We start from the raw sequence: 52,262 nt of genomic DNA on the forward strand, positions 1-52,262 counted from the left end.
TTCTATTAAATCTATTAAACTAGTATTTTTTTCGTAAATCTATTAAATTCTGATTTTTCATTGATTTGTGATTTGAGCTAAATTGGCCAGACCCAAACTCCAAAAGCCCACTATCTCCACATCTCTCTACAGTCCAAGCCCACCAACCATCCCCCTCTCTTTCTCCGGCCCAAGACCACCAACTAGCCCCCTCTCTCTCTCTCCATCCCAAGCCCACTAACCGGCCCCTCTCTCTGACTCAAGCCCACCAACCAGCCCCCTCTCTCTCCGGCCTAAGCCCACCAACCAGCTCTCTCTCTCTCCGAAAACCGAAAACCGAACACGCCTAGGGCCCTAGATAAAAGAATAAGCATAAATGAACGAAGGGTGACAAAAAAGCTCAGACATTATTTATTGAGCCAACGAAAAAAAAATCTTGTTTCTCTCCATATTCAAAATTTACACACATACTACAGAGAAATAAACACACACATCATAAATTACACACACTTATACTCAGGAGAATGTACATACAAATATGGCTTAATTTTACTTTGCACCATCAAAACACAATAAATCATTCACTTTGCACCCTCAATTGAATAATAAAGGCATTGTTTTTGGTCAATTGTTATTTTCTTCAACCTCCAACCTAATTTCGAGCGCAAAAGTGCGAAAACATAAACATCACACCGGATTATTAAAAATATATATATTTTCTTACAAAATAAAATAAAATAAACTTTTATCACTAAAATTGTAACACCCCACCTTTCCAAAACCCTAAAATCCGAAACTAATATTCCTAACTCGAGAATCCTTAGGTAATATTATTATGTGATATTAATTATGTGAAATTTCGTGAATCCAATTGTGCGACTTACGTGAATAATTGCATGTGTTATTTAATTATTTGTAATGTCGTGATTACATGATATTAATTTTGTGAAATCCGTGAGAAGATATATATGTGTGATTTATGTGATTTAGTATCATTTCCGTAAATTGAAATTCTAGGAATTTCGTGAATTACGTGACTTATGTGAATAATTGCATATCTTAATTATTTGGTAGATTATTTTCGAAATTTGGTAACTTATATATATAAATATATATATATATATATATATATATATATATATATATATATATATATATATATATATATATATATATATATATATATATATATATATGTCCGGATTGTGTGTAGTGTGCAAGTTGAGTTTATTTTAAATAAATAAATTAGTGATAATTTGCATGCCTTTCCACTTGGCACACACTAATCATTTCACTAATCCCACACTCAAAGAAAGCCAAAAGACCAAAAGACACCCTTCTTTCTCCTTCTTCTTCCACATACTCCTCTTACTTGTCTTCATTCCCTATGTAGCTAATTCATGGTTGAATCCGTACAAGGAGAGACTTGCATCGGTGTGGGACAGTAATATTAGTAATTTTACTGTCTCAAACTGTAATATTACTGTTTGGGACAGTAATATTAGTAATATTATTGTTTTTGACGCAGAACGGAAGCACGGTAAAGAATGAATTTCTACGAATTAATCCTATAGAACAAAATAAGATTCGGAATCCATCAAAAACTCTGGAATCCACCATAACAATAGAGAAAACTCTAAATATTTTATTTAAAATTCGAAATTCTTTTCAAAATAAAGTCCTAAGGCAGCTATTTATGCTAATAAAACTTAAAACCCTAATTAAACTAACAAAATACTAAAATTTACAAAAAACGGAAAAAACAAGTTAGAGTCTGATTCTACTAGATCTCGTAATTTTGGGAACAACCCAAATTACGGAATGCTAATCCGATTTTTCTATGATTTGGTATTAATTTTCTAATACTTCCCTAAAATAGCAAAAACGAACTTTAGGAGTCTAAACAACGTTGGATTGCTGAAATTTGACGTGAATCATGAGCAATGCTCATGAGTTTTGTTCCTTGCGCCGTTTCACTTGAGATAGAGTTCGTTTCGTACTAAAATACAATTTGTGTTCGTAGAAAATTCTTATTTTTCCATAATTTCTTTCGATATTTCCACCAATGCCCATTCATAACTCTTCTTCGAATTAAATAGTTGTTTTGCAATTCGAATCCAATTCGACGTTCCTTATCATTTTTGGTATTCAATTTACTATTTCAGACAATAATTTTGTTGTCAAAGCAGTAATTTAGAGAGACAAAAATAAGAAAAAAAAAGTCAACGTCGGAGATAGTTAAAAAAGTATTACTGTCTCAGACAGTTAAATTACTGTTGGAGAGTAGTTTAGCAGCCAAGACAGTAATATTAATTAAAATATTTTTTTAAGAAAAAAAAAAGTTAACGCCGGAGACCGCCGGGGGTCAACGGCGTTGATCGACCGGTAAAAAATTTCAGGAAAAAAATAGAGTTTTATAAAAAAAAAAAAAAAAAAAAAAAAAAAAAAAAAAAAAAAAATCTACGCCGGAATCTGGCTGGAAGAAAAAATTCATAAAAAGTTATTTTTTCAAAAAAATATTAAAACGGGGGTTAATGTGATATATTTGTTTAAATCCGGGGTCAATGTGTAATATTGAGAAAGTTATAGTATAATGGATGGAATTGATAAAAAAATATAGTATGGAGGGTATTTTAGACAAAATAGATGCAGATGGATTTATTTAGAAGACTGTTTTTGTCTGGACCAATGTGCATTTAACTCCATTTTCATGTCCCTCTTTGCCATTTACCCTTGAAATTAACCGAAAAATAAAAATTGAGGCAGCTTGTAGCATAATTGATATTTTTGGGGAAAAGTGCTTTTGGTTCACCTTTGTAATATTCCTTCCAAACGCCTATGCCAAGAAACATTAGGCAGCTACTTAAGTAGAGACTTATAAAGTTGAGGTTGGTTTTGTCAATGTGTGCATTATACCACTTACATGGATTATTATGAAGCTAAGGGGACATGCTTTTCACATCCAATCTTGATTCTTGATCATTCATTCAAATGTCACCCTCCACAAACAAATACCAACCTCCAAATTTATGGGTTTCTTCTTCTTCTTCTTATTTCTAGTCGGTACTTGTGGATTGTCACTAAAGAATGACTGAAATTGCAAGTGGGTCCAAAGATTTAACATTTGAAGGGAAATTTAACAAAAATAAAAATGACTCCACATAATATGATTTATTGATTTTATATCTACCACAATGAATGCCTAATTATTGCTTGGGGAGTTAGATTCTACACCTGTTAATTTATTTAAATCAGGTGATTGATAACCTTACAGTAGATGAAGTTAACATTCCACTAAACACACATGCACATGGGTGTGTGTGATTATGTAGAGATCTGCGGTTAGCAGTCACCCGGTGTAAATACCTAGGTGTACCATCTAATTTCCCTTATTGATCGAGGCACACGGTAAGAGTTGGACATTGATCACATTGGAAGGCGATTGTCTAAAGGTTATCTCGCCACTAAAACGAGGAGAGCTTTTGGAATTTTCGTTTGAAGCTGCTTTCATAGGAGAAAGCTTCCGTTTTTTGGAAACTTTTGTGCCATGCAAGTTTAGTTTTGTTTAGCGCTCGAGAAACCTTTTAGCCCATAATCTAGATTCTATGTCTAATCTATCTTGTTATGAGAGGGACTCTCTTCTGCCACAGTTGGTATTCATTGCCTAATGAAATCAATTTTATTCTAAGAAAGAAAAGAGATAGTTTCTTTGAACTTAGCCTAATGCATAAATTAGAATTACATAAAGTTAAATATACTTGTATTTTAATATTTTTCAAACAAGATAAAAATAGATCTTTCTTTTCTTTTAAAACGATATTTCGTTCTTCCCAATTCATGGAAATTTGAATAATAAAACAGTTTAAATAATAAAAATTAATTATATTCAATAGCTATCAATAAATAACAAAACATTATTAGTAATTGTAATTTTCGAAGGCATTAAAAAAATCAAAAAAACTATAAATATTGGTATATTTTCATTAAAGAATTTTACAATTTTGTATCGTATTATTTTTCAATCGTGTGAGTTGACACGTTGGTGTTAGTACGATAAATTCTATAATTTCAACTCTCTGAAAGTGTAAAAGTGCCAAGCAGGAGGTCTACGCCACTCAGAAATTTACTATTTTGGATATATGTAAACATAAATCAAATATACAACATTTGTATATAAAGCCTAATAAAACCGGACAAGTAAATAGGCTAATAGGCAAATGACAAGAGTATTTAATTAAAAAAAAAACACATTAAACTTTTTTGTGTTCAAGATAAATCTACCTTATTCAAACTTATTTGCAAATAAGAAAAACTTTTTTTATATATTAAAATTACCCTCAACTCCTTGTAATCTTAATTCAACTTCAATTTCATGATTTGCATCCAAATTTAGCCCAATTTCACCAATAACTAATTTTGACCACCACCACCAGAGACCGCCGGTCTCCGGTATTGACCTTTTTTTTTGTGAAAACTTGTTTTTTCTGTAAAAAAAATTTTTTAATTAATATTACTGTAGTGGTCTGCTATATTACTGTCTCCAACAATAATATTATTGTCTATTGTATTAATTAATTTTATCGTCTTGACCAGCAATTTTGTTGTCTTCCACCGTAATATTACTTTCTCTGACCGTAATATTACTATCTCATGCAATAATATGATCGGCCTGAAAAAAAAAAATTCAAAAAAAAAAATTTCAAAAAAAATAAAGTCAACACCGGAATCTGGCCGGTAAAAAAAATTATAAACAAATATTATTTTCTAAAAGAAAAATATATATTTTTTAAAAACATTTATGAAAATGGAGGTTAATGTGATATGTTTATTTAAATATGGGTCAGTGTGCAATATTGATGAAGTTAGAGTAAAATGGATGAAATTGATGAAAATTATACTATTGAGGGTATTTTATAAGAAAGGCATGGGAATAGTTTTATGAGGTTTTTATGCATAAGTCCCCAACCAAGCATCTTTATCATTATAGGTTTAGGGGTTATATCTCTTTCACCAATAAGCTCATCCCTTTAATATTTATTATAAATAAAGGAAACATTCATGTATATGCCAATATTACCATCAACCCCTTATACCCAATTATTAATTGTAACCCCAATTATAATCAATTTTGTCCACAAACATTCAATTTTGACTTTTTTTTTCAAAAACTTTATTTTTATCAAAAAAAAATTTTGCCGCCGGATTCCGGCGTTGACTTTTCAAAATTGGAGCATACATTAATATGCTCCAATTTCATTCTGACCGAAAACTTAATTTAACAAATTATTCAATTTTGACCGAAAACTTTTTTTTTCAAAAAAACACAATTTTCAAAAACAAAAAAAAATTCCCCGCCAGTCTCTAGCGTTGACTTTTTCGATTTTTTTTTCTTTTCTTTTCTTTTGGATTTTTTCGCCGGTTTCCGGCATTGACCGGCGGTCTCCGGCGTTAAACTTTTTTTAGTGTTTTTTGGAGTTTTTTTTTTTTTTTTTACGCCCGCTGCTAAATGTTGACCGTAATTGTGCTGTCACTAACAATAAATTAACGTTATTATACTGTAATGACATTTAATTAACGTAATTGTACTGCCGTTGACAATACGTTTATGTAATTGTGCTGCCGTTGACAGTAAATTAATGTAATATTATTATTTTTTATTTTTTGTTATTTATTTTTTATTTTTTTTTGATTTGTTGACAAGTCAACGTAATTATATTACTGTCCATGACAGTAAAATAACTGTAAACACAATAATATTACTGTCAACAACATCAATATTATTATTTTTTCGGGTTTTTTGTTTTGTTTGAGTTATTCACGGAGTAACGTAATAATATTACTATCTATTATTGTAATATTACAGTAAACACAATAATATTATTGTGGTTGGCAGTAATATTACTGTTGTTATAGTAATATTGTTGTCAACCACATCAATATTATTATTTTGTTTGGATTTTTTTTGTTTGTTTGAGTTATTCACGGAGTAACGTAATAATATTACTGCAATTATTGTAATATTACTGTGGTTGACGGTAATATTACTGTTGTTATAGTAATATTACTGTCACTCACAGTAATATTAATTCTTTTGGCTTTTTATTATGTTTACATTTGTTGAACGGTCAACATAGTAATATTACTCTATTACACAATAATAATGAGTTTAGTTGTGTTAATATTACTGTGTTAGAGATTAATATAGCAATATTACTGCGTTAAACTGTAGTTTAGTTAATTTTATTGTGTTTAACAGTAATATAGTTAATATTACTGTCAATCACAGCGATATTGTTATTTAAACGAAAAAAAAAGTTACATAAAGAAAGAAAAGAAAAGAAAAAAAAAAAAGAGAATCGAAAAAGTCAACGGCGGGAAAAAAAAATTGATTTTTTTTTTAAAAAAAATAAGTTTTGGGTCAAAATTGAATAATTTGTGAAATTTGGGGTCAAATTGAAGTTAAATTAAGTTAAGGGTGAAATTGGAGCATATTAAAGTATGAGGGGTTATTTTAGTTCTTTACAAAAATCTGGACCATGTGTGGACTTATTGATAAAGGAGTTTTTTGTCTGAATCTTTTTATGAATAAGTACCCATTGATGGGCTTATTTGTAATGACCCCTAGTTTTATTTACAAGAATGTTTTTTGTCTAGACTTACGTGCATTTAACTCCATTATCATGGGTCTATTTGTCATTTGCTCAATAATCTATACCATCAAGAATTTAGAGAAGAAAAAAACATTCAATAATAGCAATCAATATAATATAGTAATTAATTCATTACTCCGTAATTTTGAATCAATTAAATATAAAATATAGTACATAAAATAGAATAATGATTTAGAAAAATCAAATATTGAATTATATTTTAATAACAACTTAATTTTTTTTGACTAAAAGTGAAATCATTTTATTAGGCAAATGATGCCAAGTGAGTTGGAAGATGATCATCTTCGTAATAATCATCTACATTAAGATGGGCTATTGTATGCGCAATGCAATTCCCATTTCGTTTGACAAAAGAAAATATACAAGAATCAGAATAATTAACAAAGAGACGGCATTCTTCAATCAAAGCGCTAGAGGACGTCAAATTGCTCTCTGAACTTTTAAGTGCATTAATAACTTAAATTGAAAACTCACAAAAATTGCGAAAGATATTACACAACTAAGATACCATGAATTGATTCCAATTTTCAAAAGAGACAAAAATCATAAATGGAGAAACCAAATATAACATGAGAGGTAATAACTCATATTTTCATAATAAAATTAAAATTTGCATTAAGAAATCTTGGAGTTGCTGGAGTAAGTACCTACACGTAAGTGCACGTATCATACAAGTAATATAGTGGACATCGAATATCATCGATCATACAGAGAATATTTAACTATCTAATTATAAACGTTAGATTCTCCAAATTATATTCAAATCCACCCTATACAATCGAATTTGATTTTATTTATTCTTAATTGTATTTAAATTAAACTAAATTATCAAACGCAAATTAAATAGCAAGTAATGCAAATAAATATCATCAAATTAGACAAACTAAGGATTTTAGTTCCCCCTATGTGTTTATTGATTTCCCAATTCCCACTCTCACGTGTATTATGATTCTATTATTCAAGGCCGAACTACTATATTCGTATGCAATTCAATCAAGAATAAAGCATTAAGCATAAATCTCAATTATAGTTACTAAGATGTTAATTATATTCCTATAATAACACATGTCAATTTGACTTGAATGTTTTTCTACCACATTGCTAACTATTAAACCAATCTTCCGATGTAAATTTAATAATAATAATAAAGCACTTAAATGATTAATTTCGAGTACTTAAAAAAACAAGAAGAAGATTAATAATCATGAATTAAAATTTGCATAAAGTCATGAAAAAAGGTTCACAAATCCCACATAGGGTTCGAATAAGTTCCTAGAATAAAAACTTAGTTACTCATAATTCATACAAAAAGCAAAATGGAATTCATGATAAAAGAAAGAATAAAAATTATGCTTGAGTCTTCGTGGATCTTTGTTCTTCGGCCATTTCTAATTGCTCTAAAATTTCATGCTTTGATCCGCCCGTTGAGCTGAGAAGTTGTTCTTATAATGGTCAAGACTTGATCAATAAGGCAAGAGATTCCTTGTGCATGTAAAACTTAATTTATTTGCAGGATCAGAGTCTCAAACGGCCATCCGAATTTCAGTACAAATTCTCAGACGACCATCTCATATGGTGTGGGCCTGTCTTGCTTCATCAGCTCGAACGGCCGTCTGAGTTCCAAGTTACTTTGGGACGACTATCCCAAAATGCGAGGTTGGCTTCTCAACTTTCTTCTCAGACTGTCCCTTGGTGTACTTAAGCCGTTTTTTCCAATTCTTGCCTGTTTTTTATCTATTTTGTCCTCCTAACGTCCAATTTCTCGATTTGCACCTAAAACACATAAAACAAGTCAATAAGCACCATATAATCGATAAAGTCTAACAACAAGTTCTCGTAAAATAATGTAAATTGAGTATAGAATCTACACTCGACATTTTTGTCGCCACACCCCATCCCCTATAGACGGGCACGTCCGGCATTCATGCAATGACAACATTAGACTAACAATGTGTGACATTGTCTCTCATTAGACAATTTTGGCAAGGGATTGGAACTCGAATCATACGCCTTCTTGCTCCACCAACTCAACCATCCCTAGTGGGATAAAAAAAAAGGACTTGTTATACCTCAAAAGCTAAGTGTTTGTAATTTTGAAAGTTATGTCATTCTTATTATTAGTAATATTATTACTAATATATAAAGAGTATAAAAATAATTTTTATATAACTATACTCATAGTCGTTTCCGAGTATAGGCAAGAGAGGCGGTCACCTAGGGACTCTGATTTTTAGAAACTTTTAGGAGGCCCGAAAAATTATTTTTATACTCTTTATATATTAGTAATAATATTAAATGATATTTAAAAATTTAGTAATAGTTCAACAGTTTCAATAATTATAAATTATAACAGTATTATTGGATGCAATTTGAATATTTGTTGGATAATTTCTATACCTATTCTTGCATTTTGTCACAACTATATTATTTCACATTGCTTATATATTTGTTTAGTTTGTTATACATATTCTTACATCTCATGTAATAAAATGTCTTAGATCAATTACTATTAGTTAGATATTGAGTTTTTTATAAAACTTTATCTAACTCCTCTAGCTTCAAGGAATTTCAATAATTTGAAAATACTATATCTATTATATTTAAACAAATGTTACATATACTTATGGAGTTCAATACAACTTATATTAATACTTAAAAAAGAAAACGTCAAAGGCTCTGCCCTCGAACCCCCTGAGCGGATGAGCCGATATTTAATATAAATCGGATTCCACTATTTTTTTGATATGTGGCACTTTTAAGTCTAACTCTTAATAAATCACGCTATTATAATTAGGATTAGAGGGGTTACGGGTTCTGCTGGGTTTTTTTTTTCCTTTTTCTTTTTCTTTTTCCAATTATTAGAATACTAATTATATTTTAATTTAAATTATTCACGTGTCAATCATCCTATGGCATCCGATTTTCTTATAAAACAGACCATCCGATCTAAATTTGCACCCATATTCTAATCATATATCTCCAAAAATCTCAATTCCTAATCAAAAAAAAATTAATTAGTTCAGTCGTGCTCGTAAGAGTGGATTAATGCGTAAATTATATATAACAGAGCACATTTTTTTACTAATTTTTAAAATTCGCTTAGGGCCTCCTTTTTTCATAGAAACGACAGTTCTAATAAATAAATCACAATAAGAACCTAGGTTTATAAAAAGAAAGTAGATATATGAAAAAGTAATGTTATCCTATAATTGAATAATAATTGTAAGGAAGTAATATTATCCATATACTAGAAAACAGAGGCACCTAAGGCCACAGCTTTTGTCGCTATAGGACAACAATATGGGATGCACACGACCCATGTTCCCTTCATTTACATATATATTCATTCATTCATTCGCTACAAAAAATCACATTAATAATTGTTCTATATGGGTCATATAAATATCTCATCAAAATTCTCATTCTCACCACCCATATATATACACACACAGCTCATCATTTAACATCAATATGCATATTCAATCATCTTTCGTGTTTCTTTCATTGTTTTTTGATTGACATCTATACCTTTTTCGGATTCTTCTTCCTTCTTCCGGGTATAAAATGACGTGTTCTATACGTACGTAGCTAGTACCACCATACTGAAACCAAATATAAAGAGTTACGTACATTTAAAAAAAAAAACTAGTACGTAATTTTCAACCGAACATTGAATAACTTGTTATAGCAGGTCATATGATCAAAATTCTCAATTTTTGTAACTTACAGGACTAAAATTCTGATTTTGAAATATGGTGAACTAAAACTCCTAATTAGTAAACTTAAAAAAAAAAAAAAAAAAACCTATTTTGCCTTTCGATTATGTCAAAACTCTGTCCAGATGAATTCAAAAAAGTTAAGCCGTCTGATCTCATAAAAAAATATACTGATTTATTTTATTTATTTATGAGCAAATTAATTGACGGTTATCGAATATTTAATGTTAAGAGATTTCAAGTAATTACTACCAGTAGCCCTATACTATAATTTTAAGAATATGGATTACAGTGTCCGCATGGGTATAGCTCAACTGGTTCTGGGGTGGTAAGTTGGTACGAGTTCCTAGAATAAATCATGGCAGTCGTAGTATGGAAATTTCAACTTTAATGAGGAGTTTCTTGTGGGCACCAGATCTGCATCTGCTATCCTAACGACAGTTGAGTTAACATTACTTACATTCCTCCATTAAATATTTATCGAATCAAAAGATGAGGGGCCAGGGCCAGAGATTTCACATTTTAATTTATTAGCTTATTTAAAGTGGATAATCGAATTTAATAAATCATTGAAAGATAGACCCACATTTTCTTCTTTCAGTCCCAATCAGGGTCCAATGAATAAAATTGTGTGTTATTGATGAAAAAAGATTTTAAAAAAAATGTTTTTCTCTTGATTAATCTTTGAGTAGACGGATGAAAATTCACTAGATTATAATTCACCCTATAGGAGAATTATATTATTCACGTAAAATATCAAGAAGTGTACATGTGGAGGTTGAAATTCGGAAGCCAAAGAAATACAATACTACACAATTTGGTCAAAAAACTTTTTTAAGAGGATAGTTACTGGTTTTTTAATTCTTCTCCTGATATCTTGAATTTATGACCAATTAGTCAAGGTACAGTGTATTTATCAACGGGCTACCTTGTCTTAACAAATAATTTGATCACTTTGAAGTTGATTCGTACAATTCCTCGTTTTCCGAATATGGAGCCAGACATCTTTCAGATTAAGAGTTTAGAAAACAACGGTGATTCATATTTTGAATCCAAAAGTAAGATTTAATTAGTATTCAATTTCGTTTTGGAGGGAAATAAAATATACTATCAAATTACTTTTTATTTGATAAAGGAAATAAGATTTTGTTTATTTAGTATTTATTTTGTTAAATAATTAATCGTAGTTTTCAATTGATAAAAACGGCAATTAACTATATTTTATTACTCCTTATTGATATTTGTTACTCTTAGTTTGATAGTGTATTTTATGTTTGTATGCTCTAGAATGTTTTTTGGTACATTTAATTTAATAAAGTTTTGAATACATTTTATTATTATTTTGGTTAATTCATAAATGTGTGTTAGGTTTTTATACTAATTATGATTGTGCACGTCATTTAACTTTACAACAAGTTTCATAGAAAGTTTTTTTCGTATTGTGGTTGAATTTGAGTTTTTGTTTGCTTTCGTTGTGATCACTAAGCATAAATTTGTGAAAATGAAATATTCAGATAAATATGAATTCAATTACTATGTTTATGAATTAAAAGCTATGAAATATTAATTTAACATTAATTGCTAAGTAAATGCTTATTTCCTTCGTAAAAAAATATTATTGTGTATCTTATTCAACGGAAACATTAAGTTTCTTGGTATTCTTTATTGCAAAAATATAACAAAAATAAATATATAAATAAATTTGTTAAATTTTTCCCATTATTTTGGTGTCTTTACATTGAGGATCAAATTTTTCTCCAAAACTATGCATCCAATTCATTAGTCACATCATCAAATTTATTTTTAATATATTATTTTTATAAGATTAAATGTAAACTCATTAAACTCATTCAAAATTTTGTTAACTTACGTCTTACAAGACTAAAATTCTATTATTAAAATGTGGTAGATTAAAACTCAGTTAGAAAACTTATATGACTGAAAAAACTCATATAAACTCCAAATGCGTTATACATCTTCTGATTATAACACATTGTGTATTTATTTTTTTATTTTATTTTTTTTGGGCAAATTCTGTATAAGCTTATAAGGCCATCTCCAACAGTTGTTTAAAAATCGATTGTCTATATATATAATTTAAGAGACGAACAGTATTATGCAACACCACTTTTAACATCACACTCCAACAACATTGTCTATATTTTACACTTTTATCATATTTTATTATTTTACAAAAAAAATAGTTTTGAATTAATTTTAACAACTATAATTTCAATTTCACATATGTACATATATCTTGTTTTAGTTTTGTACTTAGGGTCTACCAAAAAAAAAAAACCGTTTTGTACTCGGGGAACTTATTTGGAATTAAAATATATTCAAATGATAATTTATGCTATATATATAGGTATATTACAAAAAAATAAGGGACTCTTTGAGAAAACCATCTCACTACTTTTTTTAATTGAGGGAGACCCAAAATATTTTAGTCCATTTGAGAAAAGTCCACACCCATTTTGACCTATTATATTTTCCAGCTTTACCTCCGCCCGCCACCTCATCACTAGGTCAGCGCTCCAGGATTTTTTTTTTTTTTCCGTTTTTTTAATCGACTATGAAGCATAGTCGATTAGTCTTAAATCGACTATGTCGATTAAGGAAAATCTTTAATTTTTTAATTTTTTTTTGTTTCTAATTTTGTTTTTAAATTTTTTTTGGTTTTTTTAATTTTTTTCTCTATCAGGTTTATTATTGCATAGTCGATTAAAATTTTAGCTATTAAAAATAACAAATCACAATTACAAAAAAAATACAAAATCAATTATATTTAAAAAAAATAAAAACATTGTAATTGATTTATACATTGGAATCAATAAACAAAAAATCAAAAAAAAAATAAAAAAAAATTAACAACTAGAGTCGGTTAACCTTAATCGACTACTGAACATAGTCGATTAAGCCTTAATCGACTATTGAACATAGTCGATTAAACCACGTAGTCGATTAAGGGCCCTGCCTGCGCGAATATTTTTTTTCTGCGTCGTCTTCCGCCACAATCCACCAAAAAACCCTAGATATGTTCTTCATCGTCACCACGTTGTCGCCACACCACAACATCACCACCCCACTTCCATATTCTAACTGTTTTTACACCAACTTTCCTTCGAAACCAATCCGAATAAGAATAAAATAAATAACCGGAGCTAAAGAATACACCAAGTTAACGCCGTCGCTGCCGCTGCCATTTTTGTTGGTTTCGCTGTGTGTGGGTAGCGACGACGCCGTTTTGTGATCCTCTTGCTTGGCGTTGCTGCTCTGATACAGCTTCTTCAAGCCGGGAAGCTCCTTCCAGCGGCTCGAGCATCTCGGCGCCTTCGAAGAGAACAAATATAGATCCATCGAGGAAACCTCATTGCGACGACGAAATTTAGGCGTGTTCAGATTGGAAATCTGACATCAGATGTTGGAGAGATGCAACGGCATGAGGTAATTGCCAAGAATAAGAGATATTTTCATGTTGCTCAAATTCTAGGGTTTAAATGATGAATTTTGAATTATTATTTTGAACATCCCCAAATTTCAAAATTTTAATTGCATTATTTTATTTTGGATGATGCAGGTAGCATACTGAGTGTTGGTGGGAGTGGGCCGTTCGAGAATGCAGAGTCTGCTGATTGGGCGGCCATGGTGGAATGAAATGGGTTATGGATAATAAGGGTGGTTTGGGAATTATTAAATAATATTTGGGTAGGATATTAGGTAAGGGGGTTTTCTCTAATTATTTTTGGGAAAGGGGTTTTCTTAACTCATTTACCTAGATGAGGGGTATTGCTAATTATCCCAAAAAAATAAACATTGTTTTATTAATAACAATTATAATTTATACATGGAAACATATAGTGTGCACTATAAATTTAATATTAAAAAAAATAGCAGTAATGGAGTTTTTATTATTGTTTATTTTTACACAATTTGTTAAATTGTAGTTTTGATTTCTCGATTTTGGATATGCAAAGTTAAAATCTGAAAATTTTTGCATTTTCCCATTTTATTGTTGGAGATGTGATTTTGAGTTGAAAATGTGCAAAAGATTTATATTAGGCTGCGGCTATATGCAATACTAATTCCACTTGTGCAAAACCAAATTAAAGAAAGATTCCAAAAGATTTCATTTTATTAAGATGAAATGACAAATATACTCATAAATTAAATTGCCTTTTGTTTGTTAATGCAAGACCAAATAACAAATAATGAAAAAAAAAACCAAAAAAAAAAAGAGAAGAAAACGTGAAATTAAAAAATCCCCCCCCCCCCCCCCCCCCCCCCCACTGAAGCTCCGCCGCCGACCGTCGCTCTTGATGCGACATTGTTGATGTTTTTTACATATTTTTGAAACGTTGGATGAATTTGGACAATAAACTGCGTCTTCGCATTCGCCTTTTGCTATAAAAAAATAAATGAATATTGAAACAAAAAGTAATTGGAAAATAGAAAGTTGAAAAAAATATGAACAACTAAATTTCGACATTAAGGTGTCGAATATATGTATTAAATTCGACACCTTAATGTCGAAATTTAGTATATTTGGACTAATTTGCTGCAGTTAAATTTCGACACTAAGGTGACGATTTTGTACTCCAAAATCGACATCTCAATGAGATGTCGATTTTTACCTATAAAATTCGACATGTACATGTCAACTGCGTCTGTGCGGAACGGATTTTGGAAAAACGATATTTTAGCTAAAAACACATAAAGGCATATCTTCTTGGATTCTTCCACCGTAGAATCTTCTATTTTGATGTCTTCTGACTCCATACTTGCCATCTTTGTAAGATTTGTTGAGTTTTGATGATTTTGAATGTTTAAGTTTTATGGGTTTATGGAGGAGGAAGGAGAACGGTTTTTTGGGTTTTGGAAGATGGAGAAGATGAAAGTTGGTCTTGTGGTTTTGTGATAGGATTTTTTGTGTTTTTGAGTTTTTTGTATTGCACATTTAGAATTTTCTATTTTTTAACAATTAAGGGTATTATAGTATTTATACATTGAAAATTTTAATTTGATCTTGCACAAATAGCTAGAATTAGTCTTGAATATAGCCGCAACTTTTATATTATAGGTATGCATTCATCCTCTTGGAGATGCTCTAAGGACCTACTTATTTGCAAAACCACACACACCAAAAACTATTTAATTAAAGGGGAAATTGGCTAGACACCCCTTATTCTAGACTTATATAGGTGGAGATCCAATTTGTTAGATGAATATAGGTGTAGGTCCATTGACTCAAAAAATTAATATAAATTAAATAATTTTACAAGTTATTAGACATAAATACCCTTAAATTATTAATTGTTTTATATGGAATTAGTTTTTTACGTAAAGAAGTGAGAAAACAAATCCCACGTATCACTATCTTCCTTCCATAAATTTCTCTCTCTCTCCTCCCTTCTCTCTTCTCTTCTCACGTATTTCTTTTTCTCTCTCTGTCCTTTCTCCTCTCTTATCTTATCACGTATTTTTTCTTCTCTCCCTCCTTTCTCTTTTCACGATTTTTTCTCCTCTCTACTCTTTCACGTTCTCTCTCCCTCCTTATCCTCTCTTTGATTTTTTCGATGGAATACATAGCGAAACAAAAGAAAGTTTCTTTACATTATGAGATTATATGTTGGTGAAAGAGTTAATAGGCGACAACAAACAACTCATTGCTTACAAAAAGTTAGCTCTTTACTTTTCCCTCTCTGTATTTATTTGTAGTAATTTTATAATTTTTGTTTGTGTTTTCTAATTGATTTTGCTCCAACAAACAACAAAAAAAAATTGCAATGGCAAAATAAATTTGAAGCATATAACAGAAAACTGCAAATTGCAATCCATAACAGTTGATTTTTTTGCAAACTGCAAATCGCAATTTTAGACATTGGAAGATTTTGTTGTTTTTTATTTTGATTAATGTTGTTATTGCGTTTGAATTTAGATGGTTTGGATCATATTTTCAGTTTGTTATTCGCAATTAGATGAAGTAGTTTGTTGTTTGCATTTGGTCGATTCATAGGTAGTCTACTGTTTGCACTTGAATAATGCAAATTATGTTTTTCAGTTTGCTGTTTGCAATTTGGTGAAATCATTGTGGAATTTTTTTTGAGAGTGCGTTTTTCAGCAAATATTTTCTTTTACGACGTGATATTGTTCTTTTATTTAAAATTGAGAGAAAGATTTTTTGGGGAATTTAATTTGATAGAGATATTTTGGGGTGGTTTGATTTGGATTGATTAAGGGTATTTTTGCCATAATAACTACAATTAATTTATTAAAAAATAGGATTTTTGACTAGGATTTATTCACATAAAATTTAACATAGAGGGACCTAGAGCAAATTGCCCCTTAATTAAAAGGACGTCAAATCTACAAAGATAAAAATATCCCTTCAAATTCTAATTTTTCATCCCAAAACTGTGATTTAACCTCAATTCACCAAGTAATCAATTTTGAACATTGACTTCAATTTCAATTGGCCTTTTCTTTTCTAGTAAAACTAGTATTCACCCGTGCGATGCACGGGGCGACATATTTTTAACTGAAAATACATGTCTCAAAAACAAATTTACGCAGATATCAATTATTACGGTCACTGAATTTAAGTACATAACGTAATCGACAAACGATAATAAAATATGTTATAAGTGTCATGTTCTTCATAGTTAAAATATAAGAATACTATTAAATATTAGTATATCGTCAAAAATAAATCTTAAAGATAATAAGAATTGCACCGAGCACCCTAGGGAAATGACTGAAAATAACATCGCCCCGGGGAAAATATATAGATAAGAAACACCTGCAAAAGAATAAGTTCTTTAAAAAAAAAAAAACATGTTACAGGAATAACTGATAAATATGAAAATATTTTCTACCTTCAAATTCGATGAAATACTTCCTTGTACACGACATTTCTAGTAACATTAGTGAGTTCACCCGAATCCGACTTGATGAATATCTTAATGTCACCTCTACTCTTAACTCTGGACAGTGCAACATATAGTTGACCATGGCTGAAGCCAGGCCTAGGAAGATAAAAAACAACATGCGAAAGAGTTTGGCCTTGGCTTTTATTTATCGTCATTGCAAAAGAAACAATCAACGGAAATTGTCTTCTCTGAAATTTAATTGGCAGTCCGGAGTTAGATGGTATTAAAGTCATCCGAGGAATGAACACCATGTCACCGATATTTTTTCCGGAAAGAATTTTGCAACTCAGAACGTGAATGCCAGTTCTAATAATTTGAAATCCGGTAGCGTTGCACAATCCTCTAGCTTGATCGATGTTTCTTATTAGCATAACGGGTGCACCAACCTTGATCTTCAACGTATGAGAAGGAACTCCGGAGGATCTTATTGTGTTGAGGAATTCAGTCGAATAAATTTCTGCGTTATCCTCCGTTGTTTGCTCGTCCCTACACATACTATTTGAGCTCAGGTACACCTTCTCCTCTCCTGAAAGGAGAGACATTAAGTGATCGTTCACAGACTCCACGCATTCATTAGTTGGTGCAAGAATTGCCCTCCCTTGAAAATAATCTCGATCATACATGTTACTCAACAAATCGGGGTAAACGAATTCGAGTAGGTCTCTAAATGGATCTTCTAAATCACCAATCAACATGTCATCTGGAATCTCTATCGAAGCTTCACCATCATTGTCTTCCCCAACATCCCCATTACCGACATTCAGTATCCAGTCTCCAAATTCTTTTATCTCATCCACATTAGATGTAGAAGAGCATGACTGCAATCTCATGTTCTTAGTCAACTTCATGACACGACAGAACTTCCACAACGGAGAAGAGTTTATCGTAGCATGTACTATGTCCTGCCTTGATGTTTTGATCACAACTGGTGAAATCTGCCTAAAATCCCCTCCAAGAACAACCACCTTACCCCCAAAGGGTTTGTCAACCTGTAATATTGACTTCATTGTCTTGTCAAGGGCTTCAAAACAGTATCTATGCATCATATTTTAATTGGCCTTTTCTTTTCTAGTAAAATTTTATAGTTCGATTTTAGTTTTTCTTATTTTATTCATTTTAAATTAGATTCTAATTGGATATTTTACATCAAAATAATATAAATTTTAAATCATAAAAAATCGGTTGAATCGTAAAAGTTGTGTAAGTCGCAGTAGGTTGTAAAAAATCGATGGAGTTATCTCGAAAGAGAATTTTCTTAAAATTCGAAAATTCGAAACGAACCGTTGAATTGAATCATAAATCGTAAGAGTCAGACCATCATAGATAATTAGATATGGATTTTTTTTTTTAATGTTAATTTTGTGTCTGAGATCGTACGAGCACATGACCTCATGATCTTACCAACTATTTGAACATTAGTAAGTCTTTAAGCTCTATATATAGTGGGATTGTTTGAAGTATTTTACGCATCATCTCTCTCTCTCTCTCTCTCTCTCTCTCTCTCTCTCTCTCTCTCTCTCTCTCTCTCTCTCTCTCTCTCTCTCACACACACACACAACTATGATAGCAGATATGCTGTTTCGGTCCTTTCGAAGTGAGAAACCAAGGTTATAATTAGATATGTTATGTTTGATTATTGATTTAAATAAGTATTTGGATGGAATTAGTTACATAATTAAATTAACATATATTGATATTAACATATATATATATATTTGAATAATTTGCAGAGGGAAGAAAACAAGGTGCAAAAGGAGTAGTGAAGAGGAAAAAGAGGAGGTGGAAGAAAGGAATGTGTACTCAGTGCCATTCTACACTGATGATCCACTCTCCAAAACCAACACTTTTTGTTTGAAATCACGCAACATTATTAATGATGATATTAATCATAGGTAATTCATTATTTATTTATATATCCTTAATTCTACCTAATATTCTTTACCTAATTATCTGATGAATTTTATATAATGAACATATATTTAATATTTTTCATTTTTGTTTGGTCCAGATTCATTAAATAATATATTTATCTATTACATTTGTTTAAAAGAAATTTCTAAATATCATTATTGAAGGTATATTTATATAGATTTTAAAATTCTTAATTACTTGAGATATTAATTAGTTTTACACATTATTTAAATAAAAAATAATATATAAAAAAAATAATAAAAATAATAAATAAGGCTCGCGAGCTGACTCGTAAGCTCACGAACAACTAAAAACTAGCTCGAGCTTGAAAAGCTCAAGTCCGAATTCGAGCTTTTCTCGAACCGGATCATTGAGCTCACGAATCGGTTCAGCTCATTTACCACCCATTACACTACATGTCATATTTTTTTTGGAACCATTTCTATTATGTTGTACGTGTTCGGTTTTTTTTTACCCAAGTTACAAAGTCGGAAAATAACTATTTCTATTAAATAAAAGTAGGGGTAAAAATGTAAGTGCATAGACTAATATAGTTAGAGATGTGAGAGTTGACTGGTAAGGTTAAACCAAAAAACAATGTATATTGCCCTTACCTTAAATAGAAATATTGTCCAAATATTAAACACATCAGTTAAGACGGATGGAGTAGGGGAAAAATAATATCATTTATTTATTTACAGTGATTTGTTTAGTTATTTACCAGTGTGCCACTGTTAATTACTGTTACCAAATAAGTTTATAATTGAAGAAATAAAATCTGAAATCTGTGCAGAAAAGGACGAAGCATCAAGAAAATGTCAAGCAAGGTCTCCAATTTCTCCGATCTGATCCAACGTGTCACCGCTTCTTGCCTTCTCCACCCCCTCGCCGGCGTCTCACGCGCCGACGACTTCTCCACCGCCGACGAAGATGAGGACTACGACAACCGCGCGGCGGCGGCGGAGGAGGAGGATGAGGAGGATTTCAAGATTCACACCAACTGGGGTGGCGGCGCTGGAGACGACGACGAGGAGCCGCCGAGGACAATGGAGCTCGAGATACTGATGGGTCAGGTGTTCGACGCCGTTTCGTCGATGAAGAGGGCGTACGTTAGCCTCCAGGAGGCGCACTCCCCCTGGGATCCTGATAAAATGCGCGTGTCCGACGTGGCGGTGGTGGCCGAGCTCCGCCGTTTGGGTCTCCTCAGGGAGAGGTTCAAGCGGAGTGTTGGCGGAAGGGGAGGGACTTGGGGGGTGGGGGCGGCGACGCTGAGGGAGGTGGTGGCGCCGTACGAGGCGGCGGTGGCGGAGCTGAAGAGGGAAGTGAAGGCGCAGCAAGCTGAGATGGACAACTTGAAGGAGAAGCTCAAAACGGCGTCGTTAGTCACTGGAAAGTCAAAGGGGAAGTCAAGGAGACGAGTCAGCTGCACCACTCAAGGTTAGTTCCTGCAATTACTATTTTAACCTTCTTCATGTTGCTTTTGTACCCTATTTCTTTAATAATACTCGCCCGGTCGCCCCTTATTATATCTCGTTTTGGGTGATTACACGTAAATTAAGATACTCAATAAATATGCATAAAATAATATAGTAAATACTAAAATACCCTTGTCATTCATTTTTTTTTTAATTAACTAATTAAGAGTGATAAAGAGCAAAATTGATAAAAATAGAATTAATGTCTTATTGAGACTCTAAAATGACAAATAATTTAGGAAAAAAAAAAACAGCCTAAAAAGATATATAATAAGAGACAGAGGGAGTACTCTCTTACTTGTGCGTATATTAAAAAAAAAATAATGATTCATGAATTAGAGAAAAAAATATGAAAAATCACTAAAATATATTTTTATTGATTGTTTCTCAACTAATTGTCTTTTAATTACTCCCTCCGTTCTTAACTACCTGTCGTTTTTAACTTTGCACAAGAATTAAAAATTTCAATAAATGTGTCTTGAATTTATGAAAAATACATTATAAAGATTAAAATAACCTTGATCGTTTAATGATGTGGTAAGAGAGAGTTAATACTTAGAGTTGAATTAATAAGGTTAAAACAGGAAAAAAAAAAGGAAAAAAATGGATATAATGAAGTATTAGAAATCTAAAGTGACAGATAATATGGAACAAAATATTTTTAAAAAGAGACAGATATTATGCCACATATGTTAATTAAGAGTGACAAAGTCAAAATTGAAAAAAAAACAAATATAATTAGTGCATGATTAGAACTCCAAAGTAACAATTAATTAGGACTAAAATATTAAACAGTAGAAAAAGGAAGTATAAGAAGAATCAATTTGATTTCCATTTGACAATTTAAATATGCATTAAACAGTAGCAGTAGCTCCAGCAGTGGAGCTATTCGAAGCGACGATGAGCCTAGTAAAAGAAGCATCGAAAGCATTCACATCGCTCCTCCTCTCCCTAATGCGCTCCGCCCACTGGGACATTGCCGCCGCGGTCCGATCAATCGAAGCCGCCTCCTCCACCGCCGCCTCCTTCACCGCCACATCATTCACCGGGGGAGACAGCTTGACCAACCACGCAAAGTACGCGCTGGAGTCCTACGTGAACCGCAAAATCTTCCAAGGGTTCGACCACGAGACGTTCTACATGGACGGGAGCCTCTCGTCGATCCTCCACCCCGACCAGCACCGCACCGACTGCTTCACGCAGTACCGCGACATGAAGGCGATGGACCCCGCCGAACTGCTGGGGATTCTGCCCTCGTGCGGGTTCGGTAACTTCTGCTTCAAGAAATATCTGGCGGTGGTCCACCCTAAGATGGAGGAGTCTTTGTTCGGCGATCTGGAGCAGAGGCGGCAGGTGCTGGATGGGCACCACCCCAGGAGTCAGTTCTACGGTGAGTTTCTAGGGTTGGCTAAGTCCGTTTGGCTGCTGCATTTGCTGGCGTTTTCTCTCGATCCGCCACCTGGACATTTCGAGGCGAGTAAAGGGGCCGACTTTCATTCTCAGTACATGGAGAGTGTGGTGAAGAACAATAAGGTGGGAATTTCTATGGTGGTCGGGTTTCCGGTTAGCCCGGGGTTTAAGCTTGGGAATGGTTCCATTGTTAAAGCTAGGGTTTATCTTGTTCCCAAGAACTAAATATGCAAGTGGGTTTATATGTATTTGATAGGATGAGTACTTTAATAAGTGTGTACCAGAGTGTGTAGTTTGTATTATGGGAGATTTGCAGTTGTGCTTGTTGTACAACTACTTATTTATATTCTAATTTGCTTTCTATGTTCTGATGATATGCTCTATGTTTAATATTTTGGGGCTGCTATTTACAATCCATAAATTACTCAATACAAGAATTTTCTTAAAATTACTCTGCACGCTGTCAAATGTTTTCTAAACTACCCTCTCGGTATTTTCGTGGGCATGAAAAATTCGTTTTAGAATTTTCAGCAAACGATCGATTTATTTCGAGATTTTCAGCAAGTAACGACCAACTTAAATAAGTTTACGTAATACGAATAGTACGATAGTACAGTGTAAATAGCATCGTCCCCTTTGAGTTTTGAGTCCACATCTAGCAATTACATGATGACAAGAGTAACACCAACTTAATACCCCTCTCCCTAAAACAATAAAGCAAATAAACGTGTAAAGTATCTCGAGTCTACAATTTGGATCCAACATATTATGGTTACAATATTACATTGATATCGTATATATATTAACACATATATTTCTAAGTTCGTATATATATATTCAGTCGAATTCACACCTCATCAAAAAATGGTCTTTTAAGTATATCACGTGGGGAGCAATCTCGTCTGCATCAAATAAAGTGTGTCACTTGCCATGTCGCTCCACAATAATAGAGCACTTCATGTGATTCGGTAGTGGAATCGTTTCCAACGTCACTTTTGAGGACATCCACAAACAAGCAGACGCTAGTTGTATTATTGTCGATTCAATAGAAAAGAGAAGAAGAAAAAAAAATATGGGCTGATATGATCAACTGAATAATCTTTTTACCTGCAAGGAAGACGGAAGAAATCATTTCTAATTGGAAAACAAATAGTGACCTATTCTCATTAACTCAGACTGTGATTCTCAAAGCACTAAAAAAAACACAAAACTGGGTAATCAATTAATTCTGCAGCAGAAATAGTTTTTTGTTTTTGAACTCTGTTTCAGTTTTATAGCAGCTGAGTTCTTATTATCCATATAGAGCAGAAAGAATTATAGCCTCGTTATGCATGGAAGAATTAGATTTCAGTTTCTTTACGTACGAAATACAAATAATCTTACTTGTTCGAGAATCAAAAACATGATAACATTCCACGATCCAAGTCGACCGAAATTCGGAAAGAACCCCTTGTAAAAAGCAAAGATTCCCTGCCAGAAATGGTGAATTCCCCATCATTATCAGCAAAAAGTTGTATGTAATTCAATCCAGACAAGGCAGCAACAAAAATAGGGAAAACAATGCGAAATTGCATATTATGATATTTTCTACTTTTGTGCAGTATGATTCGTAGATATAATACACGGTTCTGTGTATTATTTGCAATTGAACCATTAGATTCTAGTCACTAGATATGCTTAATTGAAGCCATTCTCCTCTTAAGCCACGCTTTCCCTGAAAGCCTCTATACAATGGCTAGAATGAAGAGTAGGTAGTAGCACAAATAAAAACATGTTGAATTTGAATGCCTATCAAAGTCCACTCATCTGTTGAGACAGACTACATGTTACGACATTAGGTGACGTAACAGAATTGTTGTGTTGTCACAGTAATAAATCTACGAAAAGCAGAATAAAGAACACAACAATTTAATGTGGTTCGGATACAAATGTACCCTACATCCACGAGGACTTGCAAAACTAGTTCAGATTTAAGTGTACATTAATAGGACTTAATAAAACACTAAAGACTCCCTCTTTATGTGATACGCCGTTCTTGCACACGACTCGAACTTGTTGATAATCAAAGCAATTCCTCCTCCGCACTCTTGGACTTCCTCCAATGTTGAACTTCCTTCAAACGGCGGATCGACCTCTCCCGAGATCTTTTAAGCACTTCTCCCGAAACGCCGATCTTCTTTATGGCCTGGTAGAAGAAACCTGTTCTGTTGCCACACCTGCCGTGCAGACAGGGCTGCAGCACGGGCTGCACCCTTCAAAGCCTTTATGCTGGGATTTTTCTTATTAAAGCTCCATCGGACTCATATGAGGTTGAGGGCCTTATATAGGCACGAAATCCACCACCCTAAACCTAACTTGAGCCCTAAGAAATCGATTAACTAGGTAATAGAATCCTAGTCGATTTCTACTTCTATTCTAGATAAGTACAAAAGATACCTAACTAGAATATAATACATGGAAATAAATCTAAGTCCTAATAAAAATATTACAAGAATAGGACTCTAATTAATTCCAAAATAAACATGGAAAACAAATCTTTGCCAATCTTTAATTTCCACGTATGGCGGATTTCTTCAATCTTCACAAATAGAAATCTCGTGCCAACAATCTCCCCCTTTGGCATAGATTGGTTAGAATCAATGTTTAACAAGAACTCCCCCTGCAGATGAGATTTACTCCCCCTGCAACAGAGATGCCACTTTTCTTCACCCGTCTTGGTCTTCTATCAGAGTGTCCCATCACGGGGCACGTTACAACGCAACGGAATTGGGTGAATGCCGTGACAGACTTCCGTCTCAACCTTCCTTGTGAACACACGTCATCCAATAAGCAAAGCAAACAAATCAAAACCCAAAATCAGACACTAAGTATATCTAGTGACCCGCTCTGATGCCAATTGTTGAATTTGAATGCCTATCAAAGTCCACTCATCTGTTGAGACAGACTACATGTTACGACATTAGGTGACGTAACAGAATTGTTGTGTTGTCACAGTAATAAATCTACGAAAAGCAGAATAAAGAACACAACAATTTAATGTGGTTCGGATACAAATGTACCCTACATCCACGAGGACTTGCAAAACTAGTTCAGATTTAAGTGTACATTAATAGGACTTAATAAAACACTAAAGACTCCCTCTTTATGTGATACGCCGTTCTTGCACACGACTCGAACTTGTTGATAATCAAAGCAATTCCTCCTCCGCACTCTTGGACTTCCTCCAATGTTGAACTTCCTTCAAACGGCGGATCGACCTCTCCCGAGATCTTTTAAGCACTTCTCCCGAAACGCCGATCTTCTTTATGGCCTGGTAGAAGAAACCTGTTCTGTTGCCACACCTGCCGTGCAGACAGGGCTGCAGCACGGGCTGCACCCTTCAAAGCCTTTATGCTGGGATTTTTCTTATTAAAGCTCCATCGGACTCATATGAGGTTGAGGGCCTTATATAGGCACGAAATCCACCACCCTAAACCTAACTTGAGCCCTAAGAAATCGATTAACTAGGTAATAGAATCCTAGTCGATTTCTACTTCTATTCTAGATAAGTACAAAAGATACCTAACTAGAATATAATACATGGAAATAAATCTAAGTCCTAATAAAAATATTACAAGAATAGGACTCTAATTAATTCCAAAATAAACATGGAAAACAAATCTTTGCCAATCTTTAATTTCCACGTATGGCGGATTTCTTCAATCTTCACAAATAGAAATCTCGTGCCAACAAAACAGATAACTCCAACTATCATTACTCAAATATAACTCTTTGCATCCCTACTTGAACATTCAGCATAGAGAATATAGCAAGGTGATGCAACCATGACAAGTCTAAATTTCTGAGCAAAGAAAGTCCAATTTTTGCTATTTTATGATCCTTAAAATACCAATGTCTTGTACGTTTAACGTTCCATTTTTAACATTCCTGAGCATGTTTTCATTCTTGCAAAGATTCTTGTGTCGAAATGAGAATTTTTCGATATGACGTAGAAACATTGAGTTTATCGAATTGAAAACAATAATTTAGTAATAACTAAATAATTAGTGGGCCTGATTACTGCTTAATGGCTTAATCAAATTATGCTGGGTTGATGTATTACTTATATTTATTATTTTTATTATTTTAGAACAAAATCATATTTTCATTTGTTAGAGGATTTTTTTAAACAATTAGTTGAAACATCATAGATGACATTAGTAGAGAGATCCTACTTTTGACTAAATAAACTTTTAGGTTTGTACGTCTCTAGATATGAAAATAAAAACAGATGATTTCAAATAAGATGAACGAAAAGGACAACATTATTGAAAAGGCAAAATCAGGAAGAAAAACAAACGACAAATCCACTACCATACTTTGCATATCAAGCTCTAGAGTACCAACAAGATCTTTACTCAAAACAGCCCTCTTAGGCCAAATTATCGAACTTCTTAGGCCGTACTCGACTTATTATTTTTTTTTATGAGAATTGAACTCAAAGACAAAAGATACATAAAAAGCCTTATACATCCTATTAAACTGTAGAGTTCAAGCACTAGAAGGTTGATACACAGCGAGTTTCGAATAAAGTGTTCCATATCAATATTTAAGCAAAAGAGAAACTGAAAGGGAATATTACCTCCGATTTTAATGTTCTGAAGAAGCAATCTATAGTGCTTTTGTAGACTGAATCTCCCATCATTCTGGATTTTACCTGGGATTTCACAAGCAGAAAGGTTCACATAAGTATTTGATTGAATCCTCTTCTCGTAGCCTATCATGAAAAGAATACATTTTGCTGGAACACATTTTAACAGCACGTACAAAAGGATATAGAACAAAGAAATCTATAAGGTAAACTATACGGCCACGGCATATATGATTTGTACGTTTGTGGCCAGACGTACAAATTATATGGCCAAAGCCAGCAACTATGTAGATATCATCAGCGTCATTATCATACAATTCTGAAGGGACTTCACGAATACACCATCACGAGAATAAATATAAGTTGTCCTTTATGACAGTTGGATACTGAAAATAAATTGTGATTAGAAATTTAAGTTACTTACTTTACGTGCCAACAATTAGGTAGATTCTATAAGAAAAAATTCTGAATATATCATCTCGAGAACTATATCAACTACTCGATAACTGCTGCATTGCAGTTTCAGAACTATCTGAAACTACCGCATAAAACCAATTCAGTTATGCTGTGGACTTTATTACAAATTCTCAATCCAATGGCATTTATAAGACCGTAGACATGCTTCTATATCCTAGAATAGAAAAAAAATCAAACGTTTACGACTTCTGGAAAACACTGATAATGTATCACTAACACAATAAGATGCTCAGTTACCAAAACTGGAAAACAATATCGTAAACCATCAGAGAATACCATCTAATTCAAGGGCGAAAATTACCACATCGATAGGGGAGCCGATGCAGACAGCAAAGAACCCCGCACCTAGACCAGCTAATATATGTGTTATAATATTGTCTGTGAATCCTGGAATTGCCAAAATTGTCTGCACATAGCATAAAGATTAGAATGCCGGGGAATCTCATATGACATTATAGAATTACGAAAAAAGAACAACAACAACAACAAAAAATTCACCTCTTTGATATGATCGTAACTAGCTAATTCTGCAGCATTTATAATTGCATTTCTTGCAATGTTTGGTCCGAGCCCTGTCCATAGAGCTGCCACTCCTTCCTGTTGATTTCAAGCATTTCAATTAATGGGTTTGAAGCCGATCGACTAATTAGTTTAACGAAAATTCACCTGCTTGACAATGGCACGATATGCATCCAAAGCACCACTGTAACGACTGAGTGCTCCAACTGCCAATTTACCCTCAGCTTGAAGCCGGATTTTAACAAGATCGGTAGGATTAGCAACGGCTATTGCTACAGCACCTTTGCATTAGAAGAAAATAGTTCTAGTTAATCGTTTAAGTTCTTACACAAAGTAATAGCAACAACAAAAAAAAATTGATATTTTATTCACCAGTAAGCAGAGCAGCTAGTATTTTAGTGAATAAGGATACATCTGCAGTATAGCTACTTCCAACGAGGAATGCCTTGACCTGTTCAACCACCCATGATCGAAAGATTTGATTACGTTTTATTATTAGCACATGAATAAGGAATAAAAAAGACATCGAATGTGATAGATACATACAGGCCCGTACAACCCAATTCTTAAGCCTCCATAAAGACATTGTCGATGCAGGCCAGGTACGATTCCTTTCCAAAGTGCAAATAAGCCTTCTTCTTTAGCTATGGTAGCAATTGTACCCAAAAGGCCCTTGTATTTTGGTGTACTCTCCGAGTCACCTAGCGGAACTCTCTTCTGTAGCTGAAGCCGTACTTTAGCAGTATCTAGGGGAATGGTACAGAACTGCACACGAGAACATTAGTCAAGTTATTATGGAAACATTAATTTTGAACCCGGTCATATTATATATATAAAAAAAAAAAAAAAAAAAAAAAAAGAATGGAAACATTAATTTTTTTCAAAATCGAACGAGTAAAAGACATTTAATCCGTAGGGGATCAAGACGTAACGATGGGTACAATACTAATTTAGCACAATTTTGATAAATATAACTCCAGAGGAATATAATTCAGATTGTTAAACCTAACTGCATCCAAACTCAAATTGTCCTGATTATTCTACCAAAATTGACAAAATTAAATATTATTAAACCGCAGAAAAATAACAACATTGGAAAAAAGCCTTGTAGACTGAACTGGATCAATAACAAAGATTCTGAGAAGAATTCAGTCCACTATGCTATGATAGAGTTAGGGATTTGATGATTGGAGATAAGCATACAGATGAAATTATATGATCAAACTGAAAATTAAAATTGAAGATACAATTGAATAAGGAATTGTGGTACCAAACAATGCAAGCGCAAAGGAATAACAGTGGAAATGATAATATTTGACGGCGCAATAACAGTAGAAGATTAAAGGAAGGAAAAAAATTGAATACCTCAGCAAAGCAAGCAGCAAAAGCGCTGCAGGCGAAGATTGCGGCGAACGAGATCTCCGGCGGATCCGCCATTGATGAAGATTTTACTGTAGTTCACTACTGTTTCCCACACTCAAGGGCAACTAAAGATTAATGATATTTCGAATTTATTGTGCAATACAAAAAGTGTACCGAATCCTACTTCTTTTATTTGTTTATTTTAAATTTTTATTAATAATTATTATTTTTCTGCTGCTCACTCAGTTGTCATTTGCTACACGTATACATACTGTTTGCCAAAACTTTTGAAAATTGATTAATGAATTTCTTCTTTCCTTTTTCCCCTTGTAATCACTTTTTAAAAGTACTTCTATGACTGATTAAAAGAAATGTATTTGACATTTGCACTCATATTATCATTATGGGTAAATTACAACACTAGGTACGGTCAAATTACAGAATAACTCATCATATTTGGTTATAATTAAACAAAGAGAAGCGTGTTTTTCGTAATTTGACATTACTTCAGGGGTGGCCGTAATTTACCCTTATCGTTATCCATATTCTAATTTATATGTATAATTTAGACAATTCAACAAAATAAGCTAAAATTAAAGTTTATTTGCTAACACATCAACTTCAAAAATAAATACCTTAAAATTTATTTTTTCTTGTTATTTACAAAATGCCCGCAACTTAAAAACAGAGTAACTATTTCGAATTTACTCATAATCACCGACTATTAGTTTACAAAAACTTTTGGCAAACATCATCTTACTCGCTGTAATAATTACGTGATTATTCATATTGTTAAATAATTACGTGATTATTCTAATAAACATTGATTAACATTGAAGGTATTTTGCAAATAAATAATTACTAATTTTTCATATAGAAACTTACTATTTTTCAAAATGCCCGGCCTTTTTGCCATTTGCCCTTGTTTAAAATACAACGATTTGCAAATTTGAAGAACTTCGGTTCTTTAATGAAGTTCTTTATCAATTCTCTTTATATTCTTGCAACGTATATTATTGCACGACCTTCCTTCTCATAATTTATGGCTTTACTTTGTTGATATCTAAGTGTGTAGTCTTATTGAACTTCAGTGTGTCGTATGTCACTCTTCTGAATTTCTATTTTTTCTCCTTTCTTTTGTCAATAATGGTTCGAAGGGTCTCTGAATAGGGCCAATAGTATTATTAGTTCATTGTTAATAAAAAAATTGTACAAATAACATAAATTCTAACAAATTTTTTAGTCTGATTTCGACAAAATTCAAAACACATAAATTAACTTATAGTATTTTACATTAGCATTTTAATCCAACTTGAATCAGCTAGATTGTATGTGCAGTGACAAAATTATGCATAAATTAGTTATATTTTAAATTTTAGATAACTCAAAACATGGTCAGTGTACATTGATTCATTGATATCTTTCTCATCCACAGAGCCGTTTCCTGAGATTTTGGGGGCCCTAGGCGAGATTTGAAGACGACTAAAAAATGGGGCTCTTCTACAATATATAATAAAACTTATTTTTTTCAAAAAAGGTGATAGACTCGATGTTAACTCGATTTTGTAAGGTACATAGCCGGTGGCAAGAGTAGAAATTTGTGATATAGTGGGGTTCAAGTTTTTGGGGTTCGGGGGCAGCGCCCCCGATTTTTTTTTTAAGGATAATTTGCATGAAATAGCACTAAAACAAGTGAATATATATAAAAATAAGTAACTAATACATTATATATTTAATAATTAGGGCCCCTGATTAGAGGAATTAAAGAAAAAAATAAGAACGGTGAATTTATATATATTTATGAATTAAGGTTCTCAATAATTATATATACATAATATATATTTTTTCAATAAATGTTCATATATAAAGGGTATAAACAAATTTGGGGCCCTAAATTTTTGAAAAAATCCGGGGACCCTAGGCGACCGCCTACTTCGCCTCCCCTCAGAACCGGGCCCTGCTCATCCTACGTTCAATATTGATAATTCAAGTTGAATTAAGAGTTAATTCAAAGCCTATCTTTTTCATATTTTAAATTTTGTGATGTTTAGATTGAAAAATGGTCAAACCCACTTTGGAGATGTCCCAAGATGCTTGACAAATAAATAAAAAATGGCAGGCAAGAGATTTTTGTTTTCTCTTTCTAAACATGTTGTATCACTCACCTTGATGGATTAAAGGGAACACAGGAATAGGTCTCTACGCGAGACCTATTCCTGTGTTCCCTTTAATCCATCAAGGTGAGTGATACAACATCATATTCATATCCCAAGTGAATTAATTTAAACAAAAGTCAACAAGACACTCCGCACAAAACTCGATCCATTATCATCTCTACACACCGATATCTAAACCAAAATAAAACGAACATTTATATCACAGTTATTTCTATGCTATATCCAGTGAAGACTACACGGGTGATTTTTTACCGTTGATTTACACATACACCAATGTGTGTATGTGTGTGTTTATATATATATAAATGGTAAAGATTTACCCAATGTATTTCACCCGGTATAACATAGAATATGCACATTTATCACTGCTCTTTTTCTTTTATTAATCAATCCATTTGATAAATTGAAAGTAACTATTGTTTCATGCATGGTCCAAATCATTAACTCAAGTAATAATCTTAGACCAAATGCTAAATGTATCATAAGATGGTAATGCCAAAAAGTGCGAGTGCATCATTTATTATAATTCAAACTTTTAAAACGAGTTCACCAGAAAAAAACTATTCAACTAACAGTACAAGTTCATTCCATCAAATAGCAAATGGAACTCAACATCCACTTCAGGAAGGAATTTTTCGTAGTGTACGTACATACAACCAAGAATTGCATCGACTACAACCAATATACAAAGTCAGTCTCCGGTTGTCTTGTCTGTCAACAATTCCGAAACCCTAAATAAATCGATATTATACACTTCAAGAAAACGACAAAATTCCAACAAAAAAAAGAAGAAAAAAAAAACAATTGATCATCATCGGGTACTAAGTACTACACGGGCACAACTTCAGGTAGTACAACAGCTTCTTCGGCGGCTTCATCTTGAAATCCTTTCTTGTATCTGTCATAATTAGTCATTTCAGATGACTGGAAAGGTCGTGGACCGAGTACCTGTACTAAGTCCTCTTGATGAAGAGTTTCCTTTTCAAGCAACAACTCGGCAATTTGAGCCACTTGCTCTTTGTGTTCCTCTATCAATTCCACTGTCCGTTTATACGCCTTTGCAGCCCATTCACGCACTTCAGTGTCGATTATAGCAGCTGTTTTGCTGCTGTATGGTTTCATCATCTCGTATCCATCTTCCCTCTGAGGGAAGGAGAGAAGTCCCACTTTTTCACTAAAACCGTACACCGCCACTTGAGCGTACGTCATTTTCGTCACTTTCTCCAAATCATTCTGCGCTCCAGTTGATATTTTTCCCAACAATACCTAATCAAAATAAATTACAACATCAAATAATTTATGTGAAGTTGACCTAATGTGCTTAACAATGTCGCATAACATTTCTGTTTCTTTGGTATCCTAAATCTTATTTGATTTGAAATACGTAAACCTCTATAAATTAATAGAGTTGGCAGTTGGGACTAGTAAAATTCTATTAATTTAGCGGAATATTAAATTATCGAATTAATAGTCAGCGAGTTGGGACCAGGAGAAATGAAATTTAAGCGAGGTTCTAGTGTACCTGTTCGGCGGCACGGCCACCGAGAGTCATGCAGGTCATATCAAAGAGCTGCTCTTTAGTCATGAGAAGGTTTTCGCTGGGAACGTATTGCGCAAAGCCAAGAGCAGCAGTACCACGAGGTACGATAGTTACCTTCAACAACGGATCTGCATGTTCTAATAACCACCCAACTACAGCATGGCCTGACTCATGGTATGCTACAGTTCTTCGTTCCAGTTTACTTATAACCTGTTTGTAAAACATCAACGAAATGAAATATTATAACATTGAAATAATTAAGGATGTTTCAATTCCTAAGAAATATCACGTGCACATGAACATCTAATTACATAAGAAAGATTCAGTGCAACAAATTAAGGATGCCTTTTGTTTTTAGCATGAAAAATTGTGTCTGCAGAGAAAAAAAAAAAGGAAAAAAAAATACAAGTAGCTGGTTAGTACGAGACATAGTCATGAGTTGAGTAGAAACTGCAGTGGCAATGGACACAACAGCCACTTCGACAACTGATGTGCATAGGTACTTAAGGGCATATTTCACATCTACCTATAAGGACTAGTCCCGTTACAAGACAAATGAAAATGACTAGCTATATACAATGTAATATATGTTCGAACTGCATGTCGTGACAAATAGCTGATATAGATAGTGAAAAGATAAACAAACAAAGGAAACTTACGTTTGCTGATAGTTAGTAGATTAAGAGACTATACAACATATATATGATTGTGATTAAAACTGATTTGTTTTATACATAACATAGTATTCCAGATAGGAGAAAAAGAAACGGGGGTGCTGTTGGAAAAATCTTGCATTTATCCATGCAATGATTGGACAGATCGATCATCCAAGAAAATCTTGTCGTTTTATTCTTCAAAGGTAGGAAATTATCGACTCACTATTAAACTAAAAGTATAAAAATAAGTACCATAAAAAACCTTAAAAGACTGCTTCCACGACAAAATGGAATTATATGACAATCAGAAACCTACTTAAGTTGGTAAGATGACTAACCCTAGACAGCCAAGGAATCTAAGCAGAGCACAAATAATTGCAGCAATATCTATTTGCGAGGAATGGTGCAAATCTTCAGTTTAGCAAAATAAACCAGCACTTAAATCCTTATATGAATATCAAATCTATAGTAACTCCGTAAAGTCTGTAAAGACCTATGTCAGCAGGTGTTGACCTTCTTTAATCTGAAGCAGTTAGAGAAATCTGGTCAACTGAAACCTCGCAAACTGGGGAGACACATACAATAAATCTTTTATATCTTCTATGAAGATGACATCCTCCTTTTCTCTAATAGAAGCAAATGAACAATAAAACAGCCAATGGGGCTATACAAGACAATATCAGAGGGCGACCGATAATTCAGGTGCTCACATTTTACTATTATCGGACAAGCACCAGCTAAGACTTCAAAACTGGAATTCTATTAATTATTCAATCACATGAATAAAAAGGCCAGGCTTTTTACTAATACAACTAATTGATCGAGAAGTTCTTGAAATTTCAGGAGAGCGAGAATCTAATTGTTCAAAGTTTAATTGAGCCAACATTATTGGGAGGTAAATTATGCCAAATCATTGTTGGCAGTATTAATTATTATGCAGATGACAATATAATTTTTTATTCATAAAATATTCAGGGCAACTACGAATAAATAGATACTTATATATATGTACGTGTTTATGTTTTTTCATATATTTTTTATCTTCGCATTAGAATTTTTAATACATTATCAATAGTTTTCAAGAACTCCCCATTTCTAAACATAATTACCTTCCTTTACTTCAATTATACACTGAGTTAATTCCACTAAAGCAAAGTAAATCTGAAATTTACATTTTGATTAACAATACATATAGGACTAGTGAGGCGTTACTTTCTATATAATACTTTAAGAAAGTTCAACATAGTTAAAGTTGTTTGTTCTATATAACTAGTACGACAATCCGCATATAACGAACACTCAATGCAACTATTGTGTTACATATAGTTCAGTTTCATTCATCAGATATGTTCAAGCACTGCAGAAGTTAGTAGCAATAACAACAAACCATACACACACGTCATTAAGTGAACGATTCAAGAAAGTCTTACCTTATTTTTCTTCTCAAGACCACCAATTATCCTGTCAATAGCCGAATCAAAGTGCTCCATTTTCACCATAATTTCGCCACCCCTTGCAGCAATTAAAGCAGCTTCATTGCAAACATTCGCAATATCCGCACCAGCAAATCCAGGAGTGAGGGCAGCAAGTCTCTGAGAGAAATACACAGGCTCGTGTTCAAGTGTGATCTTCTTCAGATAGACCTGAAATATTTGCTCACGGCCTTTAATATCAGGTACATCTATACTAATTTGCCGGTCAAATCGACCAGGCCTAAGCAAGGCTTTGTCTAAAATATCGGGTCTATTAGTTCCAGCAAGAACAACGACACCAGCAGTAGTTGCGAATCCATCCATTTCCACAAGCAACTGATTAAGAGTGCTCTCGCGCTCGTCATTCGAACCAGAAAGACCACCACGCCCTCTTGCTCGACCAATTGCATCGATTTCATCGATGAATACAATGCTAGGTGCACATTGCCTTGCCTCTTGGAACAAACTTCTAACCCTTGAAGCACCCACACCAACAAACATCTCCATGAAATCGGAACCAGATATGGTTAGAAAAGGCACACCAGATTCACCCGCAGTTGCTTTTGCTAGAAGTGTTTTACCAGTCCCGGGGGGGCCAACTAATAGAGCCCCTTTGGGGATTTTGGCCCCCAACAGCTCATACTTCTTAGGGTTCTTTAGGAAATGAACAAACTCCATTATCTCCTGCTTTGCTTCATCACAGCCGGCAACATCTTTGAAATAAACCTGGAAATGAAAAAGAAAAAAAAAAAAAGAAACGAATCAGCTATTTATGAACAAGCTAGCATTTCAACCTTATTTATATAACACTAAGTTGATAAGCTCTTACGTCAGATAAGTTGTTTTAAGACCTCGTAAGCTGTTAGGTCTTATTTTTAGAATTAATTTTTAAAGTGTTTGGACAATGAGCTTATAAGTTATTTTTACTCATTTATAAGATCTTAAATAAAAAAGTTAGGTATAGCTACTTTTTAAAAAAGATCTTCAAAGTTCTCAGCAGCCTATTTTTTTGAATTTTTATGATCTTTTTAAAAAAAAATTACCAAACAGTTTGAAAGAACTTATAAGCTCTTTTAACAGCTTATAAGTTTAGCAAAACACCCTCTAATAAGGACAAACCTTCTTCGCATTCTTATCCATCTTTGTAATGGGAGCTTTTCCAATGTTGAATATTCCGCGGGCCCCATTTCCACCAGGACCTCCAACACCAAGTCCGCCTTGCATTTTCCGACCGGCGAAGAAAAGTGTTCCCAACAACAAAAGTGTCGGAGCGAATCTCATTAACTCTTGAAACCAAGCCATTTCAGAAACGTAAGTAACCGGCACAAAATCATGTGTATCTATCCCCAATGCTTCTTGGGCTTCTTCCAGCTTATCTTCAAAAGATTCGACACTTCCAATATTAAAATAGTATTTATACTGACTGTCTTTTGCTCTTTCATGGGTGCCGCTAACTGGTGTTTCGAATTCAGATTCTGCGGTTTTGCCATGGCTTTGATTCTTCGGTGAGCTTCTCATGTATATTTTAGCGACGGATTTATTGGTAACAACTATATGGTCTACTAAACCTGGCTCGAGAAGCTTGTTTTTGAATTCTTGAAAACTAATCTGCAAAGCCATAGTCAAATATGAATGACAAAATCAATCAAGTGAAGACAAAGGCAAAATGACACTGCAACAAGCTAAAGGAGGAAGAAGTTTATATCATACTAACACAAACAGTAAGCAATATGAGAAGTGAAGAAGGAACATATAGAGTGAGTTCAATCAGTTCAATTAAATGCATACTGTACTACAGTGTATACTATAAACCAAAATGTTTCACTGCAAATCAAAATGTTTATCATTAATAATAACATGTGCATTAGTTAGTTCACTGTCTCTGAATTGATTCTCTTTTTTTTTTGTCTTTTTTTTTTAATCTGGAAGAACCGAAGAAGCTAAAATGCCTCACATGGATTTTTTAAAAATTGATGGCTACCACTGGAACTATTCTTCACTATCTGTGGGGATTTGTTTGCAACAAAATTTCCAAGAACAAGTTTGGAAGAAATAATGGCATTTTCGACGAAGATTGGTCTTTATAGCAAATAAGAAATAGTTCGTCTGTTTCTGAATAAAATGTTTGTCGGTGAAGAAAAAAAGAATAAAAAGGGGGTAAAATGATGGAGAAGAGCTCGAACAATGGCCGAAGAGTATATTTGGTTGGAAATAAAAACACACTAATAATGCCAAATATACTATTTTAACATCTGATGTTCCAAATATTACACAATCATATCCACACCTGAATAAATTAGTCAATATTTTCTATCTATCCCAAGTATAAAAGCAAAAGATTCGTAAGGATTTTCCTTATGTGGTTCGACAAAGTCTATCAGTATGCCTTGAGGTACACTGCCAATTTTATTCGAAAGTTTTCTTCTGAAAAAAGCTATTCATACTTGAGATCTCAATGTACATCAACAACATAACCAAATAGATTCATTCTGAACTTTTTAACTTCTATCTTTGAATAAAGCTAAGAGATATGAAAACCATTTTAAATGAGGTACAAAGTTACATGATTATGAGTCTTTCAATCTCCCAAAGCTCCCGATTTTGCATAATGAAAATTAAGGCAAAATAAAGCAATGCCCAATATAAATAAAACATTAACTTGATTTCGTCTCAAGTATCCACATATCAAACAAAGAAACAGAAACAACAACAGGACACATAACAGAAAATGCAGCCAAGAAGATTAGAAAACTGTAAGGTACTTTTATAAGGATTGAGAAAGCAATTATACGCTCACAGTTTAATTGAGTTAAGTGATTCTTTACTTGAAAGTTTAACAAAAACTCGAGTACTTAAAACATTTTCAGCTACCTGTTCCCCTTCTCGGGGCGTCGATGAAAGTGCTGAAATGAACAACCCAATCACCAGTAAAGAGGTGACTATATTTTGCAGATTCTTGGAAAAAAGGTCTCGGAAATAGCCCTGACCATCTGTATTTCCTTCCTCTGAGATACAGCAAATCAAATCAGAAAACATTATTAAAGGACCTTTCTCTATGACCTTATAACATACCCTATTGAAAAAAATTCTGATAACAAGGTTGTGCAAAGGTAATATAATTTAACCTCTAAAAAAAAGCAAAAAAAAAATGTAATCTTTAATAAGTAATAACACCTTGTAGCAATTCCGCGATATTATTCACATACTTGTGGACCTCAAATTAAAGCTATAAATGGTCAAATGGAACCCCATAAACATTTACAAACCAACTTATGATTTTCTGTTCATTACAAAGTACAATCCTCATGATATACTATTTGGACGGACCTCAAAGCGGCGCTGTACGGACACTGATTTTAAGAAAAATATAAATAAATAAATAAAATCAATACTACGAAATGTGTACAGTAGGTCGGTATGATGCTTATAAATTTAGTTTCTTTCGTTTCAAATTACTACCGGGTTACTAATGGAAGTTTACGACCATAACTATAAATTAGGGGGGTTTCAGCATTACAATAAATATAATAATATATACACAAGATTAAGCAAGTGATAGCAATTAGCAAACAAACCTTTGGACCCGGTTTTCTGCTCATTCTGCTCTGGAACTCCCTTGTTCTCTTTCGGTGAGAAATTTTCATAATCTGCCAACAAAGGGAACAACGAAAACATATTAAAAATCAAACTCCATCAAAAATTAAATTAAAAAAAAAAAAAAAAAAACTTACTCTTCTTCTTTGGCGCTTCACTGGAGAAAAATCTACTAATTCTGGGATACGCAGTAAAATCTGAAAAGGAATTCCGAGGAAGCGGCGATCCTTTACTAGCTCCAACTGTGGCTATATAACCCCTCAGAAACTGTATTTTTCCGTCGAATTGATTTATACTTTCATCCAATCGATTAATTGCGTTTAAACCTCCAAAATTAGGTTTGTTCCATAAGTAGGGTATCCTGCCGGCTTTACTAGCCCTATCAATAATATTCTGCAAAATTGATAATTTTTATTTTACAAAAACTAAATTAAATCTGCAGCAGTATTATACATACATACATACATACATACATACATACACATATATACATCCATGGAATTTTACAGAAGACGAGGCTTACCCTGGAACGCGTTAAGGAGGTGCCGATTCTGGAAAAACCCATTCTTTAATTTCAATTTATAAATTGTATCGCGCAGAGATGAACGCTCGATTGCTGAAGATTTATTGAAATGATGAAGGAATGAAGGGTACTTTAAATTTGGGGGTGGTGGCAATTTGTAGGCTTTTTGATTTTCGTTGAACGAAAATTTGTTTGTGTAAAGAGAAATCGGAGAATAGGGATGAAGTCGTTGTTGGTTTATAAAACGGTAAACAGCCCTTTACTTGGAAAGGAAGACATGAATGAACCGGGTCGGGTCACTCTTAAAAATTGGTTCCTATTCGCCAAGGGTTTTGCACTAGACACGCGGTTCGGGCCGGTTCGCAGTTCACTTTTTCCGGAACCGGAACCGGCCCGTACTACACACGGTTCGGCAGGCCAGGCCAGCCCGCCAGTTCACTCCGGTTCCGGGCCGGCCCGAAATTTATATTTTTAAATGTATTTTTTTTTTAAATACTTGATGGATACATAAATTAAAAGGATTACTTTTAAATAGGAATAAATTAAATGGGGTGTGAGGGTATTTATCGGAAAAAGTGTGTGTGTGTGTGGGGGGGGAGGGGGAGGGGGATTCAAAAAAGAACTTAATTTTCAGCTTTTTTTTTTTTAATTTTTTTCATTTTATTTTAAAGTTTGGGTGAACTGCCGGGTCGGGCAGGCGATTCACGGTTCACCTATTTCTAGACACGGGTGTCCGAGAGAACGGGCCGGTTCACGGTTCCGGGACGGTCAACGGGCCGGTTCCGGCCCGAAAACTGGCCCATGGCCGTGTCTACTTTACACTAGTTCCGAGTATGGGTGGGTTCGGTAGGGCAACACCGAACCTTTCAATTTCTACCATTTCTAAAAGGCTTGATTCCACTTTGCATCCTTAAAATGTTGCCTTTTGGTACTTTGCACCCTTGAAAAAATTATAGCACTTTGCACACTTAAAACATGCATAATGCATCACGAATGAATTTTTAAAGCTAATGAAGGTAATTAAATATTTTTTATGGTATTTTTTGTGGTGTTTTTTAAAATGTCAAATGTCAAATGTCAAATCAATTTTTTTTATTCAACAATCATTTCTAAATTGCAAGGTGCAAAAAGAAAAATACATTTCATCAACATATTAAGTTATTATTTTTTTCACAAAAAAATTATCTTACAAAAACTAGAAAAATAAAAAAAAAAAGTCTGCGGCTGTATGCAATACTAAAACCACTTGTGCAAGAGCAAATTGAAAAAAAAATTCCAAAAGATTCTATTTTATTAAGATGAAATGACCAATATACCCATAAATTAAATTGGTTTTTTTTTTCTCATGCAAGACCAAATACAAATAATGAGGGAAAAAAAAACAAAAAAAAGATACATATAGTATTTATAGTATTTATACATTGAAAAATTTAATTTGGTATTGCACAAATAATTTTAGTCTTACATATAGCCGCAGCCTAAAAAATATCATTTAGCTGTTTAAGTACCAAATTATTTGAAAATTATATTTTCTTTCAAAATATTTCTACCAAAATATTTTCACTAATTACAATATAAAAATTCATTAATCGAATAATTTAGTGGCTCTTTTTTAAGAATTTTTTGTTGAAAGCCCAAAACCTCACGGCGTTCTCCCTCATCGACGGCCGGAGCTTCGCCGCCTAACCAATTCGTTGAACGACTTCTCTCCTCACAATCTCCATCTTCCGTACCCACAATCATTTATTTTTATTTACAAAAAAAAAAAAAAAAAATGAAGGCTCGTCATGAATCCCTCGGTCGAAGAACGGTTCTGATCTCTCCCTATAATTTCAATTGGGGCTAAATTAGTTGTATTACACTAATAATCCGACTAACTTATGCTGGTTTTGATCTGTAATTTATGCAAACAGTTGGAAGATATTCGACAGAAGCGAGCGGCGGAAAGATTGAGCAAAACCGTATCTGGACCAGATCTCGGCAAAGATCCCATTGGTATTAAAATATTTTTTCTCTTCTTCGTTATGTTCCTAATTAAATTCCTTTTTTTTTTTGTTTAATTTTTTTCCTTTTCGTTTTTGTGGAGATGTTGTTGCCCTAGATGGTTTGGGGATTAAGAAATCCGAGAGCACAAATCGACTGTCGGAGGTACCGAATTATGCGTTTTTTACATGTGCAAATTGGTGGCAAATTAGGTGTTTGCTTTATTTGTTTCTGTGAGAAGAGGTGGATTGTATTTGATTGCTATTTTTATAGCATTATGCAGAATGATATCAGTGGGTTAGTATTACAGCTGAAAGACATACACCAACGAAATGTAGAGCTCGAGGATGCAAACGCGGAATTGACCTCACTGGTACCGTTTTAACGAGAGCTATGTTAGATCATTTTTAGTACAATACTCTAATGTAGTGAAGTATATTTTTTCGATTTCCGTTGATCAGCTTAAGAAGAAAGAAGTTGAAGATGATATGCTGCAGAAGCGACTCAGTGATCTGGTAACTACCGTGCCTTGAATTAACGTATATCTTTGGCTTTATTTTAATATGTTTTAAGCATTTGTGAATGTTTTGCACACAAAAAAGATGCGATCAGTGTGCATGCGTCAATGAACTATGGTAATTGTGATTAGGGCATAAATCCCGTTCAGCATCATTTGTAGACACAACGGGCCAAGATGAAAATATGTCTATGTTTCAGTTAATTTTATGGAAATGTTTTCACCCCCCACAAAATGAAACCATCATCTGAAAGCCCTTTCAGGAGCTCTTGCTCAAAATATTTTTGAAAAGCCATAATCATGACCACACACACACACACACACACACACATACTTGTATCTTTGCATAATAACATTTGTTATTTATCTTATTATATGTTTAATCACTATATCACATATTCAATCAATCAATATATATATAATTGAATTCATTACCTTATCATAAATATTTTCTATTTGTTATGTTAATATCATAACATTATATGGTAATAAATGTGTAACCACGAACTAGACAATGTTATATGATATTTTGACACAAAAATATATCCTCCCAGGTACTTAATCATGAGGACTTATCCATAGTTTCCGTATGAATCATTAAGACATTAACAGAACAAAGTCAAACACATGTTCTTGTCCGGTTATTCTCTTTTAGAAGGGTCAAAGACGTATTTGTCCGAAACATTATCCCACACTCTAAATGATGTGTGCCCAAGCTAGGATTTTCATACGTATTGATTTTTTCGTTTAATAAGGATATAATTGGATATTTGAGTACTTGGTCTCACATGTAGCCGAATTTGAAGGAATTTGGTGTAGAAAGTCAAGTTTAAATATCTTAAATAGTTTTATATGTGGTTTCATTTTTCTGCTTCTTGAAGTCTTTCAACCTTAAACTTGTTTGATTAAGGTGAAAGCAAGTTTCTGCTACCAATTTTCCCTTCAACCTTCACTTAGTTTGTTTCAATTTTCACTGCTAATTTCATCACCCACACCGAGTTAATTTTCTATAGATTGTACCATTGTGTTAGTGTGAATCAAGAATTGAACAATTTGACTCAGACCGAAACATTGCCATGCACAACCTCTAAAATATTTGAGAAAGATAAGAAAAGATAGGATCATCAAGAATGTTTTAAATATTTAAACTATTAATATCTTAAAATTTGTTGTTTGTTTGTGCCTTCATCATTTATGGACTTGAGGGCTGAAGCTTTCTTGTTAGTTTGACCTGGCAGAATATAAACGTTGATTGCATGTGAAGTTTGGTTTAAACTAGAAGGGTAGATTACAAAAATACTTCAGGTTTGGCCTTATACCAGAAAATGAAGCTAAGCTTGTAAATAATAAATATCCTGACATTTATCTATATTTTACAAATTGGATTACTGAGGGATGTTTATAAAACAAAAAATAAACTTTATGAGAGTATTTTAATTTCTCAACTAAGTGTTTGTAAAAGTTTGTTGGGTTTTTCCATAATTAAACCATACTTCAAAGGTAATCCATAGATAGCTTATGTATGTATGAGATACTGATTTTTACTTTACATTGTAGAAGATGCAAATTATAGATTCGCAACCTGACTATGTAAGTCACATTCTGGCATCTTGTAATCAATCAACACTGTTTCTACCGCTTGCTATTTTCAGGAGCAGAACACAGTCCCATCATTAAGAAAAGCTCTCAAGGATGTTGCAATGGAAAAGGATGCTGCAGTTGTTGCACGGGTACTAACTCCAGCCATTACTCGATTTTCTATTTTTTTTTCAATTCAGCCCGTACTCTATTTGCTAACCATAGATTCCCTGACTCCCATCTTCTATTTTCCTATAAACCTTTACTTTTGCATAGGAGGATCTTTCTGCGCAAATTCGTACGCTAAAAAAACGCATGAAAGAAGCTGAAGAAGAACAATATAGAGTAAGACGGCTTATCAAATGATTAATGAACCATTGTTCGCATCTTTGGACCATAAACTCTGATATGTTTCTGATCCTTTTGCATTAGGCTGAAGAGGATGCAGCTGCGTTAAGAGCAGAATTGAATTCTTTGCATCAGCAAGCAATGAGCAATACTCCAGCTGCCATCAATGCAACAGGGTATTCAGTTGATCAGATGCAAGCCATGGAAAAGGAATTATCCAATTTGAGGTCCAAGCTTCAGGTTAGATTTTCTGGTACATTATTTGCACCAATTCTTGGTTTTATCGTTATTATGATTGTATAAGACATTTGAAATTGGCAATTTACAGCAAGAATCCATATTGAGGCAGCAAGAGCATCAACAATTAGCAGAGGAGCAGGCACGTAACTCTGACCTTATTATTCAGAAACAAGAGTTAGAAGAAAAACTTGCATCTGCCTCAGAAGCAGCTCTAGGTATCACCAATTTCTTTTCACGTTTTGTAAAATGAAGTTTGCTGCTAAATCTGCTAGGCCCAAATTATTTAAAATCATAAAGAAGTCTATGGACTTCCTAGCATGTGTTGATCTGATTGTCAGGAGGACTTATGAAGAAAGATGGTTTAATAATTTTCTTTCTTTCTTTTTTTTTTTTTTTGATGGTTGGTGGTTGCAGGATAGTTTGTTAGTCTTTAAGACTGCCTTGGTTGTACTAATTAAGATTTTTACGTTTTATATCTGGATTTAGGATTAGCTTTTAATATTCCTCAAGCATGTAAGTCAAATCACAATGCCATTTCTTCATGTTAGCCTACAAAACTTAATTTATTTTTGCAAAACACAGTTTACGCTGCTGCAACTGTATTCTGCTGCCAATTGCTGTTCCAATAGCACTCTAGATCTCTTTTTTCTTTCGATTCGACATCATGAATTGTGTTCTCTCTGCAATTGTGTTCTGTTGCCAACCGCTGTTTCTCTAGCACCCTGGATCTCTTTTCTCTTTCTATTATATATGATGAATTTTGTTATGTAATGCAGAGAGCAAAATAGATCAGGCAAACCATAAGACACTAACATTGGTAAGAAACTTTTGGCTGATCAACGCATACATTTCTCCATTACTGCATGAACAAATGATGTTAGGAGGTTAACGAATTTATCGTATTACAACATTTCCTTTTAACAGTTCAACTAATTTTATTTTTGTTTCTTATTAACTCTGCAAACGATTTATTATCATTTCATTGATGAAAAGTTTACGTGGGAATGCTGTAACTGATCTCAGGATGACAAAGAGAAACTCGAGAAGCAATTGCATGATATGGCAGTAGCTGTTGAGAGATTGGAAAGCAGCAGACAGAAACTTCTAATGGAGGTACATGTGTTCAATTTGGCTCATTTAAAGTCATGAACTGCAAAAGTTTGACCCTCAGTTTCTATTTACAGATTGACTCCCAGTCTTCAGAAATAGAGAGACTATTTGAGGAAAACTCGAGCCTCTCATCTGCTTACCATGAATCGACGGGATTGGTGGCACACTGGGAGAATCAGGTCCCTAATTTTGATGCTTGTAGTATTGATATAATTCTTCGCCTAGTAATCAGTCTAAAATATTCTGTATGTTCGTTTGTCTTCAAGTCCTCAACAACTCTATCATATCAAAACATTTCAATCACTAGACTGGTTTTGAAAAACATTGTTTGTAGCATATTAGTTTTGTAAGCCTCATGACTTAAGCGTCACATTTTGTGTAGCAATACGTAGTCGGTGAAAGTTCATAATAGAAATTGATGATGCGTTTAAAGAGCACCAACTGACACAACACTTTCAGTTTCCATTTCCCTATTATCCTCCAAAATAGTTTGTGAAAGTGTATAGTTTGCTTATTATTAAGTGATTCGTGCAGGTGAAAGTTTGTCTACAGCAAAACGAGGAACTTCGTAACATGCTAGATAAGTTGCGGATGGAAAAGGCCAGCGTAGCAGGTATAAATGATAAAGCTTCGCAAGCATTGTTGGATTCCGGCAGAGTAGATAATTTGATTGAGCCTCAATATGCCGCTGAATTTTATTCCATTAAGGTCAGCTACTATCAATACATTAACAGTCCATTGCTTGTTTAGTATATCTTCTCTCTCTAATTTCAGAAAGAAGAGGGTCCCATTTACGCTTGCATAAATCAGTTTTTGCTGACAAAATGCAGAGTGTATTATTTTGAATTGTGTGATGATTAAGCAATCATTGACAATTTGGTATAACATGTGAATCGTTTCTTATTTTAACTTCGTATAGAGTGAGCTAGCTAAAGAACAAAGCAGAGCAGAATCTCTATCTGCAGAGGTGTTGCAGCTCTCGGCACGCCTTCAGCGAGCAACCCAAGCTTATAATGGTCTTGCACGCCTGTATGCATTCTCTCTCTCTCTTCTCTAATGCTTTTTATTTTATTTTAATTAGCTTATGTCACGCTAATGTAACTGGTATTTTGCCGCAGCTATAAACCGGTGTTACGGAACATTGAGAACGGTCTTATGAAGATGAAGCAAGATGGTTCATTATCTGTGCAGTGATAACTAATGATAGAGAACTAAATTATGCTCTTTAATTGATTTAAGTTGTACAAGTACAAGTATATGGATCATGTGTGTGCTTTCATTGACGATGAATCCTTTCGTTTATTTAGATTAAGAGCTGTGATTGGTTTAGCTCTTCTAGGGTGTATACTGACCACTGATGGTGTATCTTATATCACATTGCTTACAGTCATTCTTTGTACTTTCAAGTAAAAAGTTTATATGTATGTTGCATGCTGCCAAGTTATGATGAGTGTGGTATGTATTTTTTTTATTTTTAAATGTTACGAAGAGAGAAGCTTCAGCATTACGTGCCCGATTACGTCTCCTATCAAAAGACCAAGTTCCATGTCCCTGATTACGACGGATGGAACTCTCTTCAACCTTCAAAAATCCAACACCATATTATCAATTCATGATTACTACAAATTATATTTTTATTAAAGCAAAAATAATGCAAGTTCCTTAAAAACGGTCTCCTTATATAACAAGGATGATTAAAACACTAATTGAAATAGCAAAATTAAAAGAAATAACTCATAAGCCTACTAGTAAAAAAAATAACAACAAAGCAAGAAAAAGTGTACTTAGTTGGTGGCGGCCCGAGCTTCCGATATACGGTGCTTATAGTAAGCATGGTAAGGATCATCGGAATGTAAAAAGCTAAAATTTTGTGTCCCTTGACAGCTTGAAATAATCCTTTGCTCGAACTCTGGTCCATTCTTCACCACGTACCGAGCGGTTTTGTCTACAATCATTCTTATGTCTGGAGGAGGCAATATTGGCAAAGCACCCTCCATCTTAGTTTAGAAAAAGAGAAAAGAAAGAAGAAAAAAATTCTTCTTCTTGTTTCACGTGAGAGGGGAGCGTGTGATTGTGGGATGGAGAATTGTTTGTTATTGTCCCAGTACTTTTCTCTACTCCACCACTTCTATTTATAAAGAATTTTATAAATCCTAGTCCAAATCTAATTTTAATTACCAATTAAAATCAAATATATCAAGGAATGGGATCTCATCTAATTATAAAGATTTTTATAAATCCTAGTCCAAATTTAATTTTAATTACCAATTAAAATCAAATATATCAAGGGATGAGATCTCATCTAATTAAGAATCTTTTTGAATTATTTCTTAGATTCCTATTGTCTATCAACTGGTTATTCCGAAAATTATATCAATTATATTTTCATGACGATGATAGTTTTCTCGTCAATTCAAGTACCATATTGCATATCTTAAATTTTCATTTTTGAAAACTTCTATTTACGTGGTACCTGCTAAATTAGGAAAATTCCAATGTAGAAAGTTCACTTGAAATCTATCAAATTGCGTTTCTATTTTTCTTCTAATTTTACCACAATGTAGATATAATGTCTATATTTTATTTATTTAGTTTAGTGATTTAGATATTTTAAGTTAATGGTTCACATATTGATCAATAATTAGCACATGATTTTTTAAAGGTTAATGATAAAGAGGCCCAGGACACTTAATTAAAAAAAAGGGTTAAATACAAAAACACCCCTGTACTATGAACTTTGTATCATATACCCCCATGTACTACACATAAATACAAAAACCTCCCTCACATTACATTTTTTTCCAAAATATGACGAAAATACCCCTACTCAAGCATATATATATATATAGAGTCATTTTTCACTATATATTTTACCTTTTCAGTGAATTTTACGTGGGAAATTTTGGTATTTATATTTTTTTCTCCAAAATATTTAATTGCTTATACTTTTTTAATTTTCTGAATAAAACCTTTTATTTTTGTCATTTTGAGTTTCTTCATTTATTTTTTCTTAAATGTTTTCCGGTAGTTCAAACATCCCAAGATTACAAACTTCTTTACAATCCTATTATTGTTAGAATTACTTGAACTACCGGAACACATTTAAGAAAAAAATGAAGAAATTCAAATCGACAAAAATAAAAGGTTTTATTCAGAAAAAAAAAAAATCTAAGTAATTAAATGTTTTGAAAAAAAATATCAAAATTTACCAAGTAAATTGGCCGAAAATGTTAAAATATATATTGGAAAATGGCTCAAATAAACCCTTATATTTATAGGCTTAACAGGGGTATTTTCGTCATATTTTGGAAAAAAATATAACAGTAGGGGGGTTTTTGTATTTATGGATAGTACAGGGGGTATATGATACAAAGTCCATAGTACAGGGGTGTTTTTGTATTTAACCCTTAAAAAAAAGGACATCCAACTTTTTAGTTTTTCAAATAATTTCAGCTCATTCAAACTTATTTGCAAATAAGGAAAACATTTTATATATACCAAAATTATCACCAATTCTTTCAAACCCAATTCAACTTCAATTTCATGATTTACACCCAAATTTAGCCCAATTTCACCAATTAATCAATTTTGACCTGCCACCACCGAAGACCGCCGGTCTCCGGCATTGAATTTTTTTTTTTTTTTTAAATTTTTTTTTCCTAAAAAATTTTATTTTAATTAATATCACTGTATTGACTGCTAAATTAATATCTCCAACAGTAATTTAACTGTCGTAAACAGTAATTTAACTATCTGAGATAGTAGTATTAATTAATTTTATCGTCTTGGTCTACAGTTTTTGCTTTCTTCGAGCGTAATATTACTGTCTTTGACCGTAATATTACTGTCTCATGCAATAATATTACTTTCTGGGACAGTAATATTAGTAATATTACTGTTCGGGAAAGTAATATTCATAATATTAGTGTTTGGGACAGTAATATTAATAATATTACTGTTTTGGTATTTAATATTACTGTTAAAATCAATTAACAGTTAAATTACTGTCTCCGACAGTTAAATTACTGTTCGACAGCCATGAAAGTAATATTATTAAAATAATTTTAAGAAAAGAAATCAAAAAAATAAAAAGTCAATGCCGGAGAACCACCCGGTCAAAGGCGGAATCTGGCCGGAAAAATTAAATTCAGAAAAAAAATGTTTTTGAATTTTTTTTCTCAAAAAATTATTAAAATGGTTATTAATGTGATATATTTGTTTAAATCCGTGATAAGTGTATAATATTGAGAAAGTTAGAGTATATAATTGATAAAATTTATAAAGATTATATTGTGGAGGGTATTTTATACATAAGACGTGGGAATGAGTTTATTTACAAAATTATTTTTTTTTCTCAAAACCAATGTGCATGAACTCTTTTGTCACGTCCCTTATTGTCATTTGACGAATTTTTAATTTCACATTCAAAATTTATTAATTTATGGTATATGATTTTTGTAAGGATTTCATCAATTAAATAAAAAAATGTATTTATTGATTAATATGATAGGAGTCATGGACGGTGCATGTGTCACTTTTAAACGTTTAATCAGCCAATCAAAGAATAAATTGTTAGCAATTACTTTAAAAAAAAAAAAAAAGAATAAATTGTTAAATAATTTATAGAGGTCTAACTGTATATATTTCCTTTTGTATTGTTAAATCAAAAAAAATAGTAAAACAAATATTATAAAAAAAATAAAAACAAGAATAAAGATACGATATATACTATTTGTCTTTCGCGAAAAATTGTTTATGTTCACGTATTACTGGTGGAATAGTGTTTGCAACAATTCTCCTTTCTTTCCCACATGAGTTCTCAGCCTTTTGTTTCATTTGCATTATTGCAACATATTTAATTTTTTTGTCTAGGGTCCGAGAGGGGTTGTACTCTTCGGATCAAAACGATTGAACATTAACCAATAAAATGTGCCACGTATGATTAGTAAGAACCCCATAAAAAGTTTAAGTACGACACATGGGGTATAATAAAATTACATAAATACCCTTAAAATTAAAACTTAATTAAATATTAACTACATCTGATTACAACAATAGTATCATAATAAAAAGTAATTTAATTATCATAATAATTGCCTATATTAAATTGTTATTGAAGAAATAAGAATTCTACGTCTCTTCTATCATCTTCTTCAGTTCTGTAAACCCTAACCACGAATATTTTTTTCTTATTCATCATCGATGGATAACTCCTACAGGCAACAACTATTTCTTCATAATTTCGTGTCTTTTACGATGCCGTCATTTCTGGGGTTTATTTTTTCATGCCGCTGAAATCGTAGGTACGAGGTTTCCGTTGATGGAACAATGGATAATTCTAGTCGCTATTTGGCTTCTGTGTTCCATGGAGGTTTTCCATTTATTACGCGTTAGACCATCCGTAATCTTAATTTTATAAAAAAAATCATGTAAACTCTATAACAGTATGAAAAATTTAAGATCGTCGCGTAAGAGAGCTGTGTATCACGTTTGTATAACTACATCATGAAAATTATTGACTGCATCCAACACCATCCAACTGACAAGCTTGGGAGCCAATCCATCCGACAACATTTGAGTTAGAAGTAAATAAATGAAATAGCTATGAAGAATAAGGCGTTGTTTGTTGATGCATAAATTAAAAGAGTCAACAATGGGAAAACCCCCATCACAGAAACAAGAAAGAGGCAAAAAATTAACATCTAAACTACCAACAAAACACCGCTCAAAGCACCATTTAGCAAAGGCGTGAGCTGCAGAATTTGCGGTCCTCGGGCAGAATTTAAATCTCCAACGGGGCCACATTCCCCAAAGGCTTCTGATTTCTTCGATAATGATAGAGGCAGACCAGTGCATTGAATCAAGGGGGTCATGGATAAATTTTATAGCATTGAGGCAGTCCGACTCGAAAATGATATTAGTCAAACGAGTTTTAAAGATGAAGCTGCATGCATCTCTGATCGCAAGGGATTCAGCTACAAGAGCGTCATGGCAATAGTAGACGTTGGCTTGAGCATGAATGATGGAACCATTTGAATTGCGGATGATAAAAGATGAGTATGATATTCCATTCACAAATGAGCAATCTGAGTTCACTTTAAGCCAGTTGAGAGGCGGTTTGAACCATGTCTGGAAGGAGGACGAACCAGCTTTGAGAGAGGAAGAAAGTTGGCTGTTCCAGTGAGCAGATGCCAGTGAAGAAATCCTTCTAAGAGTAACCTGCACAGAAGAGGGGGGAGAGCCATGAGTGATAAGATTTCGAGTAAACCAAATATTCTCAAAAAGCACTGCCATGAAGACTGTGAATTCTTCCCTTTGGGTTTCATTAGCAACTAAACCACCATTTTTCTTAAGGATAAGACTGATCCATGATTTCAAAGACTTATTATGATAAGGAACAGTGCAGAGATTCCACTTAGAATTAATCCACAATTGAGAGATAAATGGACAAGTCAAGAATAAGTGGTGAGAAGACTCCATATGCAGCCCATAGAGAGGGCAAAGGCAACAAGTGATAGGGAAGAGGGAGGAGAGTTTAATCTTGGTGGGCAAGATGTCATGAATCAGCTTCCAAATGAGAAGTTTATGTCTGTTATGGATTTTAGAGGACCAAAGATTCTTCCAGGGAAAAGATGAAGCAAGAAAAGCATTATTAAAACGGGAAGAATTCAAAGTTTGGAGAGCACTCTTAGATGAGAATTTCCCTGACTTGGAGGGAGCCCAAATAAGAGTTTTAGGTTTGAAGACAGGAATGATGATGATTTTCCTAATCTCGTCAACCACAGAGGGTGGAAACAGCTCAATCAAGAGACTTATGTTCCATGAAGAGGAGTTATCGAACACAAGACTTCTAACCAGGTTGTAGTTGGGGGAAATATGGGGGAGCGGAGAAGGTTTGAAGTTGGGCAGAGAAGGGATCCATGGATCGTGCCAAATAAGAACATCAGAATTGACTGAGATAGAATAACAGGCCCCTTTAAGAATGATGAATTTAGAATGGCAGATACTTCTCCAAATCCAAGAAGCTTGAGAAGGAGTAGTGGAGTGATTGAGGAAGTTTTGAAGCCCCAAATGTTTTGCTTGAAGAATTTTGGACCAGAAGCTGTCATTGGGGGAGGTCATTGCCCAGGCCAGCTTTGATGTAAGAGAAGTGTTGATATCATCCATACGTTTGAACCCCAAACCTCCCACAGATTTTGGGAGGCAGATAGCATCCCAGGATTTCGGCATGAAGGAGTTACCATTGCTATTTTGACCCCACCAAAACTTCCTAAAAGCAGCATCGAATTTAGAAATAAGGGATTTAGGAATGGAGAAGACAGACATATGATATGAAGGAAGAGCATTTGCCACAGCAGTAACAAGGATCGATCTACCGGCCTGAGATAGAGTATGAGCTTTCCAACCACTAAGTTTAGAGGAGATTTTTTGGGAGAGGTCATTGA

The 52,262-nt window shown here is 33.4% G+C and overlaps 4 protein-coding genes and 1 long non-coding RNA gene across 8 annotated transcripts; 3 read left to right on the forward strand and 2 right to left on the reverse strand.

Moving 5' to 3' along the window:
* The first annotated feature begins 13,110 nt into the window (after positions 1-13,110).
* LOC148764986 (uncharacterized) lies at positions 13,111-14,220 on the forward strand. Its single transcript, XR_016029708.1, has 2 exons — positions 13,111-13,813; positions 13,947-14,220. It is a non-coding gene; the product is annotated as an uncharacterized LOC148764986 (long non-coding RNA).
* Positions 14,221-18,764: 4,544 nt separating this feature from the next.
* GIL1 (glucose-6-phosphate isomerase, putative (DUF641)) lies at positions 18,765-22,465 on the forward strand. Its single transcript, XM_012980491.2, has 4 exons — positions 18,765-18,902; positions 19,026-19,187; positions 20,000-20,643; positions 21,544-22,465. The coding sequence occupies exons 1-4, from the start codon at positions 18,856-18,858 to the stop codon at positions 22,314-22,316; spliced, it is 1,626 nt and encodes a 541-aa protein (XP_012835945.2). The 5' UTR covers positions 18,765-18,855; the 3' UTR covers positions 22,317-22,465.
* A 180-nt stretch (positions 22,466-22,645) lies between these two features.
* On the reverse strand, positions 22,646-29,261 carry UCP2 (uncoupling protein 2). The gene is made up of 9 exons (XM_012980492.2): positions 29,083-29,261; positions 28,264-28,482; positions 28,090-28,168; positions 27,865-27,998; positions 27,697-27,795; positions 27,500-27,604; positions 26,713-26,787; positions 23,475-23,561; positions 22,646-23,198 (listed from the first exon to the last, which is right to left on the reverse strand). The coding sequence occupies exons 1-9, from the start codon at positions 29,152-29,154 to the stop codon at positions 23,178-23,180; spliced, it is 891 nt and encodes a 296-aa protein (XP_012835946.1). The 5' UTR covers positions 29,155-29,261; the 3' UTR covers positions 22,646-23,177.
* A 2,488-nt stretch (positions 29,262-31,749) lies between these two features.
* On the reverse strand, positions 31,750-39,329 carry LOC105956629 (ATP-dependent zinc metalloprotease FTSH 10, mitochondrial). Its single transcript, XM_012980490.2, has 8 exons — positions 39,042-39,329; positions 38,656-38,911; positions 38,500-38,571; positions 37,796-37,929; positions 36,044-36,532; positions 34,883-35,650; positions 32,779-33,006; positions 31,750-32,522 (listed from the first exon to the last, which is right to left on the reverse strand). Exons 1-8 carry the CDS (start codon positions 39,081-39,083, stop codon positions 32,085-32,087), a joined length of 2,427 nt encoding a protein of 808 aa, XP_012835944.1. The 5' UTR covers positions 39,084-39,329; the 3' UTR covers positions 31,750-32,084.
* Positions 39,330-40,535: 1,206 nt separating this feature from the next.
* On the forward strand, positions 40,536-46,257 carry LOC105956628 (myosin heavy chain-like protein). 4 transcript variants are annotated; one of them, XM_012980485.2, is made up of 15 exons: positions 40,536-40,851; positions 40,955-41,036; positions 41,128-41,189; positions 41,308-41,397; positions 41,486-41,539; positions 43,194-43,271; positions 43,396-43,464; positions 43,552-43,707; positions 43,796-43,922; positions 44,484-44,524; positions 44,731-44,820; positions 44,892-44,996; positions 45,352-45,525; positions 45,737-45,846; positions 45,936-46,257. In XM_012980485.2, exons 1-15 carry the CDS (start codon positions 40,816-40,818, stop codon positions 46,009-46,011), a joined length of 1,350 nt encoding a protein of 449 aa, XP_012835939.1. In that variant the 5' UTR covers positions 40,536-40,815; the 3' UTR covers positions 46,012-46,257. The 4 variants fall into 4 exon arrangements, with proteins under 4 accessions (XP_012835939.1, XP_012835940.1, XP_088669152.1 ...); XM_012980486.2 differs by having other exon boundaries at positions 41,143-41,189; XM_088813026.1 differs by having other exon boundaries at positions 40,626-40,851; positions 41,298-41,397.
* Positions 46,258-52,262: the final 6,005 nt, after the last annotated feature.

Source organism: Erythranthe guttata, chromosome 14, assembly GCF_056151865.1.
Source record: "Erythranthe guttata isolate IM_541 chromosome 14, IM_541, whole genome shotgun sequence".
NCBI lineage: Eukaryota > Viridiplantae > Streptophyta > Magnoliopsida > Lamiales > Phrymaceae > Erythranthe > Erythranthe guttata.

Excerpts from the sequence above, each read along its gene's own strand:
- UCP2 (XM_012980492.2), bottom strand. The coding sequence starts at position 29,154 with ATGGCGGATCCGCCGGAGATCTCGTTCGCCGCAATCTTCGCCTGCAGC. Across the intron at positions 27,796-27,864 it reads ATCGTGCCATTGTCAAGCAG|GAAGGAGTGGCAGCTCTATG; the intron begins GTGAATTTTCGT and ends TGAAATCAACAG. Across the intron at positions 23,199-23,474 it reads TGTTTTTGATTCTCGAACAA|GTAAAAAGATTATTCAGTTG; the intron begins GTAAGATTATTT and ends TCTTCCTTGCAG.
- LOC105956628 (XM_012980485.2), top strand. The coding sequence starts at position 40,816 with ATGAAGGCTCGTCATGAATCCCTCGGTCGAAGAACG. Across the intron at positions 41,540-43,193 it reads AGAAGCGACTCAGTGATCTG|GAGCAGAACACAGTCCCATC; the intron begins GTAACTACCGTG and ends TGCTATTTTCAG. Across the intron at positions 45,526-45,736 it reads CTGAATTTTATTCCATTAAG|AGTGAGCTAGCTAAAGAACA; the intron begins GTCAGCTACTAT and ends AACTTCGTATAG.
- LOC105956629 (XM_012980490.2), bottom strand. The coding sequence starts at position 39,083 with ATGGGTTTTTCCAGAATCGGCACCTCCTTAACGCGTTCCAGG. Across the intron at positions 38,912-39,041 it reads CCTCCTTAACGCGTTCCAGG|AATATTATTGATAGGGCTAG; the intron begins GTAAGCCTCGTC and ends TCAATTTTGCAG. Across the intron at positions 32,523-32,778 it reads GTGGCCGTGCCGCCGAACAG|GTATTGTTGGGAAAAATATC; the intron begins GTACACTAGAAC and ends TATTTTGATTAG.
- GIL1 (XM_012980491.2), top strand. The coding sequence starts at position 18,856 with ATGATAGCAGATATGCTGTTTCGGTCCTTTCGAAGTGAGAAACCAAG. Across the intron at positions 18,903-19,025 it reads TTTCGAAGTGAGAAACCAAG|AGGGAAGAAAACAAGGTGCA; the intron begins GTTATAATTAGA and ends AATAATTTGCAG. Across the intron at positions 19,188-19,999 it reads AATGATGATATTAATCATAG|AAAAGGACGAAGCATCAAGA; the intron begins GTAATTCATTAT and ends AAATCTGTGCAG.